Source organism: Lepus europaeus, chromosome 14 (assembly GCF_033115175.1).
Source record: "Lepus europaeus isolate LE1 chromosome 14, mLepTim1.pri, whole genome shotgun sequence".
Taxonomy (NCBI): Eukaryota; Metazoa; Chordata; class Mammalia; order Lagomorpha; family Leporidae; genus Lepus; species Lepus europaeus.
The window spans coordinates 50,044,841-50,111,087 of NC_084840.1; the positions used below are offsets into that span (position 1 = coordinate 50,044,841).

The window sequence follows — 66,247 nt, forward strand, 5'->3', positions numbered from 1 at the left end:
GGCTATTTATTATTAGTCAATTTATTGTTCTACTGGCCATTTCTCTTTCTTTCTTTCTTTCTTTCTTTTTTTTTTACAGGCAGAGTTAGAGAGAGAGAGAGAGACAGAGAGAAAGGTCTTCCTTCCGTTGGTTCACCCCCCAAATGGCCGCTATGGCCAGCGCGCTGCACCGATCCAAAGCCAGGAGCCGGGTACTTCCTCCTGGTCTCCCATGCAGGTGCAGGGCCCAAGCACTTGGGCCATCCTCCACTGCCTTCCTGGGCCACAGCAGAGAGCTGGACTGGAAAAGGAGCAACTGGGACAGAACCTGGCACCCCAACCAGGACTAGAACCTGGGGTGCTGGCGCCGCAGGCGGAGAATTAACCTAGTGAGCCATGGCGCTGGCCTCTACTCGTCATTTCAAGGCAAACCCTCACCCCTCTCTCATCCACCCCTGTGTAAACTACAGTTCTGAAAGGTTCTCGAGGTGACAATGTGTACTTGTATGGATGGACTAGGCTCCTGTCTCTGACATCCTCATACTCACTGGCACCTGCCGAGAGGGCTGGTTTCCAGTCTGGCTTCTGGTCATGCGACTCATGCAGATTCTAACTAAAAGGACTCCATAGGGTTGTCAATTTTCTGGGCATGTCTGAGCCACACAAGAAAATACTCTGGTGTTTCTGGTGCCTTTTAGGGGAGTGTAGGGTCCAGTATTTTGGCCTGTCTGTGGACACAACGTGCAGTCACTTCAGCTCTGCTCCTGTAAGCCCGTCTGGATACTCCTTGGAGGCTGCGACTTCTCAGGCTCTGATTTCCTCTATTCCAGGTCCCTTGACCTCCTTGAGGGGTCTGTCATCCCTTATTCCTTCCATGGCACCAGAATGAGGACAGGCATCTGTGAGCCTTTCTCGATGATACACCAGGATCTCAGCTCTCTAGTTCTCCTTCTCTGCTCTCTCTTCCTCAAGGAAGTTTTGTTTGCTTGGTTTTTTGCTTTTACTTGAAGCAGGAAGAAAATTGATTCCAACCAATCTCAGGATCTCATAAAACAATGTTATGCCATAAATTATGTGCACCAAGCTTTTTGAGCTTAGCCAGAATTTTTACATACTCAAAATATCCGTGTTTTGAAAGATAATTTTTCTCTTTAAATACTATCTTTACCATGAGCTCAAAACCTGTATTTGGGAGTCCTAAATTGAGAATTGACTCTCTTCTTTCACTGATTCTACTATGGCAAGCATCTCTTTGTACTGAATACTGAATTTAAACAGACAGGTCTCCAAATGAGGAGAAGATTGAAAATGAAAAAAAAAAACCTGAAAATAATTATTGAGATTATTTTTGATTAATACATCAAAACATTATACAGTTCCATGTAGATAAAAGATGTCATAGTTGATCATAGTTTCTGTATTTAGCATTCTCTCACTAAGAGATTCAGAATCAGTGTTGTTAACCTTAATGTATATTTAGTATAACTTATATATCTCTCTTTCCTTTGTTTTGTTTTTAATTCTTGCTGTCTGTTTTTTTTATGACTTCTAAGTTTTCTTTGCTTTAGATATTCTGTTCCTGGGGAGCAGAGATGTTTTTCCTAAATAGTACACCCGTTTCCTGATGGTGCTGAGCACTTTCCCATCTTCCCTTCTAAACCACATGTTACAGGTGGCTCACTTTTCAAATGTAGTCCAACACTCCGGCCAAGAGTCCACTTGCAGTTTATGTAGTCACCAATGGCTGCTGAGGATCATCCACCGGAGTCAACAGGTCATGTGTTATAGAAGCAGGGGTAGCAAGTTAACAGGGTATTCACACCCAATGCTTATGCCCATACGTCTATTTTTTTTTTTTAAGATTTTATTTATTTATTTGAAAGTCAGAGTTATAGCACCCATATTGGGTGCTGGCACTGCAGAGGGTGGATTAACCAGTTCTGTTTCAGCCCCAGCCCAGCCATGCATCTATTTTTTCTAAATGGTTTACATACGCTATTTCCTTGAGTTATCCTAAATCTTTGAAATGAGTACTTTTTAAAAGTTTTTTAAAGATTTATTTATCTATTTGAAAGGCAGAGTTACAGAGAGGCAAAGGCAGAGAGAGAGAGAGAGAGAGAGAGAGAGAGAGAGAGAAAGGGAGAGGTCTTCCATCTGCTAGTTCAATCCCCAGATGGCCGCAATGGCCAGAGCTGTGCTGATCCGGAGCCAGGAGCCAGGAGCCTCTTCCAGGTCTCCCATGCGGGTGCAGGGGCCCAAGGACTTGGGCTATCTTCTACTGCTTTCCCAGGCCATAGCAGGGAGCTGGATTGGAACTGGAGCAGCCAGGACTCAAACTAGGACCCATATGGGATGCTGGCACTGCAAGTGGCAGCTTTACCCGCTACTCCACAGCACCAGCCCCAAGAGATATATACTTTATAAATATAAATATATAAATTTATTAATATAAATAAAGCATTTTATAAAGTATATATCTATTTATATCTATATATCTGTTTTGTAACTGAGAAATCCAAGTCTTGATGGGTTTTCTCGCTCAGGTTTTCCCAGCTAGTCCGTGAGAAGAGTCAGAATTCCAATCCATGTGGTTCAACTCCTGAACCCACAATCTTGACCAATCTGCTGCCTCACATTTGTCACATTTTTACTCAAACCTAGAAAATTCATGGGTAGAAATCAGTCAAGTGTGATTTATGTTAGGAAACCACAGTCACTACACTTAATGTGTATTGTGTCTTGCTTTTGGAGAATGAGTTGTATGGCCACAGGGCTCTGAGTGGTCTGCAACACTTTTCAATGTTGAAGATATCTTGTATGGAGGCACCTGTGTTCTCTCCCTCCCTCTCTCACCCTTCTGATAGACAGAGCTGCTAGAGAGATGGCTGAATACAGCTGTCAGAGTCTGACCCAACTTCCAGATTCCACACCTTGTGCTCTGCGGTCTCTTATTCCCACCAAGTAACAAGTAACCTGTTTTCCCTGGTATAGCACTGTAGAGTTTATAACACCCAGGGCTTTGCTCTTCATTTTAATATGGGAGGATGTTGGACTTACAGGCGCTACCAACTGTGTTCTAACGTCCCATTGATTTCCTGTCAAAGAGAATATTGAGTGGGGAGAACAAGGACATTGTGGAGCCATTGTTCCTGCTGTGGTCAGGGAGAGGAGGCAGCAGCTTGACAAAGGGAAGTAAATAGCCCATTAGAGTTGGTGGTGAGGGTGAAAGCATAGAGGAGAATGCTACGTAATAGACCAAAAGTGTCAGGCCATGGGCAGAAAACAGAATCAAAGAATGAATGAGGCAAAACAACCAATAGTCAAGGTCAGAATTCAAGGGATTGAGAAGCAGAAACATTTTGACATCCAGATAGAGGTGATGAAAGTATCCACCCAAATAACTGGTTAAATTGGCAGATGGATCAACAAATCCTATTTTTCCAAACCACCCTCCACCTCTGCCACTGGTTTTAGAAAACAAAGAAAAATAGGGTAAGAAAGAAACAAAAGAAAGAAGGAAATTATATTTGTCATACTGATGGAGGGGTGTTTTATGGAACCAGGGCATGAATATAGCTGGGTCTCAGACATACGCAGAGCTACAACATCCTCAGAAGTCCTCCTATCTTCTCGGTGCTTCTGTTTGCTCTTCACTCTTTCTTTTGCTTTCTCCAGAACCATAGCAGCTCCTTAACTTCTGTGTTAGAAGCCTATCCAGATCATTTTATTCTGGATTCGAATTCTATAATTTGGGAAGAAAACAGTCTTGTTGGCCCAACTAAGTCAGGTGCCCACCCCCAGACTAAACCATTGTGCCTAGGTTTGGGGTCAAGTTGTATTGGCATAGCTGGTGAGAGCCTACTTTGTGGGTTAGAACCCATCTTTTAGTTTCACTGTTTCCCATGCTAGTATATGTTGCTGTGAGCATCAAATTAAACAATATCTATGAAAGAGTGCCATGAAAAAGTGAAACACTATTACAATTCTTAGGACTGAGATTGGTAACCAGGGGAAAGAACGTGGAGCCCAAACTGCTTTTGTAGTAATTATAGTTTCCATGCATTATAAACATAGCCTGGATATATAGAGTCCTATAAATTTGCTTCTAAGACCATGTCACCTATTCTGAAGTGAAGGTGGATCTCAGAATTAGAGAGAGGTGGTTATTACTTGGTTTTCCAAAAACTAAAACAGAAGACAGGTAAGACTAATCAAGGATGCTTGAAGGGGAAAGTGGCTAGATTTTAAGATTGCTCAGTAGAATCTGTTTCTGGAAACTAAACTAATTGTACACCTGGAAAGAGTGCCTTGTTGATACTTGTTTCTCACTAACTTTGTCACAAAGATGCTTTGATGCTCTGTTTATTATCGCTTTCTTTTAGTTGTAAGCAAAGTGCTTGAGATTATGTGGTCCCCTGGCTGTAAATGTCTGTTAAATTCCTTGAATCTTCCTGCACTACAAAGACAAGCAAAAAAGAAGATGCACACACACACATACACAATTTACTAAGCTAAAAGAAAAACGCCATAAGCTTTCATTTAAAATTTTTAGAGATTCTTTGCTTGAGATCACAGTATCTATTTTTAGTCAATTAAAGCCTTAAATTCCATTCTACTTCAAAGGGTTCTAGAAGAAGGCAATACAGACTGCTTGTTTTAGTTCTAACTTGCTGTGTTGGTTGGAGTAAATTATTTAACTTACTTCTGGTGTTTTTGGACAAGAAGTAACATGAGTCTGCTTCTTGAGTGTTTCCAGAACACTTAAAAACCATCCTGGAGTACATTATCTAAAGTAACTCATGGCTGAGTCTGTTTTCCCTTGATGGCAGTAGACTGCAGAGTTTTAATTACAAATGTACTTGACATGATTTTAAGTAACAGTAAGATGCACCATCAGTTTACTAAAAAAATTCAAGATAAAGGTAGAGAGAAAAGAAGTATGAAACAATGGTAGTATACCTTTGGATTTCAGTTGCATGAAAATGTAAAATATGAACATCTATAAATTGAAGAACTGCAGTGATGCCTACCTCCTAGGGTTGTTGTGAGGGTTAAATGAGATTATATATGAGAATATGATTTCATGCTCTTAAGTGCTATAATATAAATATTGATGGTTGATTTACTTGCTGTACAACCAAGCCTTTAATAATCTCTATCCCTAAATTTTATAGTAGGGGCAAAGTGAGGGTCAGAGAAATAAAATGACTTTTTGTGTACTTATGGTTCGTGGCACAGCTGAGACAGAAAGAGGACTTTCTAAATGGTTGATGTTGACAATGATTAGTAATTGTAGTTATATACAGTGAAGCATCAGAGCTCAGACAAAACAGTGTAACCTCAGTTCAAACAAAGCAGTCATGAAATGCCAATCCCTTAAATGCACAGTGCTTTAGCAATAGTACAGGACAAGGCCAGGCTGATTTAGGTCATGGCATTAGGGTGGCTGGGATTGAGGGCATATGAGAAATGCACTTGTGTAGAATTCTGATGTGTTAAATAAGCTTCCTCCCCATGGAAAACAAAATTGTGCTCAGCCTGAGTGAAGGGTTTGCTGGAATTCTAAGTCCTCTGTTTGGGATATCCCTCCAGGAGGCCAACCCCAACCCCAAGCAGTTGGCCTTGATCTGAAAATGACAAAGCAGAATGAATCTCAGGTATATGACTCCTGGCCCTGAACAGACCTGTTTGCAGCAGAACCATACGTGCCTGTGACTTAGTCACCAGGAGGCTGGGCTGTAGTCATCAGGAGACTGGGCTGACGACACTGCTGGAGTTACAAGAAATGAATCTTTTTTTTAAAAAAAGATTTATTTATTTATTTATTTATTTATTTGAAAAGCAGAGTTACAGAGAGGCAGAAGGGGGGCGGGAGAGAGAGAGAGAGAGAGAGAGAGAGAGAGAGAGAGAGAATCTTCCTTCCGTTGGTTCACTCCCCAGATGGCCGCAATGCCAGGAGCTCAGCCAATCTGAAGCTGGGAGCCAGGAGCTTCTGGGTCTCCCACGTGGGTGCAGGGGCCCAAGGACTTGAACCATCTTCTGCTGCTTTCCCAGGCGCATTAGCATGGAGCCAAATCAGAAGCGGAGCAGCCTGAACCCCAACCAGTGCCCCATATGGGCATAGGCACTGCAAGTAGCACCTTTATTGGCTAGGCCACAGCAAAGGCCCCGAAATGAACCTTTCAAGTGCAATCACCTGTACTCATTCTGCTGCATCTCTGACAGGACACTAGATCCCACAGCAGCTTTCCTCAAGGCTTATCAAAGCTTTGCAGGCAGGATCCAGCGCACTGTGGCTTTATCTATAGGAGGCAGATTAGGAGGGGGTTGTCACCATCTCCCACCCTCTCCTGGGGCTGTGACGCCCGGTTAAACGATTGCTGTAAGCTCCCTGGCTGAGGGGAAGCAGAACCAGGTCTCTTAACTGTGATGCTCAACCTGGCATTAGTCTGGCCAGCCCTTCAAACGGAAGCCAGCTGCATAACGCGGTCAAGGATTTGAAAAGTAGGACGTGTCCGTTAGTTGGCACACAGCAGTATGCTGGAGGCGGGTCCCCCCGGAGTCCTGGCTTTCCCGGGGCCCTGGGCCTGGAGGAAGGCAGTAAGAGCGCATCGCCACGCCCTGGTCCAGGGGCCTCCTGGCCCGTGGCTCCTGTCTGTCTCTTTAGGTACCCTGCCTCCTGCGGCGGGGACCAGCCAGCGGGCGCCCTGTTCCCCTATGGGCTAGTGGAAGCTAAGGCCCGCACAGCGCGCTGCGGCGCCTTCTTTAGTCTTTGTTTGCAGTACGGGAGAATCTGGAACCGGGAGCGCGACTACAATGTCCTCTTCGCCTTTTAAAAAACGGTGTCCTGATGTGAGACTGTTTCTTGCCAGCGTGAAACTTCCGCAGGCAGAGCCGGCCGCGCTGCGAGCCCTACCTTCTGCCTCCCGCTCGGCCGGCCTCCCGATCCGAGGTTCCCTGGGCGGCGCGGAGAGAAGAGCCGAGCAGATCGACAGCCGGTCGCGGGTGGGAAGCTGCTCCCGCCGCTGGTGGCTGGCGCAGCAGAAGGGGGGAGATTATTCCATTCATAAAACTCACATCGCGGCCCACTGCTTCGCGTCGGCCCGCCGCCACCCCCGCAGCTGGGCAGGGCCGGGCGGTGAGTGCCCAGGGCCGCGGAACCCGGGATTCTCCAGGAGGCCCCAGTTTGCAGCCCCGGCCACGTGCGCTCACTCGGTCTCTCCAGATCGCTGACCTCTAGCGCGGATGAGCACCCTGGGCTGAGACGCACAGACAAGATGGCTTTGCGGCTCAATTCATAAATGAAACCCCCTCCTTTGAGTTCAGGCTGTCCGACATTTTGTGACATGCCTTTTTTTTTTTTTTTTTTTGGTTTATCATAGATTTCGGAAGCGACTACCCAACCCTACTGCATATCCTTTTCTAAACGACTGGCTTTTTAGGGCCCTGTTTATACAGTTTTCACGCTGGTGAGTGGGGAGGGAGGGGCATGGAAATGATGGCGGGGGCGGGGCGGGGCAGGTGTCCTAAGGAAAGACGCGATCTCCATCCCAATGACGAGTGGTTATTAACAACGGCCCTCCCTGCGAAACCCTTAACACTGCCCCTCGGCTTCCCTAGCAGCAGGAGGCGAGCCCTCATTCGCGGAGCTGGCGCCTCCCCGCCCCCTCCCCACTACTCTTCGCTCTGGAAATTACAACTCCTGCGCGCGCTGCGCGGGCAAGCGGCGGCGGCGGCGGCAGCGGCGGGGAGGCTGGGAGGGGATTCCCGAGCCCGCCTGGCCCTCGCCCTCCGCCCGCCCGCCGGCTGCAGCGTCGCGCGGCCAAGGTCAGAGGCGCCGCAGGAGCAGCAGCTGCTAACCAGGGAAGTGGGTCAATCCTGGCCGAAGGAAGAGAGCCCCAGGGCGCAGCGGTCCCGCGCTCGCAGCTGAAGGCGAAGAGGGCCATCTCCGGGCAGGTCGGGCTCCGCTCTGGTGGCCGCGGCCGCAGCGACCCAGCGAGTGGAGGCCCAGCTGTCCACAAGCTGTGAGCTTCCGCCCAAGCTGCTGCTCCGGGCGCTGTCCGCCGCCTCGTGGTGCTGAACCCAACGCACAGCAGAGCCTGCGCACCTGCCGGCTCACCTGCCGATCGCCCGGATAGGGGGCGGGGCGGGAAAAGGTAGTCTTGGGGCAGACGCCCTTCGCATCTGAGGTCTGGAAACCCAGAGCCAGCGGATAGGAGCCCGGCCGCTGGACCTGGTGTTAAGACGAGGCGCGCTGCAGTCGGCCGCGGCGCCAGTGCTGATTCATCACCTGGAGCGCCTTGCAGGCCACCGCCAGGGCAGCCGACCGGCCCCGGACCCCGGCCGCAGGTTGAAGCCGCAGGTGCAGGAGCCTCGCGAACAGGAGGTGAGGACCCCCTCCTTTCTCCTGGCCCCAGTCATCTTAGGGCGGTGGCCACAGGACAGAGGGGCGTGCCCCGGGCAGTGAAGTGTTAGTGCTCGTGTGGTGCCCTGGTTCGCGCCTCATCGGTGCTAACCGCGCTTGTCCTCCTCCGCCCATTTCTAGAGCTCCGGCCTGTTTCCCCTCGAGCGCCGAGGAGCTCGGGCTGCCGGCGCCGCCATGGAGGAGGAGCTGAAGTGTCCCGTGTGCGGCTCTCTGTTTCGGGAACCCATCATCCTGCCCTGCTCCCACAACGTCTGCCTGCCTTGCGCTCGCACCATTGCGGTACAGACCCCGGACGGTGAGCAGCACCTGCCCCCGCCGCTCCTGCTTTCCCGGGGCTCGGGGCTGCCTGCAGGCGCCGCTGCCGCCGCCGCCGCCGCTCCGACCCTGGACCAAGACGCGGCTGCAGGGCCGGCCTGCGGCGGTACAGGCGGGGGCGCAGGGGGCGGCCTGGGCGGCGGCGCGGGAGCTGCAGGAGACCACGCAGACAAGCTGAGCTTGTACAGCGAGACAGATAGCGGCTATGGCTCCTACACCCCAAGCCTCAAGTCCCCCAATGGGGTTCGGGTGCTGCCCATGGTGCCGGCGCCACCAGGCTCGTCGGCTGCCGCGGCCCGTGGTGCCGCCTGCTCGTCGCTGTCCTCGTCCTCAAGCTCCATCACGTGCCCGCAGTGCCACCGCAGCGCCTCTTTGGACCACCGCGGTCTGCGCGGCTTCCAGCGCAACCGGCTGCTAGAGGCCATCGTGCAACGGTACCAGCAGGGCCGCGGGGCCGCGCCCGGGGCCTCCGCTCCCGCGCCCGTGGCCATCTGCCAGTTGTGTGACCGCACCCCGCCGGAGCCGGCCGCCACGCTCTGCGAGCAGTGCGACGTGCTGTACTGTGCTGCCTGCCAGCTCAAGTGCCATCCATCCCGGGGACCCTTCGCTAAGCATCGCCTGGTGCAGCCGCCGCCGCCTCCTGCCCCCGCCGAGGCTACCTCGGCGTCCCCTGGCACGGCCCAGGGCGCCCCCAGTGGAGGCGGTGGCTGCAGGAGCCCCGGGGGCGCAGCGGCAGGGGGCAGTACAACCCGGAAGTTCCCCACGTGTCCCGAACACGAAATGGAGAACTACAGTATGTACTGTGTGAGCTGCCGAACCCCAGTGTGTTACCTGTGCCTGGAAGAGGGCCGGCACGGCAAGCACGAGGTGAAGCCCCTGGGGGCCATGTGGAAACAGCACAAGGTGAGTGAGCGAGCGCGGGTGCCAAGGAAGAAAGTGCGAGAAGGGTTCCTGGCAAAGGGTCGGCCAGAGGGTGAAGCAGCAAGCGCCTCTTCATTCATTCCACCAGTCAGTCATTTGACAGACACTGGCTTAATGAACTTGAGGTGCTCTGAGCTAGTTTGGGGATGGGAAGAGAAAGGGCAGACGGTTTAGTAAGTTCCTTCCCACCTCCCATTGTGTGATTCCACAAAGAGCCCCCAAAATGCATAAGCAGAGCTCTTTTACCCCCAAAGGTACCGTGAAGGCCCCTCCTGGTTTGAGCTATGTAAGATCCCCCTTTCTTCTTGGAAAAAACTTTTATTTTTTTTAAAAGTGTCTTATCACCTGGTTGCAGGAAAATGTCTAATGCCTTCTTATACTCTGCAAATCTGCTCCCAAAACAGGACAGCTTCTCTCCAAGCCCTCGCTACACACACACACACACACACCAGTTCACTTCTGAAGCATAAATTTTCCATCTCTTGCAGTTAGTCTGCATCACTTTCTACTTCCAGGATGCCTCCCAGCCTAAAGGGAAGATGTAATTCCTCCTGGGCCTTGTTTGAGCATTTGGTTGTGTGCCCTTTCACAAAGGGAGCCTGTTTTCTCCAGAGCCCTTCTCTTGCCTGGGCCAATGGGAGAGTGGTGGAGTCACTGAATAAACTCTTAGAAGACAGCCAGGCACACCTGCATTTGTAGGCTGTCCACAAGTCTTCCTCCCCTGAGACTTGAGGGGTGGGGGATGGGGGCGCTGCGCTCAGCAACTTATGGATGAAATGTGTCTTTGTATCTAGCGCAGGGGTTTGGGGGGGCAAGCCACCAAAATCTGGTCAGGCCCTTGATTGGGCCCCAAGGAAAGACTGGGGTCAGTTTTTTTAACATTCACCTAGATTTTTTTTCCAAAGGCCTTAACAGAGTGATTGGGCTCATTGCCCAGAGGCCTATGAGCCCTTATTCAAGGGTCCCTAACTGCACCTGCATTTCAGACAACAATGATTCAGTGCACTCTTTCTAGTAAACTTCCGCCCCAGAAGAGGCAGAAGGTCTCCAAACTGCCTGGCTGGAAATACTGTATGTGTTGGAGTGAGGAAAGGCACAGGAAAATAAAGTCAATTGCCAAGGCCATGCTGTGCCATCTGACTGGAAATAGGTTAAACGGGAAGTGTAGAAGAGGAGACTAATTGTTCACATATAGGTTTGTTGTTCATATATATATACATATATACATATATACATGGTATATATATAGTCTTACTGTATATAGTTTCATCTGTTACAATGAGCATATGTTGTTATTGTAATTTAACATTTTAAAATAAAAAGTAGAATCAAAACAAATTGGAAATACCTTAGAAATACACATAGGAAAGGGAGATTTGCATAGCAGATTGGAAAAGAAGAAATAGGGAGTCAAATCCTTCGTTTATGAGCAATTGGGGCCAATTTGCATTTCCTACCCTAAATGCATCTAGTGGGTAGAAGCCAGGGAGGCGACTTAACACCCTACGGTGCACAGGAAAAGCCCCCCAAACAATTAACTAGCCCCCAGTGTCAACGGCGCCTCTGGTGAAACCCTCCCTGCACTTATTCAGACCTGCCCCCAATTCTCAGGATTTACGATGTAGTAGCTGTATGAGTTTCAGCACAAATTTCAACCTACTGAAAATTATCATGGGGATTAAATATATAAAACTACTTGTTTAGCTTCTAGCACAGTACCTGGTCCATGAAATGTTACTAATTATCTTTATGGTCCCGATACTTAAAAAAATCATTGCACTTACAGAAGCCTATAGGGCAGCAATAAAGAGCACTTATTTGGCCTCATTGACTTGGTTACCTGGAGAAAAGGTGAGCTGGTAACTTCTGATGTTGTTAATGCTGGGTCCTAAAATAGCTCTCAGGATGTATGCCCTCAATTAGTTATCATTCATATGACATTCCGTGGCATATTGTTTCACAGTAATGGTAGCTGCCTTACTTAGTTCATCTTTTAAGTAATTAGACATCATTTTGCAAGTTAAAAAAATCATTTATAAAGAGGCTTTTTTATCAGTTACCAAGGCAAGAAGTATAGGTTCTAAATCTCACATTCCGATTTCACAGCTGTTAAATTTTCACAGCCGAGGGGGTCAAAACTGATCTTGGCTGTTACCACTCAAATGTTAAGAATCAGTGAAGAGCAGGAACTGAACAGATTTGAGGTGAGAATCTGTAATCATAAGCAAGTAAATGTCTTACATGGAAAAAGTGAGTCTGATGATGAGTCGCGCCTTCAATCATCAAGGTCATGTGGGGATAAATCATTGGTCATCCCTGGCTTGGTGTCAATAGCAGCTTTTTTTATTATTATTATTATTATTTCTATCCTCAACCAACAATGCAAAGTTATGAGGAAATACAAGAAGCAGGTATGCTATCTACTTCAGGAAGTGGGCAGGATAACCTGTGGGGATAGGACTGTGCGGGATCTGTCATCTCCAGTGCCACTGCTTCAGGGATCTAAGACAGCGTCCTATCCTCAGGAGGAATGCCACTTTGGGGCAAACCTGTTCCTGAGAATGGGTGGAAGCTCTGCTGTTCTCCTTCAGCGGGTGCCATTGTTTTTCTATAGAAGGAGAAATTCTGAGTGCTTATTATGAGCATCTCAAGTAGGAGCTGGAGATCAAGAGAAGAGACAAGCAAGGGAGCCCTGGTCAGCCTTTGGTGGGTGGGCACTTAGACCACCGTGTGAACTGAGCATGGCTACTTTTGCAAAATACACTAGTATATTCCATTTCAGACTCCTAGTGTGGCAGTTTAAGTTCTTTAGTATACCTCAAGGTCTGTGGGTTTTTTGTTTTGTTTTGTTATGCCTAAAAATCCTGGAACTCATGGAAAGTCTCCTTGGACTAGGAAAACTAGAATTGGGACAGCAACATTTTCCTAACATTCCTGTGATTGGAGAAGCCTTCATCAAAGCCTGGCTTTAACTCCTCTCTGGCATACCTGATTATGTGATTCTTAGGTAAAAAGACATAGAAGTGACACTGAAATCTATTTTAAAACGAGACTGATTGTCACCTTTTAAAAACAGTGTGAAAAACGTTAGTCCTTGGCGAAACACAATTTTATGTGATTCTTCTGGAAGAGGGTTAACTGTTTCAAAGAACCTCTGATGTGAAAAAATTCTGTGTTCTGTGAAAAGCAGGACAGGGGAGGGGAGAAAGGAATTCTGGACAAACGCTCTTTGCTGCTTTCCTGGAACTGAAAGGAAACCTATTCACTGTCTGGATTTCCTTTTAGTTTGTGACATCGTTGTTCTATACAGAATCAGAGAGAACGTCTTGTCCAGTCCTTCTCCACTTCTGAAGGGCCTGTCCAGGTTGTGGTAGAGATTGTGACAGTCATGCCAGAGGGCCTGGGCAGACCTTGGTGAGAGCTTCAGCAGATTCATCCTGCCCTGCTTGGACTTGCCCTCTGCAAAGCTCTTTATGGCAAGAACTGTAAGGGACTTAAATTTTTTATTTTCTAAGGCTGGCTCTTTCCGAATAGAGGTTATAAACTGTAGCCTCCTTGATTTGCCAATAAGGAAGGTTGAGGTTGGCAGTGCTTGCTAAATTGGCATAGTAAGTTGTAAAATAATTTTGTAAAACACGGTCCCTTATTGTCCCTCAGTGGACATTTTGAATAACTATGAACATACAACAGGATGCTATATATTTTTTAAAGATTTACTTACTTATTTGAAAGGCAGAGTTACAGAGAGGCAGAGAGAGAGAGAGAGAGAGAGAGAGAGAGAGAGAGAGAGGTCTTCCATCCACTGGTTCACTTCCCAAATGGCCACAACAACTGGAGCTATGCTGATCCAAAGTGAAGCCAGGAGCCAGGAGCTTCTTCTGGGTCTCCCACATGGGTGTAGGGGTCCAAGGACTTGGGCCATCTTCTACTGCTTTCCTAGGCCATAGCACAGTGCTGGATCTGAAGTGGAGCAGCTGAGACTCAACCAGTGCCCATGTGGGATGCTGACACTGCAGGCGGCGGCTTTACCTGCTACACCACAGTGCCAGCCGCAGGATTCAATAATTGTACCTGAACAAAAACAGATGCACATGACATCATCTGAAGAGTAATTATGCACATGACATCATGAAGAGTGGTTGCCAGCAAGCTCTTAAAAAATGAGGAAAGAGATGGAGACACAATCCTTCTCTCATTCAGTTGGAGTGGGGCCGTAGGAAAAGGGAATCACAAGCAGAATGAGTGGGGCATGCATCTGGTACAGTGGTAAAGACACCACTTGGGACACCTAGATCCCATATCAGAGGACCTGGGTAGAGTCCTGGCTCCTCCAATGCTGATCCAGCTCTTTGCTAATACATGCCCTGGGAGGCAGGGAGACCCAGGATGAGTTCTGGGCTCCTGTATTCAGACTGGCCAAACCCCAGTTGTTGCAGGCATTTGGAGAGTGAAGCAACAGAAAGAAGATCTTTCTCTCCCTGTTTCCCTGCCTTTCAAATAAAATGAAAATAAATAAATATAATTTAAAAAAAATTAGAGCGTGAAGTTGGGGAGCCAAAGTGCTTTGTTCAGAACAAGTAGGAATGAAGAGCTTGATCTATGAGAGCAACTCGTGCTGCCCCTCCAAGGGGAGAGGTGGGCTGGAGGACGCAGAAGGAAGGGTCTGCAAGGACAGGGCAAGGTGAGGGGGCTGGGGAGCCCAGGAGGGGAGACGTCTAATAACACATACATCAGACAGGAATGTGGATGCCTGCCAGTACTCCCTCCAGAAGGGGGGTGGGCCTTAGTCACATGTCATCTAAAAAGTCTGTCCAGATGGTGTGTAGTTTAAAAAATTAGGTCAAGGTTGTGTTAGAATATTTAGGCAAATATTGCGCTTACTCCATCCCTCACTCCTTGTCGGTAGTTTGGGTGATTCTGCCAAAAAAACAAAAACCGATGACATATAAATAATCAGAAATGACAGGCTGCCTAAAATGAAGAGTAGGTGCTTACCATCACTCAATAAATTATTTGTCACCACAGAGTGGCTTTGCCTATCTGCTGACTATGTACTCATATAACTAAAAATCTCTAGCATTTCCAATAATGACTTAAAACTAGATACTTCTTGACTACCACATCCTTTTCCTGAGCTTATGCCTCTAATGAGTATTTAGTCTTCAATTCACCTATTCACCTAATTTCTTTCTTTCTTTCTTTCTTTCTTTTTTTTTTTTTTTGACAGGCAGAGTTAGACAGTGAGAGAGAGACAGAGAGAAAGGTCTTCCTTCTGTTGGTTCACCCCACAAATGGCCGCTACGGCCGACGTGCTGTGCCGATCCGAAGCCAGGAGCCAGGTGCTTCTCCTGGTCTCCCATGCGGGTGCAGTGCCCAAGCACTTGGGCCATCCTCCACTGTCTTCCCTGGCCACAGCAGAGAGCTGGACTGAAAGAGGAGCAACTGGGACAGAATCCAGTGCCCCAACCGGGACTAGAACCCAGAGTGCCAGCGTCACAGGTGGAGGATTAGCCTAGTGAGCCATGGCGCTAGCCAATTCACCTAATTTCTTATCTAGTCAATAAGTCTTGGATGCCTGTAGTACACCAGGCACTGTCTTAAGCCCTGAGGCCACAGAAGAAATTATTCTCTTCCTTAAAAGAACAGAAATCTAGTCCCAGAGAAAGAAGATGCACAAGAGAACAGATACAAAAATAGCTAGGTAATTTCTGATGGTGAAAAGTGCTAAGATAGATGTAAAATCAACGTGATAAACAAATACTTAGGCAGACTTCTTTGGTGGGGAAGACTAGAAAAACACCTCTAAGGAGGATGTGCCCAAGCTAAGACTTGAAGACCAGGCATGACAGAATCAGACAAGCCTGGTTCTGAAGGCAGCGATGTGTTCTGGGCCGATGTGTTTGGTGCCTCATGGAAAAGATGCATTAAGAGGCAAACGCAGAGAGTGAGAGGACATCTGGCAGCCACGAGTAACACTGGATTTTATGGTCAATTCACCGGAACCCACTGCAGGACTTTATGCTGAGGAATGGTGTGTATTTTTTTTTTTTGAAGGTGACTCTGATTATTGTTTATAAAATGGTTGGTAGGGAGACAAGAATGGAAGAAGGAAGACCAATCCGAGACTGCTGTGGTAGATTGGGCTATAAATGTGGGAACTTGAATTAGGAGAGAGGCAACAGAAATGGAGAGAAGTTTATGTATTTGTTTCCCCTGAGTTTCCTGGACTTATGTCTTTTATAATTTTTGGAAAAGTTTGTCCACTCTCTCTTGAGATATGTTTCAGCTCTATTTTCTCTCTCTCTCTCTCTCTCTCTCTCTCACACACACACACACACACACACACATTCTTCTGGGGTTTCAGTGTCATGCATGCTACATTATATGACACTGTCCCACAGTTCTTGGATGTTCTGGTTTTTTTTTCTTCCCATTCTTTTTGTCTCTTCATGTTATAATATAGATAATTTTTATTGACTCTTCAAGTTCACAGATTATTTCTGATTAACCCCTATCCATCTGCCCTCTACATCTTCCCAATTGTCCTGTCCCTTCTCCAGCAAAAGGGAGCCTCAAATGGTAGGCACCCAGGGCAGTTTTCTGTATCTCACCCAGGAAGAGTTTTTTCTTTTACTTTAATTATAAGGGGTCTTCACTCTGCTCAGGGTAGGGCTAGAGAAATGGTTTTCTTTCTTTTAAGTTATGCTGTATAAAATTTTATAGAGCCCTACAAGATGTATTAAAGGCATTTTTAAATAAATTGATAAGGGGCCTATGATGTGGCACAGCAGGTTAAGCTGCTGCCTGCATGCTGGCATTCCATATGGGAACTTGTTTGAGACACGGCTGCTCCATTTCCAGTCCAGCTCTCTGCTAATGTGCCTAGGAAAGCAGCGGAGAGTGGTCCAAGTGCTTAACTCCTGCGCCCATGTGGGAGACCTGGAAGAAGCTATAGTTTCAGCATGGTACAGCCATGGTCATTGGGCCATTTGGGAAGTGAACCAGTGGATGGAGGACCTCTCTCTCTCTCCCTCTCTGTCTTTAACTCTGCCTTTCAAATAAATAATAAATACATCTTTTAAAAATAAATTGATGAATAAAAAAGCAGTTAGCTTGAAAAAACCAAAGAGAACTAGACTCCTGTTGCAAACTGCATGAAGATAGTCCCCTACTTCTGAGTGGTGCCCCAGTCACTGTTGCAAAAACTAAATGCTATTTGGAAAGAAACAGGAATCTTTTCAGCCATTGGAATTGCGCTACTGCTTCCCATCATTCCCATATGGTAAAGAGACTCCAAGAGGAAGATTGTGGCTGGTATAAACAGCCCAGTCATTCATCTCATTGCACTCCTTTCATGGGAACAGCCTTACATCCCAGCTACTTGTTTGGAGGGTATGATTTTTTTAACCTCTCAAATTTGTTCTCCTTACCAAAGTATCTACAGTTATCACTGGTGAATGCTTGTCTTCCACTCAACTCTACCTTCCCAGCATAGTTCTGCACCTGTTGGAGCCTAATGGCAATGTGGAAATATACAAAGGGGGATGTCAGGGCACACTGAAGGCAGGAAGACCCTGCTAGGTGGTGTCAGGAACAGTAAGGGATCTGAGATTTTGGCCTACTCACAAGCTAACCAATTAGCTTGCTACCGTTCATGGGAGCAGCCCGAAAACATGAGACTGCTGAGCCAAAGATAAAGAATAGTTTCTTACTCACAGCAATGGAAGTAGTCCAAGTGTCAGCATGCTTGGGCCACTTCCAAGAAGATGAAGAGAGCTGATGATGCCTGCACACGCAGCAGTGGCATTACAAGAGATGATCCCTAAGCCTAGTGAGCCCAAGTGTTTTTGAAAAAGGCAGTAACATGGAGTCCCGTGCTCCAGAAGGAGGTGCCGTCTCTCTGTTCTAAAGCTGTCCTCTGTACAGACATTCCTGGACACGTACTCCAGAGCCAGCAGCATTCAGTGCCTCACTTGCAAGGCACATAAGTCACCAAGACCCATGAAAAATCATCTTCCACCAAGAGGATTAATTAAATCAACATTTTAATCATCCTCAAATGATTCCTGCCATTTGGGCCTTGTAGGCACCATAGATTACTTCCTGAGGCTCCTCTTGTTCTCAAACCATCTTGTTTCATGGTCTCAGGGCCATCTGGGTAAAGCAGGCAGGATCTGTGCTGACATATGTCAGGTTTCATGTTCCGTTGGGGTTTGCTGGGTGTCACGGTGTGGTTGAATGTCTGTGAGGGGGCCCAGTTAAAGCTGAACGGGAAGAGTGGCTTTCATTTCTGAGTCCATCTGTGTCCCCTGAAGCGTGTCAAGGGAAACCGTTTCATGGTTTCCATGTTACTCAGAGTAGGATAAGCTCTCTTTGAGCACCACTGTAATCTACTGGCTGAGATAGGGGCTGTGGATCCACGAAGGGGATGATTTTACAACCAACCTAATGTGGGTACATCTAATATAAAGCGATGGGTAAGTGCCTTATCTTTCATGTGAATCAGCTGATGAGAGAACGGAGGGGAGAAGGCAGTTACTTCTGCCTGAAGAGTGGGAAGGGAGGGGAGGAAAGAGTAATGAGGGGGAGCCTGAAGACAAGCTTCTGTGTGAGCCAGGGTTATGAATGGTGTGTAGTTTTTTTGTTTTGTTTTTTTATAACTTTTTTAAAAAAAGATATATTTATTTATTTGAAAGGCAGAGTTACAGAGATGAAGAGGCAGAGAGAGAGAGGAGGGTCTTCCATCTGTTGGTTCACTCCCCCAAATGACCACAACGGTGGAGCTGGGCCGATCTGAAGCCAGGAGCCAGGAGCCAGGAGCCAGGAGCTTCTTCTGGGTCTCCCACGCAGGTGCAGGGGCCCAAGGCCTTAGGCCATCTTCTACTGCTTTCCCAGGCCATAGCAAAGAGCTGGATCCAAAGTGGAGCAGCTAGACTTGAACAGCGCCCATATGGGATGCCAGCACTGGAGGCGGTGACTCCACAGCTATGCCACAGTGCTGGCTCGATTAGTTTTTCTCAGTTGGGAAAAAAAGAAGAAACGTAAGTATGCAGCATTGTATGCAGTGTTAAGAAAAATGCTTAAATCTGATCCCTACTTTCAAACACTTATTATCTGCTGTGGTAGAGCACTAGAGGTTGACACAAAACGGAGAGACATTGAGAAAAGTGGTATCATGTCTAATAAAAACAAGGGAACGTGAATCACACATTCTTTTAGCATCTGAGACTTACAGAAAACATCCTGGATCTGGGAACAATGGGAAATAATGATGGGATAAAAGGATTCTGGAAGCCACATTGAAGGGGACATCTTGTTTGATCTTCAAAGAATTAAATTTAAGCTTCATTTAAATTTCATTGAAGAACCAGAATAGCCAAGCTGTTATCCTTTTGAAGATTCTTGTAAATTATCACCATTTTTCCCATTTGCCAATAAAACCTAGCAGAACAAAAACCTGTTGGACATCTCAGTTTGTTTTGCTAAGTTAAGGTGATAGAGGTGAGGAGAGATGGAAAAAAAAAAAAAAAAAGGAAGTGTGGAAACTGGCTAAGAAAAGAGATTCAAGAGGAAGGTGGCAGTGAAAGGGGATTAAAAATAAGATTGGATAAGAAGCTGATTTTGGATTGGTCATTAGCTCTAGCCATTTGAAGACAGGAGGACTTACCTCTGCACAAGAAATCTAGGAAGATGGTGTCCAAATGAAAGGACCAATGAGAGGAAACTCTGGGACAAATTCTCAACAAGCACAGTTGTCATAGAAACTGTTTTGTTATGGTTGCCAGAGAGTGGAATTGGCCTAATCCTTAATCCTAAATCCTAAATCACATTCTACTCCAGCATTGGTTCCCAGGTGATGAGCACCTCACCTGGCTTTGTTCAGCAGATAGCCCAGGTACATTGGGAAGTTAGGATTCTGGTCAATAGCTTTGCGCACCTGACAGTCTATCCCAGGCTTGTGCAATCAGAGCATGAGCTGGGTTGATCTCTGGTCTCTGACCGTTCTTCGTGTGAGTATGACTTGCTGTGCCACATTTTACTTTTCTGCCAGTGGATATTCTCAAGGTCTTTCCAGACACGTATACTCTCGACAGGTTTAAAAATGAAATCCCTTGACTAGACTTTCTGTATTTCTACTCATGGTGTCTTATAGCTAACAGAGACTGACAAGAGACCTTTCTTTTTTAAAAGCAGCTTTTTACATGACAAATGTAAATAACCGTGTACTTTGAGTGACTTGAGAGCAAGGGCTGGGTCTTTCTTATCTTTGTATGTCCAGACCCAACAGAGTAGCTGGCACCAGATAGACCATATTGAATAGGACTTAACACTAAAATGTATTCTAATATCAATTCTATAAATTATGATTTCATTTCAGTCCTTTAAAAGTACCTGTTGAATCACAGAACAGGGTGATTGATAAATGAAAGGTCATTTCAGGGGATAGTATGAAAAATTAGGAATTTTCTGAGCTCATGTTAAAAAGAAATACCCATATTTAAAAGAACCATTAGTGTGGCTATCTTCTCCTCCTTTTTTCCTCCCTTTTATTAGTTTATTTAATTTATTTGAGAGAGAGACAGAGAGAGGGAGATCTCATCCACTGGTTCACACCGCAAATACCTGAAATAGTTAGGGCTGGGGCCAAAGCTGGCAGCCAGGAACTTGATCCAGGGACCCAACTACTTGAGCCATCACCTGCTGCCTCCCAGGGTATGCATTAGCAGGAAGCTGGAATCTGGAGTAGAGCTAGAACATGAACCCAGGCTCTCTCATACAGGACGTAGGTGTCCTAATCACTAGGCTACACACTCACCTGCCTTCCCTCCCTTTGTGTGATAGTGGTGTCAGAAGCCAGAAGCTAGCTGGCAGATGTTACGGTGACTTTTCCTAGAAGTTAGTACTACTTCATCATGCCCAGAAAACACACTGTTTAGTTTAGTAGACTGACATTACTGAAATCGTTAGTGCTACCAAGGCAGTAGAATGCAGGGAATGAAAAAACTAGCTGCCAGTTTTCAGTACTGAAACTCTACCACTTGCCATGGTCATCACCTAGTAGATGAGAATGCATTTGAAGGACTTAACACAGTGCACAGCACGTATTAAGTGCTCAGTAAAGGAAAATGATGATCACAATTATTATCGCCAGGTCAAGGCTGGCATTGGTGGGAAAGGAGGGAACTGTTTCCATTCCCTCTTAACCATTGCACCCTCTTGTATGGGACCGGGAGGCAATGTCTGCACTAATTAACATCTGGCTGTTGTCAAGGCCACTTGACCACATCACATTGAATGCATGCCTAGACAGATCTATTCCAGGTTTGCGTGGACCAACTTTCTGGTCTATCATTGACTAATGCAATGGAAAGAGTACTTGAACTGAAATAAAAGACCTGGGTTCCATTTGGAACTATATGGCTAAGACTGAGTTAGTTGCCACATAACAGTGCTGTCAGATGAAGCTAGTAAAGGCACCTTTCGGACATTCAAGGCACTCAGTTCATTGCAGTCCTCCTCAGCTTCTTGCCTGAAGGCATAAGGAATTTCACCTGCTTCGCCTCTTCTCTGGTAACTCAGTGCCCATTTTTGTGACATGATTCCATCTTATGAATGTATGTATTAAAGAATGACTTATTAGAAAAGGTTATACATCCTATGTTAGTCTTCTAAGGTTGCACAACAAATTGCCACAAAGGAAGGGGCTTAAAACAACATCAATTTATTCTCTCATACTTCTGGAGCTTGGACGTCCAAAACTGAGGTATTGGCAGGCCTGGGTTCCTGCTGAAAGCACTAGAGAAGGCCTTGTTTCAAGCCTCTCTCCTAGCTGCTGGTGGTTTCTTGGCTTATTTCAGCAAAACACCGATCTTCACATGGATTTCTCCCTCGGTGCATATGTGTCTGTGTTCAAATTTCTCCTTTGTGTAACGACACCGGTTATAATGGATTAGAGCCCATTCTACTCCAGTAAGAGCTCGTCCTAATTGATTACATTAGCAAATAAGGCCACATTCTGTGGTAGTAGGGGTAGGATTTCAACATGTGGATATTTGTGGGAGAATTCAAGGTATAACATATAATAATATTAATCATTGGTTAATGTTCCAGTAATGGTTACTTTGGGTGGAGAAATGAAATAAGAAAAGAGCTGGCAATGGAAAGAAAATTAAGTTACTAACCCAGGCAGGTTAAGCCAATTGTTTCTTTAATCCTGTTAAACTATTCAGCCAGATTGCTCTCCCATGGATCTTAGATGCCAGGGGTTAGCTGGAGAGAATGGAGACTTGAACTAGGGGAAGGAGGCGGAGTGTTAGGTGGGTGGTGCTACACAACTGCCAATCTTTCCAAGCCTCCTTGACCTTTTGCTCAATTTTTAATTCCAAGGAGGTGGTGTATTGGTCTGTTTTCCATTGCTATAACAAAATACCTGAAGCTGGGTAATATATAAATAAAATGGGTTTGTTCCACTCACAGTTTTGGAGGCTGAAAGTTCAGATTGGGAGGCCCTATTAGTTTGGCCTCTGGTGGCTGACGTCACAGCATATGAATGTGTGAGAGGGGTCTTGTGGTGAGACAGGGAGCCAGCAACTCGGGAGGAAGCAGTCTTGCTCTTTTTTTTAATTAATTTATTTTTTTGACAGGCAGAGTTAGACAGTGAGAGAGACAGAGAGAGAGACAGAGAGAAAGGTCTTCCTTTTCCATTGGTTCACCCCCCAAGTGGCCGCCAGGGCTGGCGCTGTGCCAGTCCGAAGCCAGGAGCCAGGAGCTTCCTCCTGGTCTCCCATGTGGGTGCAGGGCCCAAGCACTTGGGCCATCCTCCACTGCCTTCCCGGGCCACAGCAGAGAGCTGGACTGGAAAAGGAGCAACCAGGACAAAACCGGCACCCCAACTGGGACTAGAACCCAAGGTGCCGGCACTGCAGGCAGAGGATTAGCCTAGTGAGCTGCAGCGCTGGCCCAGTCTTGCTCTTTCTGTAACAACCTGCCCTTGAAAACTAACCAAGGTTAGTTTATTTATTTTTTTAAAGATTTATTTATTTGAAAGCCAGAGTTACACAGAGAGAAGGAGAGGCAGAGAGAGAGAGAGGTCTTCCATCCGCTGGTTCACTCCCCAATTGGCCACAACGGCCAGAGCTGCGCTGATCCAAACCCAGGAGCCAGGAGCTTCTTCTGGGTCTCCCATGCAGGTGCAGGGGCCCAAGGACTTGGGCCATCTTCTACTGCTTTCCCAGGCCATAGCAGAGAGCTGGATCAGAAGTGGAGCAGCCGGGACTCAAACCAGTGCCCATATGGGACACCAACACTGCAGGTGGCAGCTTTACCCACTATGCCACAGCACCAGCCCCCAGGACTACTTTAGTTCCTTTTGAGGGCAGCACCTCCAATGACCTAGCACCTCTACTAGTCCCCATCTCTAGAAGACTCCACCACCTCTCACATCATCACACTGGGGATGAAGCTTCCAACACATGAACTGTGTGGGATATGCCACATCCAAGCACTGGCAGGTGGCATCCTGCTGGCCTAGATGGGGCCATGGCCTGTCCCTTGTCTGGGTGCAGGCAATGGTCCTGGGGCCCTGATTTCAGCACTACCAGGCTGTAGGGAAAAGGCAATATTTCAAAGAAAATTCTGGATACTGGTAAGAAGGACAAGTGGATGATTAACAGCAGGGAAACAACAGTCCCCACAGTTGTGTCAGGCAGCTTCACCGGAGCCTCATTAAATTCAGTATAGTCTCGAACCCAGGGCTTTCCATGCATGCTGTCACTTAAACCTGTGGACTGTGTATCCTGATCCCTATTCACGGAAGGCCATGAAGAGGGGAAGACACCTGATATTGGAGTGTCTGGAGAATTCTGAGTCCAGTAGGCCAGCTTGTGGTTCCACTGTCTTCATTCCTGGCCATCCTCTGCTCTTCTCAGTAGTAAAGAGTCTTCATCTGAATCCCGCTTTGAGAAAGGGGTCTCCCCACTCCATCCCGCCATTCCTACGCCATCCTGTTTTGGAGAGGTCTGACCCTATCTTCAAGAATAGTCCTGGCCAGCGCTGTGGCTCAACAGGCTAATCCTCCACCTAGCGGCGCCAGCACACCGGGTTCTAGTCCCGGTTGGGGCACCGGATTCTGTCCCGGTTGCCCCTCTTCCAGGCAGCTCTCTGCTATAGTGCAGTGGAGGATGGCCCAAGTGCTTGGGCCCTGCACCCCATGGGAGACCAGGAGAAGCACCTGGCTCCTGCCTTCAGATCAGCACGGTGCACCAGCTGCAGCACACCGGCCGCGGCGGCCATTGGAGGGTGAACCAACGGCAAAGGAAGACCTTTCTCTCTGTCTCTCTCTCTCACTGTCCACTCTGCCTGTCAAAAAAAAAAAAAAAAAAAAAAAAGAATAGTCCTATCGTGAGGAATTCAGCATATGATATTCAGGTACACAGTCAACCCCAAACACCTGCTGTTAAGGCTGGCCCAGGTGATGCCACATAGCTTTTCCAGGCTCAACACTGTGGAGGCCTCTGGTGGAAGTTTGGGTGGTGGTGGTGGTGATGGAGAGGTCTTGCTCAGGCTGCCAAAGAACATAAGACCACTCCCCTCCTTTCCTCCCTCCCTCCTCCTTCCTTTCTTTTTAATTTTTGCAATAACATACTTTGAATTTACTTTATAATCATAGGCATAATAGTCCACCATATATAGTGTTTGACAACTGAAAAGTAGAAAAACCGCTGTCCCACAGGAATATAGCCAAGGGCTATAAATGATTAGCAAATCATAAGATGTCAGTTTCACTCTTACACATTCTGGTTTTTTGGTTTGTTTTATACTTTATATATTAGCTACCACAAGTCAGAGAAAACATATATCTGTCTTTTTGGGTCTGACTTATTTCACTAAGCATAATGGTCTCCAGTTTTATCCATTTTCTTGCAATATCAGGGTTTCGTCTTTTTTTATGGGTGGGCATTATTCAAGATGTGTATTTACCACATTTTATTTATCCAGTCATCAGTTGATGGACATCTGGGTTGATTCCATATCTTAGCTCTTGTGAACTGAACTGTTATAAACCTGGGGGTACAAATAATGCTTTCATTTGCTGATTTCATTTCCTCCAGGTAAATTCTCGGGAGTGAGATGGCTTTGTCATATGGTAATTTTATTTTCAAACTTTTTAGGAATCTCTATACTGTCTTTCATAGTGGTTGTACTAGTTTACATTCCCACCAACAATTCATTAGGGTGCCTTTTTCACCACATACTCACCAGCATTTGTTATTTTGATTTTTTATTATTTATTTGAAAGTCAGAGGTACACAGAGAGGAGAGGATAGGCAGAGAGAGAGAGAGAGAGAGGACTTCTATCTGCTGGTTCATTCCCCAATTTGCCACAACGGCTAGAGTTGTGCTGATCTGAAGCCAGGAGCCAGGAGCCAGGAGCTTCTTCCAGGTCTCCCACGTGGGTGCAGGTGCCCAAGGAATTGGGCCATCTTCTACTGCTTTCCTAGGACATAGCAGAGAGCTGGGTAGGAAGTGGAGCAGCTGGGTCTTGAACCGGCCCCATATGGGATGCTGGTGCTTCAGGCCAGGGCATTAACCAGCAGCGGCCCCTATTTTTTGATTTTTGAATGATACCATTTCTAACAGGTGAGGTGAAACCTCATTGTGGTTTCTAGTTGCATTTCCCTGGTGGCTAGTGAACCTGAACACTTACATCTTTCTAAGAACTACAATCCGACTGTGTATTGTCCCTCCCACCCTCAGCTGTATTAGGACCCATGTTCAGTGGGGCTACACTGATGTCCAAGGTACTCTTGGTCCTCCTTTCTTCCCCCTACACCCTTCTCTGTGTCGGGTAGAGCAGGGAGGGAGTGTTGATCAGTGTCTCTTTCTCCCATGGCGAGGGCTTCTGGGCTTCACTGCCGCCCTGGCTCATAGCCCAGGATGACAGCAGCATTGCTTTGTCAATGATGGCGAAGTGACTGTGGTAGCGATTCCCTAGGCAGCTGCACATTTGAAATCTTAGAGGGGCAGAGAGTGGAGCCCAGATCTGACAAAGCCACTGTTGGCACTCAGGCAGCCTGCTGAGCGTGCAGAACGCCAGGGACAGGGCTCTGTTGGGAAGCAATGATGCAGCTAGAAGACGGAGGACTGTCCTGGCCATAAATCTGAGGGATTTTGATGGGAAAACAGCCTTGTCCTCCACCCATATTAGTTGAGTATGTACAGGGCAGTGTAACTGAGTGTAAAGAGCATGAGCTTTGGATTCCAGAAAACCTGCGTTTGAGTCTTGGCTCCACCACTTACTAGCTGTGTTACCTTGAGCAGATTATTTCAGTTCTCTAAGCCTGGGTCCCCTCTCCTGTAAAATGGGGATGACACAGCATCTCCCTGATAGGTTGTAAAGGATCAACTGAATTAGGCTTGCAAAGAGCTTAGTGCTTAGTGATTTGTCAATTGGTAGTGCTGTTGCTCTTGATAGGCAGTCCCCAGTTGCTGCTGATCTTATCCCAGAGGCCACTAACTCCAGCTTGCGGCTGGGTTCAGGTAGCCAGAGTTTGACCCTGTGGAATAAGAATGCCATCACTTTCAGAAGATCCACCATCCTGCCCTCTGCAGGTGGAGCTTTGTTGGTAGATGTTGGTTCTGTGGGTGGATCTCGTCTTGATAACTAATTCATAACCCCAGCTGTCAGTTGAAGTAGAAACTGTGGGGAGTTCATTTTCTTCTTCTTTTTTTATTAAATTTATTTGACAGATAGAGTTAGACAGTGAGAGAGAGAGACGGAGAGAAAGGTCTTCCTTCTGTTGGTTCACCCCCCAATGGCCGCTATGGCCGGAACTATGCTGAGCCGAAGCCAGGAGCCAGGTGCTTCCTCCTGGTCTCCCATGCAGGTGCAGGTGCCCAAGCACTTGGGCCATCCTCCACTGCCTTCCTGGGCCACAGCAGAGAGCTGGACTGGAAGAGGAGCCACCGGGACTAGAACCCGGAGCCCATATGGGATGCTGGCACCGCAGGCGGAGGATTAACCAAATGAGCCACGGCGCCGGCCTAGGGAGTTCATTTTCTTTTTTTTTTTTTTTTTTTTTTTTGACAGGCAGAGTGGACAGTGAGAGAGAGACAGAGAGAAAGGTCTTCCTTTTGCCGTTGGTTCACCCTCCAATGGCCGCCGCGGTAGCGTGCTGCGGCCGGCGCACCACGCTGTTCCGATGGCAGGAGCCAGGTGCTTCTCCTGGTCTCCCATGGGGTGCAGGGCCCAAGGACTTGGGCCATCCTCCACTGCACTCCCTGGCCACAGCAGAGAGCTGGCCTGGAAGAGGGGCAACCGGGACAGGATCGGTGCCCCGACCGGGACTAGAACCCGGTGTGCCGGCGCCGCAAGGCGGAGGATTAGCCTAGTGAGCCGCGGCACCGGCTGGGAGTTCATTTTCAAAGTAAGGTATTCAGCTGTGAGTAGAAAATTATTCACAACCAGCTTATATAAACCATTAATTGTTAACTATTAATAATAGCTTGCAGATGTGTGGAAAGCTACAAGTAGCTAGTTAGCATAACAGCTAAGTTAGAATCCACACAGTACATGCACCTGGAAAGTGCCAAAGCAAGGAGGATGTTGAGCAAATAGAATGTTAGAGGTGGTTAACTTAGCAAAACTAAAGCAGATGGAAATAATACTTAGGTGATGTCTGGGAAGATTGTAACCCCATAGTACTCAGCGAATGAGGAAATGGGAGAGGGACCTGCATGCTAGAAAATAAATTGTTTGCTGTGGCTTCACTGGGTGTGCCTGCCTGCCAGACACCCATTCTTGCAAGATTGTTAATAAAGTCTCACTTTCACTGCACTTCTTGAATCCAAGTCCATCCTTTGAGTGGACAAGTGAGGATATATCTCACAAAATAGATCTTCAACTAGGCACCATATATGGGGAGGACCATGCCAGTTGCTGGGCTCTGAGCTTAGAGGTGACACCCACTGAATAAATCCCACATGACTTCATTGAGCATGTGGTCTTCTGAAACAGCAGGCATTGAACAGTTTAATGACCACACGTGAAATGAGCTTTAAAAAAGGGTAAATTCAATTGCCAAGTGTGATAGGCTAAATGATGACCTCCAAGAATGTCCACATTCTAATCCCTGGGACCCAGGAATGTTCCCTAACATAGAAAAGGGAACTTTGCAGATTGGTGAAGTTAAAGATCTTGAGGTAAGGAAATGATGCTGGGTCTCTCAGCGGAGTCAACACAAGAGGCAGCAGGATCAGAGTTAGCAGTAGATGTGAGGCTGGCGCCGTGGCTCAACAGGCTAATCCTCCGCCTAGCGGCGCTGGCACACCGGGTTCTAGTCCCGGTCGGGGCACTGGATTCTGTCCCAGTTGCCCCTCTTCCAGGCAGCTCTCTGCTGTGGCCCGGGAGTGCAGTGGAGGATGGTCCAAGTGCTTGTGGCCCTGCACCCGCATGGGAGACCAGGAGAAGCACCTGGCTCCTGCCTTCGGATCAGCACGGTGTGCCGGCCGCAAAGCGCCGGCCACGGCGGCCATTGGAGGGTGAACCAATGGTAAAGGAAGACCTTTCTCTCTGTCTCTCTGTCTCTCTCTCACTGTCCACTCTGCCTGTCAAAAAAAAAAGGCAGTAGATGTGAGGATGGGAGCAAGATATCTCAGTCCATGTAGGCTGCTATAACAAAATGCCATCGACTGTGTGGCACAAAAACTACAGAAATGTATTTCTCACAGTTCTGGAGACTGGAAGTCCAAGGTCAAGGCACTAGCAGATTCAGCATCTGGCGGGGACCTCTGGTTTCCTAATATATAGATAGTACCTTCTTCCTGTGTCCTTACATGGTAGAAGGAGTGAAGGGGCTCTCTGAGCTCTCGCTCTCTCTCTCTCTCTCTTTTAAAGATTCATTTATTTATTTGAAAGGCACACACAGAGAGAGAGAGAGAGAGAGAGAGAGAGAGATCAAGAAATCTTCTATATACTGGCTTGCTCCCCAAATGGCTCAAATGACTGCAATGGCCGAGGCTAGTCTGGGCTGAAGCCAGAAACCTGGAGCTTCATTTGGGTCTCCAATATGGAGAGCAGGGACTCAAGTACTTGAGCTTCTATTGCTGCCTTCCCAAGTGCATTAGGAGGGAGCTAGATTGGTGCTCCAATATGGGATGCCAGCACAGCAGGTGGCAACCTAGCTCACTGCACCGTAACACTGGCCTCTGGAGCCTGTTTTATAAGGCATCAATTTCATTTATGAGGGCTGCATGCTAATGACCTAATCATCCCTAAAGACTCCACCTCCTAATACCATTACCTTGGGAGTCAAGATTCAACGTAAGATTTGAGAGGCCAGCACTGTGGCTCAGTAGATTAATCCTCCGCCTGTGGCACCAGCATCCCATTTGAGCACCAGTTCCCGGCTGCTCCAGTTCCCATCCAGCTCTCCGATATGGCCTAGAAAGCAGAAGATGACCCAAGTCCTTGGGCCCCTACACCCGCAGGGGAGACCCGGAAGCAGCTTTTGGCTCCTGGTTTTGGATCAGCTCAACTCCAGCTGTTGTGGCCATTTGGGAAGTGAACAAGCAGATGGAAGACCTTTGTCTCTGTCTCTCCCTCTCACTGTTTGTACTCTCTCAAATAAATAAACAAAATCTTAAAAAAAAAAAGAATTTGAGGGGGACACCAGTCATTTAGACCATAGCAGCAAGGATTGAGTGATGTGAGGAAAGAACCACAAACTAAAGAAAGCAGGTGACCTCCAGAAACCCCCTTACCTGGAGGCAGATTCTCCCTTGGTGCCTCCAGAAGGAATCAGCTCTGCTGACTCAGCTCTGGGAGACTCTCTTTAGACTGATGGCCTAGGAACTGTAAGATAACAAGCTTATGTTGTTTTAGGCTGATGAGTTTATGGTGACTTGTTAGAGCAGTGGTAGCAAACTAATAGATGGTCCTGACCTACAATACTTGGACTTAACAATTTCTCAACTTTATAATAGTGCAAAAGTGGTATGCATGCAATATCCACACTTCAAATTTTGAGTTTAATATTCAACACTTTATTATAAAAAAGGCTTTGTGTTAGGTGATTTGCCCAAATGTAGATTCACATAAGTGCTCTGAGCATGTTTAAGGTGGACTAAGTTAAGCTATGATGTTTGGCAAGTTAGGTGTATTAAATGCATTTTTTAAAATTTATTTGACAGATGAGTTAGACAGTGAGAGAAGGACAGAGAGAAAGGTCTTCCTTCTGTTGGTTCACCCCCCAAAATGGCCACTATGGCCAGAACTACACCGATCCAAAGCCAGGAGCCAGGTGCTTCTTCCTGGTCTCCCATGTGGGTGCAGGGCCCAAGCACCTGGGCCACCCTCCACTGCCTTCCTGGGCCACAGCAGAGAGCTGGACTAGAAGAGGAGCAACTGAGACTAGAACCCAGTGCCCATATGGGATGCCGGCGCCACAGGCAGAGGATTAACCAAGTGAGCCACGGCGCCGCCCCTAAATGCATTTTGGACTCATGGTATTTTCAACGAATGATGGGTTTATTGGGAGATACATGTTTTAAGTCCAGGATCAATGTATACCATTAGAATCCATGACAGAATGGGTCTGGGGACTTAAGGAAAGGTCGATCCTCTCAGAATATTATCTTACTTTGCACCAGCCCTGGATGGGGGCAGTGAAAGGTGGTAGTGTCTTCAGAGATAATGGATTCTTCTGTGTTGACAGAGCTATGGCAGTGGCCTCCCTGTAGAGGTTCAGGAGGTTGGAAGCTGCTTTGCTGTGTTGAACAGACTATTGGATCAGCATATAACAAGCACCATTCAAATTCATCTCTCGTCTTTATCAGCTCTGTAACTCTAACACAGGGAGCCAGTGGACAGAGGCTCATCTTCTGAGCTGCTTTGCTTCATGGGATCCCCAACTCTGAGCAGCCACTGAAGAGAGAGGCTGCCTGGGTCAATCCCGGCTCCCAGGTCTACCAAAGACCCTTTCTTCTGGCAGAGATCCCTGTAGCCTGTAACCCTCAGGCCAACCAGGCAGGGGCCTGCCCCCCTCGATGCATCCCTCAGCAAACACTAAGCTGATCTCTCCCTCTATGGACTCCTGTTCAGGGGCCCACCCTTCTCCACCATTCCTCTCAGGACAATTTCTTGTACCACAGGGAGCAAAGTCTCTACACCTTGTCCCTTAGAGATGGGAACTGGAACCTGGGAGCTAACTGGGAAGGGGGACACCTGTGTGGGTTTGGGAATCCAGGAGGCATGGCTGCCACTACCTCATGGGGGAGGGGTCTGTTCCAAGTTTCCCTCTCAGGCCCTGCTTGGTCCTATTCTTTCCTTGCCCCCAGGACTTTCATGTCCCTGCCTCATTTTCTGTCCCCATAGGTTGTCTTCAAGGACTCTGCGGTTTCCTACTTTGCCTTCTAGGCTCAGGACTGTTGCCACATCTGCTTTAATCATAAGGGCAATCAAGGCTCAGCCCCACAGCTCCAAGATCTGATTTAAGCTGTCATATTACCAGGCTCTTGGAGCCCAAGGCTGGCAGTTCAGAGAAAACTAGAAAACAAATTGGTCTTTGCTGGCTGGAGCAGGGTTCTTGCAACTGTTGGCAGGGTACTCAGCAGGGCCTGTGGGGGGACCCTCCAGTGTTCAGACAGAGACAGGGAGTAGGGGGCTTTGGAAGTTCTATCTAGTGTGACTACACTTGGGCCAGATCAACAGTAGCGGTTAACCTGGAAATAGTTAAATCCCAGAGGTGGTGAAAAGCATGTCAGTGCACAGGGTAGGATCAGACTGCCGGTGCCCAGCACCATGCGGCTCTTTGTGCCCCAGAAACAGTGGGTGGGGAATGACCACATGGCCATTTCATTTATGCCAGGTGTGTGAGAGGATTGAGAACTGAATAGCTCGAGGGAATTAAACAAAATCTAGAGCTAAATCAATTCTCTGACACAAGTATTTATGGAACACATTCCATGTGTCAGGCCCCACGCTGCTTACTGCATGGTATATGGAGTTGCTCAAGGCAGTGCCTGTGGGTTTGGCGTCAGGGCACAGGACAGGGAGCTGATGCAGCTCTCCGGACCAGTTCTGTAAGGACAGCGGGATGTGTCTTGAAGCCAGACCTTGTTCCGGGAGTTCAAAGGACATACTTCATTTGGGGAGAGCAACAAAAGCTTCAAGGGGAGGGGGCATTTGAGATCAATGGGATGATAACAGACAACAATGGGCAAAGCAGTAGAGGGAGACCATCCAAGGCAGAAAGGACAGCAAAAACCAAGGCAGGGAGGAGGACAGAATGGGGCTGTCTGATGGATCCAGAGTGAAGGGTGGAGACCACATGGAGAGGCTGGGAGGTAATGCTGGAGAGGGCAGGAACATAAAGAGCTTTGGGTCCTGAGCTAAGTAGCTGGACCTTGGCTCTGTGGGGAGGGGAGGACATTGTGGAGTGGAGAAATGATGTGACCAGGAGATTATTTGGATAGGCAGAATTCACTTACCTGGAGTAATCTTTAAGCAGCGGTCATCAAGTACTTGGACACAGTCTCCACCAGGTCCTAAGACCTGCCATTTGTGGGGGCTGTGATTCTGTTGGGAGCCTTGCCTATTCTAGTTTAGCAGTACAGGTTATAGTGCCCAAAAGGAGAATATCATGGATGATAAATGTTTCTTCAAACATTAGTGAGTGCTGTTAACTGCACTCAAATAGCTAGACAATGTATTATCAAGGGTCTTACTTCTCTGTGCCCTTCAAGCAATAGTTTGGACAGTCATGTACCACAGTCTCTAGCACTTTCAGATTCAAAGAAGAATGGCTTTTAGGAGCTATGTGATCTTGGACAAGGTCACAGATACCCTTTAAGTGAAAGGAAAGTGTCTACAACCCTTTCTGAGTGTTAGCTGTCAGCAGGCATGCTAATCTGCATGTTTGTACTTCACTGCTCCTTTACAGGTAAACATTTTAAAAATGCTTCTCACTTTTTAAAAAATTTATTTAAAATTTATTTGAAAAGCAGAGTGATTTTGCCCATCCAATGGAACTTTCCTAGATACACATTTTACTAGAAACTCAGCTTCCTTGTGTGTAAAATGAGAGAATATGGATATTATCATTTTAAGTTTCTTTGTCTTTAACATCCTGTACTTTCCTGGGTAATCCTAACACTACAGAACAGAGACCATTTCACATGGGTAGGATCTGGGGTGGAGGTGAGGGCCATTGTGGACTTGATAGGACATCTCTCAACAGTACCTGGCCTTCACACTGCCCATCAAGGCCAGCAAATCAGGGCACAGGAGACCTCAGGCGGCTGAACACATTGTTGGCCCTGGTACAATCAGTCGTACTCAAAAGACCTCTCCAGATGGGTCTAATGAGGCAACAGAAGGGAATCCAGGTGGAGAGCCTGGTGGCCAGAAGCAGTGTCCACCAAGCTATTAGACGTTTCTCCTTTCAACCGGGCATCTGCCTGAGGTCACAGATCTCCTTCAAAACCACTCTCTTATTGGGTCCTTTGCTAAGCTCCTTGTCTTTTCTCCAAGGAGGAAGCAGGTCAGCAGGCTGTGGGGAGGGTTGGGCTGCCAGGAGGCCAATGTTGGCTGGGCAGAACCACGTTGGCCCCTGGTGTTGGACAGATGGCACGTGCCCCTCACTTACCCAGCCTCTTAAGTAGAGGCAAGATTGTCTCCTACTCAGGGAAGATGAAGGCAGGGTGATGGATCTACTGGGATCTATCCCATTCAGCATGCAGCTCTAGGCAAGTTCTCGTTTTGCTTTTTATTTAGCCAAGGAGTATTTTTTTGAGCACCTCTTTTGTATTGCACTATTGGCTAGGAATAGAGACAAAAGAAAAAGGCCATCAAGACATATAGAAATCAGTGAATTGTACACCCCCTCTTAGGGAGATGCAATGGACCGAATGTTTGTGTGCCCCCAAAACTCTTATGTTGAAGCTCTAATCCTCAACATGCTATTAGGAGGTGAGGCCATTAGGAGGTAATTAGATTTAGATGAGGTCATGAGGGTGGAGGCCCCATGATTAATGCCCTTACTGCAGGGTCTTATCCACCCGTACAAGGATGGACTGGGCCTGAGGAAAGGTAAGTGCCTCTTGCCCGTTCCTCAGCCTCCCAATCCCAGAGACAATCAGACACAGCGGTGAGCCAAGTCAAGCAGGGATTCATTTATTTCGCACGTAACAGAGCCTTTTATAGAACAAAGCTGCAGAGTCATTGGGGCAGGGCATAAGGACCAACCAATCACTTAAAAGGTCATTTTATGGGGCGATTTCTATGGGACTAGCCATATGTCTATACACTTGCTATCAGTTGTTGTCATCCCCTTGATGTTGCGCAGCCAATCAGCTTTGGTGGTAAACAAGTTTGAGTTCCACCCACCTTACTTCCTCTCGGTGCCATCTTTGAATTGCCTCGTGTAACTAATTTCCCCACACTTACAAAAAGAGGAAGAGAGAGCAGAGATCTGTCTGCATGCATGTACCAAGGAAAGGCCATGTGAGGACCTAACCAGGAATAGGGCCCTCACCAGGAGCTAAGCCATGCTGACACACTCAACTCAGACTTCCAGCCTCTAGAAGTGTGAGAAGTAAATGTTCCTTGTTTAAGACACTGTGGTATTCTGTTATAGCAGCAGCGCTGACTGACACAGAAAGGACCAGGCCCAGCTTCAGTGGGGATAGGGCTGCTATTCTTTTCCAAACACTGGAAAACTTCACTTTGAAAATCCCTGTGATTAAAGATGCTCCTCAGGGCCTGTGAGTAAGCCTGACAGCTCAGTTTCCTTTCAAGCAAAAGTATCTTGGGATGGGTTGAGTTGTCTCACTGCCCTGTACCCCTCAGAGGATGGGTGTAATGGCCTGTGCTCTCTTCTGGTCACATGTGGTAATTGAAACCTAAATTAAGTATCACCCCCTCAGTCACATTAGCCGCCATTGCAGTGCTCAGGAGCCACTCGTGGCTAGTGGCTACCATATTGAATGGAGCAGGACATAGAACTCTGTTGTTGTGGCTTTAAGTCCTATTGGATGTCTTATTGCATGAAACTGGCGATAGATGAAGGTCCACCCTGAGTGAGCAATGGAAGGAAGGAGCCTATGCTAGCTGAGGTAGGGATGGGGATGGCAAAGCCCAAGGAGTAAGGAAAAGCCTCAGTGTGGAGTTCCTAGCTCTCTTTGAGCAGGACAGAGCCCAAACCTTGACCTTACCTTGACTGTTGGTGCTCTTCAGTCCCAAGGGTTCTTGCTTCTCCTTCCACATATCTCCCTGTGTCTTCTCATCTACCCCATAGCTTTATTGGCCATCTCTTCCAGAGATGTTCAGCTGAGGCTGCATTGGTACAGTCTGGTGGCTTTCAAACTGCATCAGAACCCCTGCAGGGCTTTGTTAAAATACGGATTCCTGGGCTTCACCCCAGCTTGTGTCAGCAGATCTGAGGTAGAGCCAGAGAGGGCTGCTGCTGCTGTTGGTCCTGGGACTACACTTGGAGAGCCACTGGTGTGGTTTAAGAATCACACTCAGCAGCAGGAGTTGCACAGTGGGTCAAGCTGCCATTTGAGATGCAGGATCAGTTCAAGTCCCGGCTACTTCCCTTCCAATCCAGCGTCCTGCTGATGCATTTGGGAAGGCAGAATATGGTCCAAGTACTTAGGTCCCTGACACTCACGTGGGAAACTGAGATGGAGATTGGGGCTCCTGGCTTCATCCTGGCCTAGCCCTGGCTGTTGCAGCTTTTTGAAGAGTGAACCAGTGGATGGAACATTGATCTCTCTGTAACTCTCCCTTCCCCCTTCACTTTGCCTTTCAAATAAATAATTTTTAAAAGCTTATTGTATTTTTTTTTAAAAATCACATTTATTGACTCATTCATTCAACAGATATTTATTTGGTGCTACGATGTGCCAGGTGCTCTTCCAGTGCCGGGATATGGCTGTGACCATGCAGGCAAAGTCCCTGTCCTAGGTGACTTACATTCTAGGGACAGGAGACAGTAAACAAATGCTCTGGGCCAGACGATGAGGATGTGATTGAGAAGAAAGATGCCAGGGGAGTGGAAAGGGCTGATTTACAGGGTTGTGAGGACCTCACTGACAAGGTGACGTCTGAGCAGAGACCTGAAGAAAGTGGTGTAGGGAAAGGGAGATCCCGACTTTTCTGGTTCTGTTTTGTTCTACCTTCAGGTTTTTACTTTGAAAAATAAGAGTCAAGGGCACGCATCTGGTGGTTAAGAGGCCTGCATCCCATTTGGGAGAGTTCTGGTTCATTGCCCTCCTCTGGGTCCTGATTTCACTGTCTTGCTGATCCAGACCCTTTGAGGCAGCAGTGATGGCCTCAGTAATTGGGTTCCTGCCAACCAAGTGGGAGACCTGGATTGAGTTCCCAGTTCCCAACTTAGTTTTCCCCTCAGCCCCAGTTGTGGGCATTTGAGGAGTGAATCAGCAGACAGGAATTCATTCACATTCTCTCTCTCCTCTCTCACTCCCCCTCCTCTCTTCCTCCCTCTCTTTCTCCCCTCTATCTCTCAAATAGAAAAAAAAAATTTAAACAAAAAAAAAATCAGTCATGTGAGTCATGTTAAAAATCAAAGTCACCATTCTACTCAATAGCTAGGCTATAAAGGCCAGTTTTGACCATGTGAATGTGGTTAGAATCATGATGCCAAAGGTCATAGGCTGGAGCTCATCCTGCAGGGACAGCTTTGTACCCAGCAGCTGGCACTCAGGCTTCATCAGTCCCCTCTAGGGGTGACACACTTCTCTGAGGGGTCCCAAGGGCTCAAAGGACTGGCACTAGGAGCTTGCGTCTCCTTCTATACCATGCCTTGGGATATTCAGTTCACAGGCCTCTTCCTGCACATCCTGACCCCAGGCCAAAAGGCAACTATGTAGATGGAATGGAAAGTGCTTATCCTGGAGTCTGGAATGTTTGGAAGCACTGACTGATGAGAGATAGAGCAACTGCAGGAATAGAAGGGCCAGGTAGAGCTAAGGGCTCTGTCTGTCTTCCTCTGGGCTCTGTGTACATCAGGGGCAGGACTGTTGGCATCAATTAATCAGGGAGTGCTCCTCACCACTAACCAGTGTTGGAGTCGAGATAGGCCAGTAAATACTTACCTGCTGCTGCTGGAAACCTCAGCATCTATTGGAGGGACCAGGAGTCAGTGGCAGGACTGTTTATGTGTGGGATCAGTTCCATCCCCTCCTACAAGCTGTTCTGATAGAGTGCAAATTGTGTGCCTTTAGTGCCTACTTCCTGTTTTTAATATGTGACATCTCTTTCAGGCACAACTATCTCAGGCCTTAAATGGAGTTTCAGATAAGGCGAAAGAAGCAAAGGAGTTTCTCGTTCAGCTCAAGAACATCCTGCAGCAGATCCAGGTGAGCACAGTTCTGGCATTGGAGGCACATCCAGTGTAGACAGTTTGCGAAATATTTCAAGTAGCAAAAAGAAAGGAAACATCATGTGGCAAGTATTTTACAGTGATGAACATTAGAAGGCTAATGTGTCCTACTGTATGACCTTGGATGCTAAAATTTCACATTCAAATACGTGTCCAACATATGTGACATCTGATATGGAAAAGGAGTCTTATCCAAAGACAATTAGAGAGAATCATATAATGGAGACATAGAAAGATGGGATCTACCACTCTACATGGCGACTTGGCCATAGGGCCCCATGTAGTATCTGTGTATGGTGCCTTTGTATCTAAATACGCCCATGTAACCAAGGCATCAAAATATAAATGTGTCGTGCACTAAGTAATGTATTGACTAAGCACCTGTGAACCCAACACAGGATCAATGAGGCACAGTCTCTGGCATCAGGGAGCTCTGTCCATAGCAGGGGGAGAGCGCACATGTGTGCTGCTGTGTGAATGCGCACATGGAGAGGAACTACTTCTGCAGACAAGGGACCCGTCCATAAAGCATTCCAATACTGGATGGATAAAAGGAGTTGAGGACCTTTAAATTCTTTTTTTTTAAGATTTATTTTTTTATTTGAAAGGCAGAGTTACAGAGGGATATATATAGAGAGATATAGAGATAGATACATAGAGAGAGTTCTCCCACTGGTTCAATCCCCAAATGGCTACATTGGCCAGGGCTGGACCAGGCCAAAGCTAAGAGCCAGGAGCTTCATCCTGTCTGGGTGCAGGAGCCCAAGTACTTGGGCCATCTTCTGCTGCTTTTCCAGGAACAGTATCAGGGAGCTGGATTGGAAGTGGAGCAGCTGGGACATGAACCGGTACCTATATGGGATGCCAGCACTACAAGCAGTGACTTAACCTGCTGTGCTATAGCACTGACCCTCTTGAATTCTTAATCAGCCTATAAAAACCATTTTTCCAAACAAGTTAAAAGTGCAGACATCAGCCATGGAGCATTAAAAAATTTTCTTTTTTATTTTATTTGGGAGTCAGAGAGAGACAGAGACTGACAGAGAAAGAGCCATCCAATGTTTCACTCCCCAAATGTCCTTAACAGCGACACCTGGGCCAGGCCAAAATCAGGAGCTGGGAATTCAATCCAGGTCTCTCACATGGGTGGCCAGGACTAAAGTATTTGAGCTATCATGTGCTGCCTCCCAGGGTGCAGCAGGAAACTGGAATCAGGATTCACATGCAGGCACCCCCAACAGTGGCTTAGGTGCTGTTCCAAACACCCACTAACAGGGCATTGAAGCCATGATATTTTCAATGTCTCACAGATATGAGAAGCATTAGTCTCCCAGGGCTATCATAATAAAATGCTAGGAACTGGTGACTTGAGCAACAGAAAGTCATTGTCGGATAGTTCTGGATTCTAGAAGTCCAGGATCAAGGTGTCAGTGGGGCTCCTGTGAGGCCTCTCGTGTTGACTCACAGAGGCCACCCCTCTCTGTGTCTTCACAAGGTTTTCTCTCTGTGTCTGTGTCCTGATTTCCTCTTCCTTTGAGGGTACCTGTCATATTAGATTAGGGTCCACCCAAATTACCTCATTTAACCTAAGGCCCTGTCTCCGGCAGGATGTTCTGTCTGGTGGCCGTGGCCATGTCCCACTCTACTCCAGTGACTCTTAACACTAAGGCAGTTCAGGAGAAAGCAACAAGTTTTCTCTACAAAAGGATTTTTCAAGGGGCTTGGCAGGTTCCAAATGATTCTGATCACAAATACCTGAAGGACTGGGCAAGAGAAGAATTAAAAAAAAACCAAAAAGTGCCGCCAAAGAGGATACAGTCTGGATGATGATCACTCAAGGAAATGGGTAGCTCAAGGAATTAGAAAAAACAGGTGCTTTAGCAAAATCTTAACTGTAGCATCATTCTGAAGGATTTTCAAAGTCTCCATGTGTTTTGTTGAGTTGAGGCTTAACAATGGGCAGCTCAAAGCCAAGTTGAACCATTTGTATGTACAGTACTTGAGTAAACTATCAGAAAATGAGCCTGGTGTATTGCAAAGTGCAAAAAAAAATTAAGCATATCAAAACAATTGCCTTAGCACTGAAAAACATACAGTTTCAGGATAGCAGTTTTGGATGTATCAACAGTTTTTTGTTTTGTTTTGTTTTGTTTGTTTGCCCATTTGCAACAAATGGGCAGCTAGCACATGAAAACATTCTCAAGTCAGTTAATCACCAAGGAAATACAAATCAAAACCACAGTGGTATTGTACATCACTTCCACTACCATGGCTATAATTAGGGAAATAATAAACGTTGGGAAGATGTGGAGAAATGGAAGCCCCATTGCTGATGAGAATGTAAAATGTATGCAGCCTTGGAAAACAGACTACCAGTGCCTCTAGAGTTAAACATGGAGTTACTGTATGGGTTAGCAATTCTATTCTTAGACCTATAACCAAGAGAACTGAATACATGTATAGGGGCTGGCATTATAGTATAGTGGGTAAACTCATTGCCTGCAATGCCTTCATCTCATATGGGAGTTGGTTCAACTCCCAGCTGCTCCACTTTTGACCCAACTCCCTTTTCCCAGACTGGGAAAAGCAGTGGAAGATGGACCACGTATTTGGGCCCCCACCACGCACATGGGAGGCCTGGATGAAGCTTCTGGCTGCTGGCTTCAGCCTAGCCCAGCACTGGCTTTTGCAGCCATCTGGGAAGTGAACTAGCAGATAAAAGATCTCTCTCTCTCTCTGACTTTCAAAATAAATACAGAAATCTTTAAAAAAGAAACATGACTATAAAAAAAACTTGTACATGAATATTCATAGCACTATTCATAATGTAGAAATAATCAAAAGATTCATCAACTGATATGTGGACAAATCATGGCATATTAATACAATAAGATTTTATTTGGCAATAAAAAGGGATGCAAACTGATGGATATAGATGAACCTTGATAACATTGTTAAGTTAAAAAAAACAGTCACAAAAGATCCCTTATTAAGTAATTCCATTTATATGAAATATACAGAATGGGTAGAAAGATTAAAGGTTGTCCATGGCTGTGGATGGGACGGAGAGTAACTGCTAATAGATATGGGGTTTCCTTTCAGGGTCATGAAAATATGCTAATTAGATTATGGTGTTGGTTGCACAACTCCATGAATATATTCAAATATGTTGAATTACACATTTAAATGAATGGGATATGGATTATATATCCACATTTTAAAAAGCATTATTAGATGCAAGCCTGGACATATTCTGACCTCAGGAGATACTCTGGAACTTTCTTGAACAACCCTTCTGCATTACTCTCAGGGTTACTAAGGGATGTCCCTCAGACGTGGCATGGCTTGATCTCCAAAAAGATCCCTGGGAATGTAGATGTAGCTCTCTGTTAGATAAGAGGGAGAAACTTCATGAACAGACTGAAACACTTACCAAAAATAAGAGGGAAGTCTTTAGGCAACTTCTGGATAAAATTTCGGTGATTATCTTAACATCTACATGTAAAGAAGTAAAAAACAAATGGTTAAGGAAGCTCTTCCATCCATTAGATTCTCTTCCAGTGACAGGGTGAAAAAGGAGAGAATTTGAAGACTATATCAGAGACGAATATATCACAACTCAAGCTGACTTCTGAACACTTTTGTAAAATGAAAACTTATAAAACACAATTAACTTAGTTTTCCCTTGGAGAAGACGCTGGAATTGGCAGTCCTACAAACTGAAGTCCTCTGTTCATCAACAGAAGAGAGCTAAGATGCTAACCCATGAATTATGTCTAGCCCCTGAAAGATGACAGAATTTGACAGAATGAATTCAGTATCTGTGCCAGACTGTGTGTCAGAGAGGTAGATCAGTTGATGACTAGAATTCGTTCTCATTGCCTCAGAGCCCACAGGACAAAGTGATTCTGAGTGCTCTCCCATGGGAATAAGCCACTTAAGCCACTAATATACAGTGCTTGCTTGAACCCATTTTCTGTTTTACATTTCTATATTAGTCAACCTATTACAGCAATGATCTGGCAATCAGGAGAAATATTTGTGAGCAGTTCCTGAACAAAGGCTACTTTGGAAACAGTTGTTTTCTGTGTGTAGCATGCTCCACATGTATACTCAAATACAGGCTGTCTAGTAAGTCTACAATCTTAAGAATAAAAAATAACCCTTTATGAGGTGTAGAAGATGGTGGTTTGATGTTTTTAGCAGTGATATACAGAGAAGTCTTAAGCAACATTTGTGGTTTGAATCTCCAAGATGCAAATATTAGTCTCCAAGAAAACCTAAGCTGGGGGGCAGTGCTCTGGCATAGCAGGTAAAACTGCTACCTGCAGCGCCGGCATCCCATATGGGTGCCAGTTTAAGTCCTGGTTGCTCCTCTTCCAGTCCAGCTCTCTGCTATGGCCTGGGAAGGCAGTGGAGGATGGCCCAAGTGCTTGGGCCCCTGCACCCGCATGGGAGACCTGAAAGAAGCTCCTGGCTCCTGGCTTTGGACTGGTTCAGCTCTGGCCATTGTGGCCGTCTGCGGAGTGAACCAATGGATGGAAGACCTCTCTTTCTGCCTCTGCCTCTCTGTGATTCTGCCTTTCAAAGAAAGAAAGAAATCTTTAAAAAAAAAATAAAAAAAAACCTAAGCTGGAATTTGTTGTTTTGAGTTTTAAAATAAATAAAACACTGAAAAAATGAATTCTTATTTTCTAGAGGCCAAGATTAATGTAATGTGCTTCATTTTCATGCTCTGATTATTCCTTCTGAACCATAGGCCAGGTCTTGTTGTTTAGCCAAAGAGAAGATTTTTTTTTTTTTAGCAATTTCTTTTCGGGTATGCATCCGCAGTCATTAAGAACAGCTGAGGCAAGCACTTGGCACAGCACTTGATGCTTGGGTTGCCCACATCCCATATTGGAGCCCCTGGGTTCAAGTCCTGGCTCTGCTTCCAATCCAGCATTCCTGCAGTGCACTCCCTGGAAGGCAGCAGGTAATGGCTCAAGTGCCTGGGCCCCTGCCACCCTCGTGGGAGGCCCAGATTGAGTTCTGGGCTCCTGTCTTTGGCCTGGCCCAGCTGTGACTGTTGAGGGCATTTGGGAGTAAACCAGCGGATAAAAGATATCTCTCTTTCCCCCTTTCTCTCTCTTTCTCTGCCTTTAAGTAAATTTTAAAAATCTAACAAGGAAAATAGAACTGATTATGAAACACCTTTTCTTCCTCATGAAGTGGTCTCGATCAGTTTTCTAGTTTAGACAACAGATCACTTTTACAGGTATTTCCTGCAAGCTGTACTCCAGTTGGAATGTTAAATTTTTGCTGTTAATTTTAAGATATTTAATGTTTAGGTATTTGAGCTACAATAAGCCCATCACTTAATATTGCGAAGTTTTTTTAAGTGTAAAAATTTTGTAGCATAAGTGGCTAAGGCTATTTATTATATAACAATTTTATTGCCCTGTATCATTCTCCCCTTTTTAAAATTTGCCATCGTGTTAGAAGCTTTAGACCATCCTACAAGCATTGCTGTGGGCCTGCCTGCAGAGACTGGTGACTTGCTGGAAATCAAGGAAAGCAGTGTATTTGCTATTTGTATTATTTCGGTCACTGCAGCAGACACGATTATGAGAGGCAGAGACTCATGCATTTATGGAATAAGTAAGAAAGACGATGGTAAAGACAAATGGAATCGGGGCTGGTGTTATGGAGCAATGGTTTAAGCCGCTGCCTGTGACACTGGCATCCCATATGAATCTGGGCTGCTCTACTTGCGATCCCGCTCCCTACCACTACACCTGGAAGAGGAGTGGAGGATGAGCCAAGTACTAGGACCCCTGCCACCCATGTGGGAGACCTGGATGAAGTTCCAGACTTCTGGATTTGGCCCGACACAGCCCCAGCTGTTGTGGCCATTTGGGGAGTGAACAAACAGATGGAAGATCCCTGCTCCTCCGGCTCCTTGTAACTCTGCCTTTCAGATAAAAATCTTTTTAAAAAATAAACAAAGGGAATCATTCCAAATCTACCTGAAAACAACTGGATTATATAAAATAAGATCTAAAGAGGATTAAAAACATATTTTCACTCTGCCAAACTAGAAATTATCATAGGCCGTTTGCTTGCTTGAGTCAGGCATTTGCATTTGAGATAGTATGTCAGGATTAAATTAAATTTACTATTTTTGTTTACTGAAAACATTAAAGCACTTTGGCCACTCTTAATTGTATTTTTAGAAAGTGTTATACTGTGTCTTATGGCTTTAAGTTAATATATTAATAGTAATCTGAGTTAATATTAAAGGAAAGAGTATTGCCCCTTAATACAATTACCAGTAAAAAATCAGGGAGGGGCAGGCATTTGGCACTGCAGTTAGCTTGCTGCTTGGGATGCTCACACCCGGTATCGGAATACCTAGCAAGAGTCCCGGCTCCTCCGCTTCCGATCCAGCTTCCTGCTAACGTGCATTCTGGGGGAAAGCAGATGATGACTCAAGCACTTGGGTTCCTGCCACCCAACCGGAAGATGTGGGTTGAGTTCCAGCCTCCTCACTTCTTCCTGGCACTGCCCTGGCTGTTGTGGGCATCTGGCGAGTTAGCGAGTCAGTCAGTGGTTAGAAGCCCTCTCTCTGTTTACATGTCTCTCTCTTACTACCTTTCCAAAACTAAACAAAAAACAGGAAATAAGTAAGTTTTAAAAATGTTTTAAGGCCCTGTCTCCAAATATAATCACATTCTGAGATACTGGAGGTGAACCCTTCAACGTAGCAATTTCAGGGCACATAATTTTCAGCCCGTAACGTGAGCTCTGAATACACATTGTCCTTAGAGATCCAGAAGGATTTATCTTTTTCTAAAACTCAGACCCTGTAGTCTGAGCACTTTTCCATTTCTTTTCTTTTCTTTTTTTTTTTTTTTTCCTGGTCATAAAAAGCAAACGTAAGGGTTACAGGAATTTTGTAAAGTAAGGAAAAATAGAATGAAGAAAAGGCCCACCAATATCCCACTACCTGAGGTAAACCCTTCCACCATTTTGACATGTGTTGTTCCATTACATTAGTGACACACACAAACACACACACACAGTATGTATGGGATTATGCTGTGCACATCTTGCTCCCTGCCTGTTTTCCTCCCTAATGGTCTTTGCTGAGCACTTCCTATGGCATTAAAAGTGCTCAGGTTTGAATGACTACAGGCAGCTCCATGATACAGACACGCTGAAATTCACAGTGCACTCCCCCAATTCACATTTATTTTTATTGCTTTTAAATATTTATTTTATTTATTTGAAAGACAGTTACAGAGAGAGAGAGAGACAGACAGACAGACAGGTCTTCTATCCACTGGTTCACTCCCCAAATGACTGCAATGGCCAGAGCTGAGCTGATCCAAAGCCAGGAGCCAGGAGCTTCTTCCAAGTCTCCCATACGGATGCAGGGGCCCAAGCCCTTGTGCCATCTTCTACTGCTTTCCCAGGCCATAGCAGAGAGCTGGATGGGAACTGGAGCAGCCGGGACTCGAACCAGCACCCATATGGGATGCCAGCGCTGCAGGCTGGGGCTTTAACCTGCTGCACCACAGCCCCAACCCCCAAATCACATTTATATTGCTTCCAACTTAACAACTTGTAGGCAACCCTGGGATGAAATTCTCCATTCTCTGAAATACTTAATTGTGGGTAGCACTCACCAGATTCCGTCGTCTTCTCCCTAAAGCTCTCTGCTTCTCCCCACCCCTCTACCCCCAGGAAAATGGCCTGGACTATGAAGCCTGCTTGGTGGCTCAGTGTGATGCTCTGGTTGATGCTTTGACTCGGCAGAAAGCCAAGCTTCTCACCAAGGTGACTAAAGAGAGAGAGCACAAAATGAAGGTAGGCACCTGAGTGAGCAGCACATCTAACCCCTGGTACATCCTCCACATCCAGCGAGGGGTCCACCAGGCAACAGGCACTGGGTGAATCCGCATTGAGTGAATCAGTGAACGAGGCAAGGAAGGCTAACCCAGCTGGTTCCGTAACACTCCCGTGACTTGACAGAAGCCAGCCCACAACCTGTACCCTACTGCTTGCAAGTTAGAAGTCCACCTTCTCTAAGCGCTTCTTTCTTTCTAAGGGACTCCTCGTTTTATATTGTAGGACAGAAGTGACCAATCGTATTGAAAAGGCCTGGCTCTGCTCAGGTCTCCCGTTCTTCAGGTTCTGTCTGATGTCTCATGTGTGTAATCATATGTGCGCGCGCACACACACACACACACACTCCATGCACACTGAGAACCTTCCTCGGGCAGAGGCCTATGAACACTATGAAATCGTTAAGAACTGTTATTGTCTGAAGAGCTCCATCTATACTAGAGACTTTCCCAACTGCACTAGAAAATATTACTTTGAAATAAAGAAGAAATGAGAATTGGAGAGGACTCCTGGTTTATAAAGGAAGTGGCTAAGGCCATTGAGTTACCATGACCACCAGCTGGTCCAAAGTGACCTGTTGAACTCTCCTCTAGAGAGAAGTTCAGATGTTGTCCTTTCTCTGCATTACTGCTCAAAGGTTAGGAAGTGGACAGTGTTGGGTGTTGTGGCCTTGCATGCCGGGGAGCATCTTCATTTACTCCCCAGTAAAAAGGACACCCGGAGCTTAGGAAGGAGTGGGTGCAAGTTGGTCCAGGTAGCACCATCTCTTCAGCGCTGCCTACGCAGTGGATCTGTGACTGTCAATGCAGCCTGGCTGCTCCTCCTCTGATGGGCTAGTTGCTTAGAGGAAACTTCCCATTGCAGATGGTTTGGGACCAGATCAATCACTGCACACTGAAGCTGCGCCAGTCCACAGGGCTGATGGAGTACTGCCTGGAGGTGATCAAGGAGAATGACGCCTCTGGGTTCCTGCAGGTGAGCCAGCTCCGCCAAGGACACAGGGCTTCCTCCAACTCCACCACCACTCCCTAACCTAGCTCAAGTTTTAGGAGAGAGTCTTCCTTGCCTTGGAGTTGAGTAGATCCACCTTTGCTCAGTGATTTCAGAAGACCTAGATTTTTACCCTGGCTCTGATTCTCACTAGCTGTGACCCTAATTTCACATCAATCTTTTAAACATCTTCCCCACAAACAGGAAAGGACCATCTTTGCCAAACAAGCTGGATAGAAGAGAATGGCAGATCCTTCATGGCCCCTTCCCTCACTGGGCAGAATTCTGCAGAGTTGGTCAGTGACCAGTTGTCCACAGAGACAGCTTAGCCTTCTAGGAGTCATCTCGCCAGCATTCAGGCTGACTCGGGGTCATGAGTAGCTCTCAGAACGTGGCAACGACTCAGCTACGTCTATGGGGGAAATGAGGAATCCTCTTGATTATTCCCTAAGCGGGGAGCATGGGATCTGGGCTCTGCAGGGACAAACGCAAGTGTCTGATAAGCAGGACTTTCCAGCAAGAATGTCGTGTAGTCAGAGTTTGGAACAGAAGCTACAGAACAACTTGGAGGAGACACACCAGTGGGGAACAGGCTTCCAAACTCTGTAGATGTGATATTACCTTTCTTCAGGCCCTGGGACAAACTCCTAGTATGTTTCACTTTGCAAAATACTACATCTAACAAAACAGACATAATGAAAGGTACTTATGTATATTTTAGAAAAGCATCATTTACTTCACGGAGGGGTTTGGCCCAATGTCTTTAAATAGAAAGTGCTGCTTTATATTTAACATGATTGTAAATTTCAAATATGATGGGAACAATGAAATGCATTTTTGTACCATCAGTGTTGCAAGAGCAGGGGCCATGTTATGTCTGCCATGACTTGAGAGCACACACAGTGCAGCCCATCCAGGCTCTGAGCCTGGACAAAGCTCCCACCCCTCCCTCACCACTGGCTGCAGAGTTTTCCCTTTGTAGATTGAAACTTTAAACTCTGTGCTTCCCTTTAAGATCTCAGATGCTCTGATCAAGCGTGTGCAGGTGTCTCAGGAACAGTGGGTCAAAGGAGCCCTGGAGCCCAAAGTGTCTGCAGAGTTCGACCTGACCTTGGACAGCGAGCCGCTGCTGCAGGCCATCCACCAGCTGGACTTCATTCAGATGAAATGTAGGGGTGAGCCGTGGTTGGCCCCAGTTCAGTCAGTGCTTCTTTCCAAAGAGGCATCCAGTCTGAGGGGGCAGCTTGGTGCCATTGGAGGCCTGTGACACACAGAGTGTGGCAGAGTGGGAGGGGAGGGATGCTGGAGTTACAGGCCTAGGTTCAAGAGCTGGCTCAGCCATCTCTGACTGTGTGAGCTGGAGTAGAAACACCCCATCTGAGCTTTCTCATTTGCAAAGCAAGGATCATTTACTCATTTAGAGACACTTTGAGAGTGTCCACCATTCACCTGGTGCTCTGGAGGCAGCAGGAAACAAGTCTACAAACTCCCACCTGAAAGTAAGCTTCTATCCTAGAGAAGGAAATAATATGCAAACAAATCGATGATATAATGTCTGGCAGTGGCAGGTGTTATGAAGAAAAAGCAGAAGAAGTGGGCAGCAGCGGATATTGGAGGGTGCATTGCATTATAAAGTGGGGAAGAAAAAGAGGACGAGTAGGAGGGGTGGGGAGAAGGAGACATCATCTAGGGGAACAACATTGCAGGCAGCAGAGGGATGGCAAATGCAAAGGCCCTAAGGCAGGAATAAGTTTTCTGTGTCCAAGAAGAGCCAGGTCATAGGTAAGAGCAGAATGAATGAGGTGAGGATAGCAGGAGGTGGCTTCTGGAGCCAGAGGGGCACACAGCAAAGGATTATATCAAGTTTGTACAACTTGCCTTGGTTATAACATTTGCAAGTGATGGCCAGAAGCAGAGTCCTGTTCTATGTGCTGTCTCTCCAGCGATGCCCGGGAACATTCCAGAGGGGGAATAAAGCTGCTTGGCTTTTTGTGGACTGAGGGCTACACCTGCAGAATCTGTGAATTCAGGAAGTCCTCACCTGCAGAATACGTGGCCATTTTTAAACAAAAGGAAAAACTAGCCTCTTCCACATCCTCCTGCTTACTCCCATACAGTTTGCACCTTGGGTGAGGTTTGGAAACACCACCTGCCCCGGGGTGTGAATGAGACACAGTCCTGCAGCGTGGTGCCAGTGCCCAGGGCAGAGGGAGCCTGGACTGGTGGGGGAGCTGCAACAGAGTGGGAGGGATTGCCCTGGGGAGTGGAGGTGTGGTGGAGGAGGCTTGGGGCTGCTCCACACACTCCTGGCAGATAGGATTTCAGGGCTGAGAGAGGAAGCAGGGAGCGGAGCAGCGAAGGCCAGGGAACAGAGATAGGACTGCTAGAATTTGCCAACTGACAGTCAGCCCTGGGACCGAGTCCACCATCAAGTCAGGGGCTTCACCCAGCTAAATCATCCGTTAAACCTGAAAGAAAGCATCCTAATTCTCAGAGCCACATTGAAATACGTAGTTTTTACAAAGCTAATGTTGCCATTTTCACCCAAAGAGTAAAAAAAAAAAAAAAAAAAAAAAAAAAGAGGAGAATATATCTATTTCTAAAATCTATTGAGCCTGCATTGAGCTGAAAAAAAATATTTTTCCTACTCTCACCATAATAGAGAGATTCCCATCCCTACACGCTTGAGTTGACTGTCCAGTACTCTGAGGTTGCTTCTCTTGCCCAGATCTGGTTCTTTGACTTTTTCAATGCTTCCAGCCAAAGGCCCCCATTCCCAGGCCTGGCTCTCACTTGACTGGTGGCCCTGCAGAGAGGGTCTGCACAGGCTGGGCGGCCCCTGGAACGTGGACCCTGTTGGAACTCATGTGCTTCTCACAGATCGTAGGGTCAAAACCAGTGCTTTTCAGTAGGAAAGAGGATGTGTTTCCTTAAGGTTACAGGCTGAGGGATAGGCCCATCTGCATGGCCCGCTGGGATTCCAGGACATTCTCCAGACCTGAGAAGTGCACAGAGTGGGAGTGACCACATAGGTGGCCAGGGGCAGAAATGAGCCTCCTTACCCTGTGCAATGAGGGTGATGTGGGGAATTTGCTGGGGCCGTGGGGGGCACCATGCACTAACCCGAGTGAGTTCATGTCACCACAGTGCCGCCCGTCCCCCTGCTGCAGCTCGAGAAGTGCTGCACCCGCAACAACAGTGTCACCCTGGCCTGGAGGATGCCACCCTTCACCCACAGCCCTGTGGATGGCTACATCCTGGAGCTGGATGACGGCGATGGGGGCCAGTTCCGGGTGAGCTTGCTGCTCGTTTGAGGGGTCCAGGTCAGGAGGCCAAAAGTGAAACGACCTGTGGGGCTGCCCTTAGCCCTGATTCCACCTCGAGAGAGCATTGGCTGCAAGGACAAAGAGGACTGGCCATCCTGGGTTGGTGGGATATGGGGCTTCCCTACCCAGGGCTGGATCTGGCCAGAGCCTGCAGGCAGAGGAGTCCATTGTATAGAATATTCCAGATCACTTTGCTGTGGGACTAGGGAAGAGCTCAGAGAAAGTACCACCTACATGCACCTCCTTCCCCAGTTATCCCCAACCCTAGTTGAGTCTTTAATGCTTCCTCACACACTCTCTCCTCACTCAGTGACACATTTCCTTAACAGATTTTGTCACACCTTGGCCTATCTGTTTCACTCATTATTTCACCTGTTTGAAGAGTTACATGCATCTGGAGAAGAGGAAGCCTTCTCTGGCCCTCACGCCCCTGGCAAGGCACAGGGTGTGCAGAGCTGTTGAATGGCTGTTGAATTGGGTGACAATCTACATCCATGCTTGATGACTGCTGTGGGACAATGAAGTCTCTTAGTGAGCCTGACATGCATCTTCTAGAAACCCTGGGACAGCTCTCCTCTCCAACCCAGACCCTAATAGAGCACTATCTTGAGATTCCACACAGGGGATTCATGGTGGATGTGGATACCACGGAGCATAAACTGTCCCATTTCAGATCAAGAAGACTCGTAAAGACTCATGCCAAGAAACCATTGCCATCATAAAAACTCCTGCCTTTCTTCTCCTGAGGAGTTGTACCCATTTACTAAACCTTGCTGCAGGTCAACATGCCTTTAGTTTCTCTCAAAGGGATGTATGTACATGGTGTTTCATTTTTTTTGTTTAAAAAATATAAGAATATAAGAGTTGGGAAAATAGCTGTATTGGTACTCCCTGTCTGCATATATAATGCCTGGCACACAGCTACTATTGATATCTTAGGATAATAAGTGAAACAAATGGAGCACAAAGTAAACCCCTAGAGAAGAAACTTTGGGGTCCAATGCAGAAGTGCCCACCACTCTAGGAAAACAGAAACCCTAGGAGGGCCAAGGAGAAGATACTGATCTCAGGGCAGGAAGAATGGGGAGTGGATGTCCCCAGGGGCTCCAGGGTCTAACCTTAGCAGAGATAGGACATTCCTGAGTGGTGCCCCAGTTGACTGCTAATGTGTAGTCCCTGCCTGCCTAGGGTCCATCCCCTACAACTGTATACCTCTGAGCTTCATGGCAGAGGAGCTGGGCAGCTGATAGGAAGGGCTTTTTGCCCAGTTTGGACAATGTCTATGTCCTGGCCACAACTTACTGGGATTTCTCTTGCTTAGTAATTTCTACTGGGACAATAGCATCTTTAATATCAATGTGTTCCCAGCAACTGTGTGTCTTTCCTGTCTTTCAGGAAGTGTACGTTGGCAAGGAGACCCTGTGTACAATTGATGGTCTTCACTTCAACAGCACCTACAACGCCAGGGTCAAAGCTTTCAACTCCTCTGGCGTTGGGCCTTACAGCAAAACCGTTGTCCTGCAGACATCCGATGGTGAGCACCAGAGTCTTTTAGTAGCCCAGATGGCCATCTACAGAAGCCATGACAACCGGGTGGTATTGGGCATGGCCATGTTCTCCAAGGCGTGCACTACTGGGACTGTGGGTGGGCTCACAAAGTACCAAAGTGGGCTCCCAGGTCCAACCCACATTTTATCCTTTAGACCAGTGAAAAGCTATCAGCTGCTTAAGATGGGGGTGGAGGGACTGGAGGCAAAGAGGGGCCAGATAAGGTGCATCCACGTGTTGCCAGCCTTGTCCCTACTCCTTGCCCACATCCTCCTCCCTGCAAGCCACAATAGAAACAAACATCCCCCCACTCCATTTTGCTAGAAGGGGGGCTAATTGTGGAGTGGCTCAGGAGACCCAAACTTGTGTTTCTGAAGGGCTGAGCGGGGAGCAGAGAAGAATGCCACCTGGCTGTCAGGGTGGGGACACACTGGTCCCTCGACTAGAGCCTTTCTTGCAGTAGGAATACATCCCTCAGATACCCAGCACAGCAATGCAGAACTGATGGTTTATACACTCAACTGCATGCTTTATAGATTTTAGACAATGAAAGCCCATGACTATTCAGTGGAAATTTAATCATCTAAGTCCTTAGCGAGGAGTGATGATATAAATAAAAACCACATACAAAGACAGGCCTGCTACATGTGGCATTGCCCAGCAAGGTTACAGGGGCAATGCTTCCTACTCCCTGCTGGTTCTAAGGACAGTGCTAACCCTGCATTTCTTGTCATCCTTTAGTCCAGTGTATCTTCTGATTGCCATGAGAAAAACACGACACACCTGTGTGGTCTTCCAGGGGCCAAGAAGAATGAACCAGAGCAGACAAAGGTGTCAAAGGGCTGCTAGGGCTGCTTTTCTGAAAATGGTGTGGCTCGCAGACTCATGTTATACACCCTGCAATGTTCACTAGCTTTCTGCCACTAGAACTGTTCAGCCTAGAGAAGGGCCATCCTTCCCATGTGTGTTATAGTCATAGTGTTGGAGTAAAAGCCTCACTTTCCACAACCTGTGGGATTTGGTGAGCAGAAAGGGGTGATACCTGATGAGCTGCAAATTGAGCTTGGCCATATCGCTTTACCTCTGAATGGCTTAAGCCTCCCGCCCCTGAAGTGAGTCCTGATGTCTACTTCCTCCTTAACTTATAACAGTATTTGAACATTGGGAAGGAAAGGTGTTAGAAACCAAGACTCTGACATGCATCTAGATTTGAGGCTTTGAGGCCTGAATGTCTGTGGTCCTCAGCTAGTGTAGTTCATGAGGCTGGGAACTTGGGTGAGCACAGAGCAGGCAGTGAGCATGTGCATGTGAGTGTATACATGCCTGCACACCTGTGTGGTAATCACACAGGAAGACGATTCAATGCTGGGCGTCTTCTTTCTGAATTGAGTGAGTCTGTGTCTCGGTGCTTAGACTATGAGTGAATTCTATCACCTGACCCTGCTGCTCTTCCTTCTTTTCCAGTGGCCTGGTTCACATTTGACCCTAACTCTGGGCACCGGGACATCATTTTATCCAATGACAACCAGACAGCCACTTGCAGCAGCTACGATGATCGAGTGGTGCTAGGCACAGCTGCCTTCTCCAAGGGCGTGCACTACTGGGAGCTGCACGTGGACCGGTATGACAACCACCCCGATCCTGCCTTCGGAGTGGCCAGGGCCAGCGTGGTCAAGGACATGATGCTGGGCAAGGACGACAAGGCCTGGGCCATGTACGTGGACAACAACCGCAGCTGGTTCATGCACTGCAACTCCCACACGAACAGGTGCGCACAGCCCTGCCCTGTCCTCTGTTTATGAATGAGGATCCTGTAGGACAGGGTCCCTCCTGCCATCCCCAGGCCAGACACTGGGAAGGGTGGAGGTGTTTTCAGCCACTTTGGTCTCCAGTTTCCAGGTGGCTTTGATGCTGAACAGGTAGAAGTGATCATTTACCTGTAGCCCAAATGAGAGTGTATAATGAAGACTAAAACAGCACCAGCCCAAGGAGGAATTCTGCTGGATACCTTGCTAGTGGCTTTCTTCCTGCTTCGGCTCCACTTTCCTTTACAGCTGTCAACCCAGGCTTGAGTCGCTGTAGAACATTCCCAGGTACCCTCCACAGAGGGAGTGGATGTATTGCCACTGCAGGTCATTTGCCTAGAGTGATCCCTGCCACTGCTCTGGTCTCACATGGGCTTTGAGCCAAGGCAGTGTCCTCAGTAGGATGGGTCTGGGGGGGAGGGAGGGCATGCTGGGTACTCACTGTGAACGAGTCTGCCAAGGGTGCCCTCAGCTGCCACTTTACCCTGAAGAGAGGCTGAGCCCAGGAGTGGTGACACCTGGGTGGACACAGGCGACTCAAGTCCTGGAGGAGACAGACAGGCCCACATCACTACTGGGTCCCCAGGGCAGGAAGGCAGGGGGTAAGGCAGCCCAAGAGCTGCTCTGGGCAGATGCCCCCAGGCCTGGGCTTCTCCCAGGGATGTGGCTGGGGTTAGGGGTGTGGGTTGGTCTTTCACCTCAGACACAGAAGGCGGAGCTCCCTGCCCCCCCCCCCCCAACTCCCAACATAGCTTAGTGCTCTTTTCCCTTTCCCCTGGGATTCTGTGCTCACACCTGGCCTATGTGTAGGGGACAGGGGTGAGGGGACAGAGAACCCCCAAGGCCAGCACTGGCCAAGGAACCCAGAAATGGAGAGTGGAAGTCGTGGCTGCCTGGGGCTGTTGCCTCCATGCGGAGCCTCCTTTCTGGTATGCTAAGAGCCATCTTCCCAGCCAGGAGGGGTGGGAAACCTCAAGGAGCCAATCTCCCTGGGCCTCAGCTGCAGGCATAGTCCATCCCAGAGCCTCTGAGTGCCCTGGAGCCACCCACAGCTCCTAGAAACATCCCCGGGATACCTTCCCCTGGGTGGGAGGATCCAGATTCTCTGGGAGGAAGCCAGGTCGGCACTGGTGAGGGCCTCAGGACCTGCCTCCTCACCAGCCTTTCCACTGGCAGTGCCCTTTCTCTCCGGGGGCCCAGGTGAGGGGCGAGCACTCTGTCCCTGTGCATCCTGTGCCCAGACCTGCAGGTTGACCAGATGCCGTATGCTGACTGGATGCTACAGGCCACCCAGGTGCTGCAGGCTGGTTCCACCCCTTCTGCAGCACCCTCAGTCCCAGATGGGCTGAGTCCAGGTGCACCAGCTCCAACTCTGCTGGCACCTAGATGCATTGTTTGCTACTGTGAGTTATAAATAAATAAAATAAATTTATTGAATCCTTACTTTGTGCCATAGGAATCACCTGATATATTTTATTTCATTGAATCCTCACAAAACTGCTATTATCATCACCCTTTTACAGATTATGAGACCGAGGCTTAGAAAGTTTAGGCAACGGCCCCCATCACACGGTGAGTTAACTGTGTTGTCAGGGTTTAACTCAGGATTCCAACCCCTGTCTTGTGGGGTGAAAACTCCTCATCCTTCCTGGACGTTGGCCATAGACTTGCATCCTCAGTGGGCTGGAAGGCACTTCTTGGACCTTTGCTGCTTGCTTCTTAGTGCCATGGTGGGAGGAGCAGGAAGAAAGTGGAGCCGGAAAATTCAGGGGGAGGAATATGCCCCTACTTGTGTCCCCCTCCCACACCTCATATGCAGAGCGGGGGCAGGGAGCACTGTCCCAGAAGTCTGGGCAGGAGTGTGCACGGTGTTGAGAATCATGGGGCCTTCACTTCCCTGCACTGACCTTGCCTGGCAGCTAGCCATGCTTGAGTGAGAAGCACGTTTCCTTCACGGCCGACTGGTCACTACCGCCCCCTGTGGTCAGGGCCCAGAAAGCATCAACAGCCCCATGTCAAGACTCTCTTGCAGTCAGCCCACCAAGTCCTCCTTGAGACTTCCTGTGGTGACCCTTGTCACCGCTCACCTCTCTCAGCATCCTACCCAACTGCAGCTGCCTCCAGCTGATCAAGGACAAATATGGCTTTGTGACCAGAACTGAGCCCTAAGCCACACTGAGACCTCAGCCCTAAGCCAAGGGAAGCTCAGGGAGGAGGCAAGGTCAGCCAAGGCTCTGCTGGGATAGTGAAGCTCCTATAAAGATCTACCTCCATCTAGTGGATAGGAATTCTTGCCATCCACAAAATGCAGTAGCACCAGGATTTATCGAGAGCCCCGCAACTGACATTCTCAAGGTGACCATGGGATGGTGACCCAGAGGCCCTGATTTTCAATTCAACCATGTGCCACCTTGCAGGGGTCCCCAGGCTGTTTCTGGGAAGTGTTGCTGAAGGGGGTGGGGTTGGACCTTTCAACATTCTCTGAAGTCCTGGAGGTCTGTATCACTCTCAGGCAAAGCATCCTCACTGGGCTAAAACCATAAGGGCACTAAGTTAGTTCTTTTCCTTGGCTGGTTAAGACAGCTTCCCTACCATGTTCCGTGCTCCATATTTTTTTTTTTTTTTAAGAGAGAGGAGGAGAGGCAGAAAGACAGAGAGAGAGAGGTCTTCCATCTGCTGGTTTACTCCCTAGATGGCCACAACAGTCAGAGCTGCGCCAATCTGAAGCCAGGAGCCAGGAGCTTCTTCTGGGTCTCCCATGTGGGTGCAGGGGCCCAAGGATTTGGGCCATGCTCCACTGCTTTCCCAGGCCACAGCAGAGAGCTGGATCGGAAGTGGAACAGCTGGGACTTGAACTGGCGCCCATATAGGATGCCGGCACTGCAGGTGGTGGCTTCACCTGCTACGCCACAGCACCGGCCCCAGCTCCATAGTTTCAAATGAAACCCACTCATCAAAGCCTGAGTCCCCTGGAGTGCAGGTTTCAGATACAGTCAGACGGAAGGGGTTGATCCACCTGGTTCCTTAGGGTGAGACTTCATTTGTGGCCAGTTGACAGGGGGTATGCACTGCGAGCAAAAGCATATCCTCAGAAAAGCAGCTCCCTGCCACCACCTGTTGGGCTCTGTTTTTAGGAGAGGGTGTTCCCTGTATTTCTGAATGAATTCTTCTGAGTTGTCCTCTGCATCCGGGGCTCCGTGTGGTGACGTGTCTTCCTGGGGCTTCTCTTCGCAGGACAGAAGGAGGCGTGTGCAAGGGGGCCACCGTCGGCGTGCTGCTGGACCTGAATAAGCACACCCTGACCTTCTTTATCAATGGGCAGCAGCAGGGCCCCACAGCCTTCAGCCATGTGGACGGTGTCTTCATGCCAGCCCTCAGCCTCAATCGCAACGTGCAGGTACCATGAGCCCCTATGGGCCAGAGCTGGCCTGCTGCTCCCTGCTGCTTGCCCATACGGCCTGACAGAGGGGCCACCCATCAGCCCGCCCTGGGCATTCCCTGGAGATGGGCTGCTCTGCTGTTGACTTGTTCATTTCAAACAAGCAGGGATTCTAAGGCAGCAGCTGTGGCAAAGCAGAGCTCAGTTTGGGGCCCAGTGCTAGGGAGTTCCGATGGCTCAGAAGGCTAGAAACAGAGACAACGGGAGAGCCCCGAGGGTACAGAGGGAGAGAAACATGGGGATTCTATCTTCTTCCTCTAGCAGAGTTCCCTCCCTGCTTTCCCCCTAACTCTTGCCAGGGTGGGAGTGAGGTGAGGCAGGGTCCTGCTTTGTGATGCCCATTAGATGCCCATCAATTACTTCTGGATTATATTTGCCTTCCACCCATTTGCAAACTGGATTTAAGGCAACCTGAAATATGGGCTTTTGGCCAACAGGGTTAACAGAACAGCAATAGATAAGGGAGGAGGCCCATGGGAGGAAAGTACACCCAAATCTGTGGCCACGAGACTAGCATCTGCTGCAGCACACGCAGTGACTTTGCCTGGGGTCTCCATGGCCCACATAGTCAGCTGTGTGACTCTCACTATGAGGGAAGAGGCACCAACCAACATGGACCTCAGTGATACCGAACGGCATAATAACAGCACAGTGATGACATGGAGCAGCCCTCAGGCAAACAGAGCACACTGCATGTGGCTGTGGCTGCTGTGCTGTAGACACTGAGGTCCTCGTGGCTGCTTTCCCACCCTCGGTTATCCTGTTTTCTTTTCCAGGTCACCCTGCACACAGGATTGGAAGTGCCAACAAACCTGGGGCGGCCAAAGCCGTCAGGCAATTAGCCTCCCAGCTCCACTTCTCCAGCCAGGCTTGTGAGCCCTGCTATCCTCACTAAGCTCAAATCACCCATGAGGGCAGGACGAGTGAGTCCTGGATGCAACCCAGTAGTCACTGAACGTCATAGAAACACATTTTCTTTGGGGCACAGGGAATGGGTCGGCAGGCTGTGCCTGTGGCTGCCACTATCAAGTCCTAACCGTGGGTGTGTGTTTCACCTTCATTCCACCTGGATGTTACAAACACTCATAAAGAAGCACCTTTCTCACGAAAGTGGGAAATCACTTGGGTTTTAGGTTCATGTTTCCTACCATCCAAGTTTCTGAAGCTTGTCTTTCTTTGGAGGCAGAGAGGAAGCTAGACTTTGAGATGGGCATCCTGAGAGCAGGAGTCAGGGAGCTGTGTGCAACCCCACCCCTGAGTGCTAGACCCTTGCAGACATGCCCTTCCTCCTGGAGAGTCCCACAGTTGCAGGTTCTGCTCTTTGCTAAGATAAGGTATCTTTTAGTTTTTCCGTCCTGGTGTCTTTAGTAAGATGTGCCTGCCACTTATAGATTTGATTTGGAGTTGTTAGAATGGGACATTAATCACTCATGCTTGATTGTTGTTTGTCTCATTGAATTATTGAGAATTTTTTAAAAAGGCTTTCTTAGGGGCCTTTATTAATCAACCAACTGTGCTCACTGTCTCCCCTCCCTCTTCTCTCTCTCTCTCTCTCTCTCTCACACACACACACACACACACACAAACACACACACACGTACATACGGGGATGTGTGAAAGTCTGCTAAAATTCCATTCATTCAGTTCTTAGTTCCTACACATAAATGAAAATACTGGTATTCTAATGTTTATGTAATGAGTTTTCCCCCTGGTGGCGGTTCTTTTCAGGAGCGGACGCCCCACGAAGTTAACTGAAAATGTATATGAGTTGCTCTTCTGAGCTGTGCCACAGACCCATAAGCATGGAAGGTGGGAGGCACTGGGAAAGACTGTGATGGCTTATCTACTCTTTGTTCTGAGATCTACCCTACTGCCATCAAGAACGTACCACAAATGCAAGAGGGGGCCCACGTGGCAGGCAAGGGTGGCTCTGCCATGATGGAGCAGAGTGGGTGTGACCTCTGAAAAAGGCAAGAAACAAATGGGTACTGTCACATCCCTTGCCTCCCAGCTCCCCACCACAGGCCTTGCTGTGTTGAGTCCTGCGTGCCAGGGCGGGGCTCCGGGGTTGAGACCTCCCCTCCTTCATGGGAGCATCAACCCCCTCCCTTGAGACCCGCTTTGAGTCATCCTCACCTCTTAGAGACCTTGCTCCAGGGGTCTGCATGGTCTGTTCCCTCCTCTCTTCTCCCCTGTCACCTGTCATCTCCACTTCCACCTCCAATAACCTCTCTCTCCTTTTTAGAAGAATCTATTTTATCAAGTCTTTTACTTTTTTGAGGTCGAGGAGTAACTTCCCTGTTGCTGGGTTGGATTTTTATAAAACTCGCCTTCACTGGCGCCAACTGTGCTTCCTCGTTCTGCCTTCGCACCTGCTTTCTGGGTAACCACCACCAGGGCTGCAGACTGTCCCCCTTGGTCAGCACGTTCAACAATCCTACCTCAAAGCTCAGATCCCGCAAGGCTGCCTGGGCCACTGTCTCTGCAGATGTAGCCTGCCAGGGCAGCTGTCTGGAGTCACTAGGAGCTGCTCGGTGCTGAGTTCAAGTCTCCACTGCAGGGCCCTGGAGCCACCTGCTTCTTCGAAGTTTAGATCTTGCCTCTTCATCTTTGTCCCACAAAGCAGGTTCTGGCTCTCCTCCTCCTGTTTGAGATCCAGAATCCTTGAGATCCAGAATCCACAAGACTTGGGCTGCCACATCCTTGCTCATACAACAGACTCTGTGCTTCCAGTTTCCTGCAGCTGCGTCCCAAGCCATACCTCCCTGGGGGTATTGGCTTGGAGTATAAGGACCATCACTAAAGACTGAGGGACACAGAGGAGTTTCCATTTTCCTGAGGCCAAGGAAGCCATGGCAGCATGGCCAGCAGGTCTGGTTGCCGTCAGCTTTGTGAAATATCTTGCTTTCTTTTGAAAAAGAGAAGCCATTGTAAGAACTGTGTAGAAAAGGTGGGCTCGGCAGGGCCATCTGGCAGGAGCAGCTTCAACAGAGGACCCACAAGGGAAAGGTTGTGGAGACCCCAGAATCATCACAGCCGGGTCACCAGCTGGTCCCAGCTCGGCAGGGCAATTACCTATGGACTCAACAGCCACAGGAGAGCCAGCACCTGGGGCAGGAGAGATGTGGAAAACGCAGAAGGGAAATGCCTGCGATTCCAGGTGGCCTCCTTAAGGAGAAAAGTCCTCAAGCTCACAGAGGAGAAGTCAGGCTCCCTGCCGCTGTGGCTGCTGCCACTCGCCTGCTGCCCACAACTCTACGGCACCCCCAGCCCCTGCAGCAGTGAGGGTGGGGGCTAGGGCTACTCTCCCGTTTCTCACTTGTCCAGGAGCCCAGGGACAGCGCCAAGCTGTCCTTCACGGTCACTTTTCTGTCTGCAGCACGAAACACCTTTCAGGGCCAAGAATAGACTGAAGAGAGAGGGCAGGTCTGCACCACATGCTTGTGTTTTTGAGGGATCAGAAAAACAAAGAGGGGATTTCTCCACTCCACACAGCCGGGAAGACCCTAGGATTCAGAGCAGAAGCGACGGGTCATGTCTGCCACTGAATTCCCTATCACTTCACAATGTGGCAACATTTTTGTACCTAAAAGTGATATCACCGGATACTTTTCTTGGGCTAGCTGAGGAATAACTTGGGATAAATCTCCCAAGCAAGTTCAGTGAGAAAGGAACTCAAAGTAGTTTAAAGAGTTGAGTTCCAATGCATTGTAAATAATGCCTCTGTAATGTATTTCTGCAGTTTGTTCTTTGCTAGTGAGCAAGTTTGGTCAAAGTGTATGCCTTTCCTTTCAAAACTAATCTCTTTCTAAAATACCTAACCAGCACTTCTCTACATAGCGCCCCAGCTCCTAAGTCAAAGCGGGAGAAGACATGACCCATTGGTCTTGTTTTTTCTCCCCCTCCGTCCTCTATGGGAAAATAATAACTCTAATTAAAGGGAATTCCAGTAATACTGACCTGCAAGGTAACTGACCTAAACACTAGAAAACCGTATCTAGTTCTAGGCTCCTTGTTTTCTGGTGTAGTTGTAACAGCACCCTTAGGTGCCCCATGACCCACCAGCATTGGGGAGGGTCTTGCTTTCCAGAGTGAGCCTAGGCAACACCGTGGGGCACCCTGAGAGATGAGGAGGCCATCCTCCTCTCTAAGCTCTTTCTTTTGCTCTTGCTGCCCCCACCTTCTGCCCCATCAGAGCACTCTCAGGAAATGAGCAGAATGCGGGATCTTTGTGTCCTTCTTCCAGGGATATTTGCATTGAAGCCTTAATTCTAACTGCAAGTGAAAGGCTTGGTCCCCTTTGAAGGCACAGTGCAGTCCCAATGAGCAGATGGCTCACCCACCGATGAAGCACGAGGCACTGCCAGTCCCATGGTTACCTGCTGGCTGCGTGATAGTCAAGTGGATCAAATCCTTTGAGAGCTTCAACATGTGAATGCCAACATAGGCTATTACATGGGGATGTTGCCAGGGTTTTTCAACCTGTGCTGGCATTTGGGAGGTGTGGCCTGTGTACTGAAGGACACTGAACAACATCCCTGGTCTCTACCCACTAGTTAGCTGTGACAACCAAAAGAACCTATAGACATTGCCAAATGTCCCCAGGGGGCTGGTCCCAATTGAGGACCAGTAGCTTGAGCTAGTGCTTTGTCATGCACCAATATACAGAATGACTGTGACTGTGGAGCACCCACTTCCATGTCACTGGAAAGCCTGCATACAAAGTTGCTGGACTTCATCTTAATACCCATAGTTCTTTAGTCAGACAGGTAGGGAAATTGGGTGAGCCACAGTCTGCTGGTCTCACGTCCCTTGCAGAAGATGCCTTCCCTATTCCTAGAAAGCAAAACTCACTGTCTTCATTTTCCTTGGCCAAATTTTACTGGAAGCCACAGGGACTTCTTAATAGATTTGTGGCCTTCAACAACACTTAATCGGATATTATTAGAGGATATTTAAGGTCCACCCTGAGCATGGGAAATCAAAGGGCTTTTCTTTTACCAATAAGCCTGTGGGTATTTTCATTGCTGGCCTTCTTTAGCACTCTCCTCCTTGAAGATAAAAAAAATCCTCACATGAAAATGGATTGTAAGAGGATAAGGGGAAGTGTGAGGCAGGATGTACTGATGAGACATGGGTTCAGCCCTCAGACACTCATCTCTTTTAACCTGGCTTCAACATCCATTTATAACATGGGTGGGGACAATCTCTTCATCTTTCTGTGCCTCAGGATCCCCACCTGAAATTGAGACTGGTCATACTAACCTACCTCCTCTGATGTACTGTGAGGATTTGAGAATAACACTTTTTAAAGAAAAAAGTACAGCCTTTCGTCTCTTGAGTCTAGGCTGATGGTTCACAGTCAATGAATCAAACCCGTGTAATTTTCCAGATTGTTCTCTGGCCACAGTGTCTTCCATTCAAGCCTCCATGTGACCGGAGCAAGTATCTGTTACACAACTGCCTGGCCTTGCAGGAGTTAAACAAACATTTAAGACAGGTTTCTTGTGACTCCAGAAAAGAACACTCCAAATATCTCCCCATTCCTGGTGAGGCCTGTTTCAGTGGCACTCTTTGAGTGCTGAGAGCAGGATCCTTGTCGGTAGTCTCCTTGCTAACCTAAAGGCATCTGTGAGCAGCAGCCACATTATATTAAGGCAGACATTAACCTGCTTCCTGCCCTCTTTATTAACTAGGTTGTGGAATCTAAGGGGTCTCCGAACCCATAGCTTGTCTCCTTTGTTTCCAAAATGAACGTGATTAGGTACAATGAACTAAATGGGTGGTTGGCCTACAAGGCAAAGGGGGCTGGCTGACTGTGTTGTGTTCAGGTAACTGGTAACTGCTGGGACTTCACTGGCACAAGACATGAAGTGGCTGGATGGAGAGGCCTGGTTTTTCTGATGACATTGAGTTCACTCACAAGTGGTTGGAGTTAAGACTTTTGGGACAGTTGAGAGGCATCGCTTTTCTCTCAAGGGGTGCAGCTCATTGAGTGTGCCAGCTGCCTAACCTTGTCCTGGGGAAGGCCCAGGGGTGCCTGGCACTGTATACCACAACAGGCCCTTGAATGAGCCTCCAAGGAGAGGCCAAAAACAGGCTTCAGTTTGGGAAGGGAGCCTTTGCTGCTGAGGAAGCAGGACCACGTTGGGTGCTTGCTCCATGACTCCCATGCAGGAAGGCCTTCCCAACTTCTCCCACCCCCGGAGACTGGACAGCCCAACCCCAGGCTTTCTCAGCACTGAGAGGAAGTGGGGAGTGGGCAAAACAGAAAATGTTAAATGCATGATGTAGAATTGCTCCCTTTGCACTACGCTGTTGTATTAAGCATGAGAGGTGTTTGTTTCACGTTGGCAAAGGAATTTAACAAGAAACAAAAAGCTTTGTGTCCTTATTTTGGCTGTTGACAGAATTTCCACTCTCCTTCTTCATTACCCCTACCCCCATCCCCTTTCTGTCACTGGTTGTAGGTATTTGATGGCTGCTGTTGGTCCTTTTGCTGTTCATGATCCACTGAAGACAAGGAGGGGTGGGGAGTGGTAAGGAAAGTAACTTTTTTCTAATTTTTGTATTGGTATCCACAAGCGTTTGTATTTTTTGAATTGCAAACACTGTGTTTTCTGGTCTTTGGGGGTTGGTTGAACTTTCTGTATTACCTTTTGGAAAACTTGAGTTTTACCACAGTCCTAAGCAGATTTGAAATAAATTCTTTTGACACTGCCAACAACTGAAAGACAAATTGTGGTCTGTAGTTACTGCTCAGTGGCAAGATCTGCCTTTCTCCAAACTGGCTCTGACTGCCCAATGGGCAGGGCAGAGGCCACAGTAGGGGAAGGCATCGCTGGGTGGCAGGTCAGTGTGGTCCTGCTTGGCAGGCCCAGGAAATCTGGAGGTGATTACATGTGACTCTAAATTGTTAGGCAACACCTCAGACAGTGGGAAGTTATGGGAATAACCATTAATATAAGGTTAACATAAATTCATGATGAAAAATTGATGATGGGTTCTAAGTAGAGACAGATATTTGGGGGAAACATCCTAACCCACCTTAGGAGCATCAAAGAGCCTAACCAGCCCCTTTAGCCACAGAGACCAAGACCAGACGTTCTATCCTGAAGATTCCATTCCTTGTTGCTACTCTCCAATCATGATCCTCAAGAGCAGCAGTTTCACATGTCCTTTGACAGTCTTAAAACCAGCTATCTGCTGGATACTGATTGGGCTCAGCTGGATTAAGGGTGACTACATGTTGGGGGTCAGGGGAAGCAGACTCTTAAAATGAGGAGTTTCTTGGTGGGGCTGGGTTGTGGTGCTCCATGGATCAATATCCATAAAAGCCAAGCGAAAGAAGCAGGACTGGACAGAGGGAGACATTGAGCTGTGATGTAAACCCAATGAAGGTCTCTGCCAACTTGACTCTGGAGTTCTGCATGAGGATGAGGGGGCTGGGTTTTTATATCTTCACACCCATCGTTCATTTTGGATCACCCCAGGAAGCAGCTGAGGCAATCCCTGCAGAGGGCTGACAGCTTATTCTAAAAGGACTCTGTCCTTCATCCCTGAAAGGCAATCTAGTAGAACGTCGCAAGGTCCATCATAATCCACTGCCTGTGCCGTGCAGGTCTGTGCTGCATAGTGTCAGGAGAGCTATTCTGGAATTCTAGTGAGGCATGTTTGGACAGCAAAGTTGGTGGGTCCCTATCCCTGTAGTTGACCTTGGAGCTACCAATGATACCATTTGCCTCCTTTTCATTCTAGATCCTCCTCATCCTCAGGAGTGCCTCTGCTAATTTTTGGTGGCTTACCTGTTGGCATGATCCAGATCCTCATCCCTGGGGGTGGGGGGTGGGGGGGGAGGAATCTGAGCCTCTGTCACCAGGCTCTTCTCAGACCAGGGGTGCTGCCTTTTTCCAGTTCCTATCAAAATTGGGCAAAGGAAGTATTCAGGGACACCCCAGTGAATGACTAGGGTACAAACAGAACCCTCCCTGCCACCATCATGTAACCACTATTGACAGTCATACCCACCCCTGCAAGGTGCAAGGCTCTTCTTGCCCATAGGACAACGTTAGCTAGTTGTTTAGTGAGATAACTGCTGTGCCCTCTGATCCCTCATTGGGAGAGTAGGACTTCTAAGTTAAGAGGGCCACAAGTCGTGAGGATAGGAATCCCAGGAAGTAATGGTAGAATAGATTCCTGGGAAAGAACAGTAGACAGACCATGCATTCTTTATTACTGGGACACAGCACTTTGTAAATGTAATGACACTTAAGGTTTATGCTGCCCCTTGGAGGGTGCTGCCTCATCCTCACAGAACATCATCTCTGAGATGGCTCTTGAGCTGCACCTTCGACGGATCTTTCCCTCCTTCTATTAGGCTGGTAGTTCAGGATGGTGGACTCCAGAACCGTCTTGCATCTCTTTTGTGTCACATGAGTCCCTTGGTTGTAAGCAATGCTGTCTTATGAGACTCCGTTCCAAGAGATAATCACTCTGTGCACTGTTGGGATAATGGAGCTGGCTGAGATCCTGCAGACAGGAAAGACCCATGACTGGGGTAAGGATCTACTTCCATGAAAATAGATCTCTCTTCCTTCCAGGGTGGAAAGAACTCATAGCAAATGTGTCACTTTGTGGTTGCTTGGTCTCCCCAGGTGATGGTCCCCTACTGGGGACTCAGTGTTGGCCTCGGTTATTGGCAGATTGAATGTTTCAGCAGCAGCAGCAGTTGGATGAGCTTGAGTAGGAATAATAGAGCAGCCACCCACTTGGACTTGAGTCCATCCATGATAAAGCACAAGATAAAAGATACTTCCTCCTCTGCCAGTTGGTCCCAGAGTGAGTTCAATGAGGGAGACCACACTGTGGTATGTCTGGGTTTTAGCCACACTGCCTGCTTGTGCATGAACCCCAACAGGCAATGGATTGCCACTGGCCCTATCCAACTTCATCAGGTGGCAGGACTGACTGAACTGAGCTCATGATGGGACTTCTGGCCTCATATCATTTGGCATACCAGCGCCCAGCTGGGAAGCTGACTTTTACTGCAGATCCACTATGATCTTTTGGCTCAATATTTGGGCTCCACTCATGGCCTTGCTAGGGGGCTTGATGATGCCATTCTCCTGTTGGGGCCCCTCCCTGCCCATCACACAGATTCCCTAAAGTGACTTCAAACACCCTCACCATCTGACCTGGACATTTCTTCCATCCTGGACCACGTATTTTTTCTTTTCCAAACTTGCTTTGTGCTCTCCCCTCTCAGCATACACTGCTCCCTTTGACTGACGCATTGTCCCACTACTGGATCAGGATGTCCCTTGCCCTGGTGTGCTGGTGCCCATGACATCACAGCTGCATGCTGGGTTTGCCCCCACTGTCCTCGTGTTCACCACTGAGTTACAGCACCCAGCCCAATGTCTGAGTGTGCGGCACAGTACACAATGGGGAAACCCATGAGTCGGTTACATTTTCAGCACCAAGCTCAGTTACCCTCTCTCAGAACACCTGTTCAGATCCTCATGGTTAAACCTGATCTGCTTCAGGGTAGTTCATGTCTCTTGTATATATCCACACACAGCAGCCATGAACTCCTAGAGGGCAGGGACACTGTGTTTTTGTCATCTCTGTATCTCCCTGCATCTAGCTTTACCTCTGACTTGGAATTGGTGGTAAGGATTATTTGGGTATAAATATATTAATGAAGAAATGCCTGAGTATTCATAAGAGTGCTTGATCCTGGGCTTTTAAGACAAGACAGGTTTGGAATATACAGTGAAGAGAGAAGGGAACAAGTTCTCTAGATGAGAAAATCAATTGAATGACAGTACAATTGCAGTACTGGGAGCAGTCAGGCTACCAGCTGGTAAGAGTGTGGGCAGTGCTGGGAGAGTGGAATCAGTAGTATTACGAAGTAACCTGAGAGGGAGACAACATTCATTTGAAAAGAGATACTAAGATATGAGTTAAAATCAGCAGTTAATTGTCATATATATCATAAAAAGTTATTTTTTAATTTATATAACCTTTTATAAAGTAGATTTCTATACATAGTAGGCTGAAAACTAAAACTGCTTTTCCTTGAGGGACAGCTCTGTGGTGTAGTAGGCTAAGCCTCTGCCTGCAGTGCTGGCATCCCATATGGGCACTGGTTTGTGTCCTGGCTGCTCCTTTTCTGATCCAGCTCTCTGCTATGACCTAAGAAA

At 47.7% G+C, this 66,247-nt stretch overlaps 1 protein-coding gene across 3 annotated transcripts; it reads left to right on the plus strand.

The window, feature by feature from the left end:
* Window positions 1-8,578: 8,578 nt before the first annotated feature.
* TRIM67 (tripartite motif containing 67) lies at window positions 8,579-56,884 on the plus strand. Of its 3 annotated transcripts, XM_062211375.1 has the most exons (12): window positions 8,579-8,699; window positions 8,832-9,340; window positions 9,404-9,622; window positions 36,926-37,021; window positions 44,773-44,895; window positions 45,799-45,909; window positions 46,940-47,099; window positions 49,072-49,217; window positions 50,646-50,784; window positions 52,263-52,566; window positions 55,838-56,000; window positions 56,819-56,884. In XM_062211375.1, exons 1-12 carry the CDS (start codon window positions 8,579-8,581, stop codon window positions 56,882-56,884), a joined length of 2,157 nt encoding a protein of 718 aa, XP_062067359.1. The 3 variants fall into 3 exon arrangements, with proteins under 3 accessions (XP_062067359.1, XP_062067356.1, XP_062067358.1); XM_062211372.1 differs by having other exon boundaries at window positions 8,579-9,622; XM_062211374.1 differs by having other exon boundaries at window positions 8,579-9,622; window positions 46,940-47,093.
* The last annotated feature ends 9,363 nt before the right edge of the window (window positions 56,885-66,247 follow it).

Excerpts from the sequence above, each read along its gene's own strand:
- TRIM67 (XM_062211372.1), top strand. The coding sequence starts at position 8,579 with ATGGAGGAGGAGCTGAAGTGTCCCGTGTGCGGCTCTCTGTTTCGGGAA. Across the intron at positions 45,910-46,939 it reads ACGCCTCTGGGTTCCTGCAG|ATCTCAGATGCTCTGATCAA; the intron begins GTGAGCCAGCTC and ends CTTCCCTTTAAG. Across the intron at positions 47,100-49,071 it reads CATTCAGATGAAATGTAGGG|TGCCGCCCGTCCCCCTGCTG; the intron begins GTGAGCCGTGGT and ends ATGTCACCACAG.